Here is a 70881-nt window from a genome sequence, read left to right as displayed (position 1 = left end):
CTAGCTCTACGGGTAGATGGCATGCTTTTCCGAAAACTAGACGATATGGTGAGGCACCTATAGGGGTTTTAAAAGCCGTCTTATAGGCCCACAACGCATCGTCTAACTTAATCGACCATTCCTTTCGGGATGAATTCACCGTTTTTTCTAAAATGCTCTTTAATTCCCGGTTTGATATTTCAACTTGACCACTTGTTTGGGGATGATACGGGGTGGCTACCCGATGGGTGACTCCGTATTTCGCCAATAATTGGTCAAATTGCTTGTTGCAAAAGTGCGTGCCACCATCACTAATGATTGCTCGGGGTGTTCCGAATCTAGTGAAGATGTTTTTCTTTAGGAACTTCGTAACCACCCGAGCATCATTAGTAGGTGAAGCAATCGCCTCTACCCATTTGGATACGTAATCAACTGCAACAAGCACAGATTGGTTACCAAATGAATTCAGAAAAGGACCCATAAAATCAATGCCCCACACATCAAAAATTTCACAAACCAATATACTCGATAGGGGCATTTCGTGTCTACGTGATATGTTACCCGTTCGTTGGCACTTATCGTAAGATTTTACGAACGCATATGCATCTTTAAAGATCGTAGGCCAATAAAACCCACATTGTAAGACTTTGGCAGCCGTGCGGTTTGGACCGTGGTGGCCACCGGGTTCACGTGAGTGACAAAACTCAAGTATAGATCTTACCTCTTCTTCTGGAATACACCTACGAATTACATTGTCTCCACAAACCCTAAAAAGAAAAGGCTCATCCCATAGATAGTGTTTTGCATCGGCGAAGAACTTACGTCTTTGTTGGTATGTGAGCCCGTGAGGAAGTATATTACCTGCTTGAAAGTTTGCGAAGTCGGCGAACCATGGTAATGTTGATACGCTAAACAATGATTCATCTAGAAAGAACTCCTTGATCTCTCTTTGCACGTCGGTTTTATGTGGTTCAGACTCCAATCGTGAAAGGTGATCGGCAACCACATTAGCTACCCCTTTCGTGTCTCGTATCTCCAAATCAAATTCCTGGAGTAGGAGAACCCATCTTATCAATCTTGGTTTTGCATCCTGTTTAGATAAGAGATATTTTAGTGCAGAATGATCAGTGTAAACAATAACTTTAGAGAGCATAAGATAAGAACGAAATTTATCAAAAGCGAAAACAATTGCTAGTAGCTCCTTTTCGGTTGTTGTATAATTTTTTTGTGCTTCATTCAACGTCCTACTAGCAAAGTATATCGGTTGAAAATTCTTATCTTTCCATTGTCCCAAACATGCTCCAACTGCCAAATCACTAGCGTCACACATTAGTTCAAAAGGTAAACTCCAATCGGGACTAATCATTATTGGTGCATCAATTAACTTTTCCTTCAATAGTTCAAAAGCGGATAGACATTCATTGGAAAATTTAAACTCAACATCTTTCATCAATAGTTGGGTCAATGGCTTTGAAATTTTTGAGAAATCTTTTATGAAACGCCTATAGAATCCTATATGTCCTAGAAAGCTTCGGATAGCCTTAACAGAATTAGGCGGTGGCAATTTTGCAATCACCTCCACCTTCGCCGGATCTACTTCTATGCCTTGACATGATACTTTATGGCCTAGAACAATCGATTCATTAACCATAAACTGACATTTTTTCCAATTTAGAATCAAATTAGTATCTTCACATCTTTTAAGCACTAGTTCCAAATTATGCAAGCAACTATCAAATGTTTTTCCAAACACGGAAAAATCGTCTATGAAAACCTCCATGAAGTTTTCAATCATGTCATCAAAAATTGCCATCATGCACCTTTGAAAGGTAGCCGGGGCATTACATAATCCGAAAGGCATTCTACGATAGGCAAAAGTTCCATATGGGCATGTAAAAGTTGTTTTCTCTTGGTCGCTTGGAGCAACCGGGATTTGCATGTATCCGAAATAGCCATCTAAATTACACATATAAGCATGTCCCGACAATCTTTCAAGCATTTGATCGATGAAAGGTAAAGGAAAATGGTCTTTCCGAGTGGCATCATTCAATTTTCGGTAATCAATACACATGCGCCACCCGGTTACCTTTCTTACCGGAATTAGTTCATTTTTTTCATTAGCTTGAACAGTTATGCCTCCATTTTTAGGTACAACTTGTACCGGACTTACCCAACTACTATCCGAGATTGGATAGATGATACCTGCATCAAGGAGTTTTAGAATTTCAGTTTTCACCACCTCCTTCATGCTTGGGTTTAGGCGTCTTTGAGGTTGGGCCGTCGGTTTAACTTGTTCTTCCATGAAAATTTTGTGTGTGCAAATAGAAGGACTTATTCCTTTGATGTCCGCCAATGTCCATCCGAAAGCTTTCTTATGATCTTTGAGCACATTAATCAACTTTTCTTCCATTTCACCTGTCAAAGAAGAAGAAATTACAGCAGGTAAGTTTGAGTTTTCACTTAAAAATGCATATTTCAAATGAGATGGTAGGGGTTTAAGGTCTAATTCGGGTGGCTCTTCCAATGATGATTTGGGCCTGGGTTTGTCCCCTCGAACGATTTTCTCATACTGGTCACGGATCCACATGCAATCCTCGGGGTCATAAGTCAAGTTGGCAACTTCTCGATCTATCACGACCTCCTCTTGATTTAACCCGAGATCATTTAACATTACTTTTTCCAATGGGTCTTCACACATGTCATTCTGAAAAACATCTTTAACAACTTCGTCTGTTATATCAAGAAAGTTACAATGGTCAATATTGTCGGAAGGATATTTTAAAGAATTGAAAACATTGAAAATCACTTCCTCATCTTGTAACCGGAGAATTAATTTTCCTTGTTGCACATCTATAAGTGTTCTCCCGGTTGCTAGAAAAGGACGACCCAAAATTATCGGGACTCGATCATCATCCTCCATATCAAGAACAATAAAATCAGCCGGAAAGATGAATTTATCCACTTTAACCAACACATCTTCTACAAACCCTTTGGGGTATGCAAGAGAACGGTCGGCTAATTGTAAGGAAACCTTAGTGGGTTTCGGCTCTCCTAAACCCAATTTTCGAAAGATACTTAATGGCATGAGATTTATGCTTGCTCCAAGATCACATAGAGCTCTTTCGAAATACATACCACCGATAGTACACGGGATAGAGAAACTTCCCGGGTCCTTCAATTTGGGTGGTAATTTATTGAGTAGGATAGCCGAACATCCTTCCGTTAATTTCACTGTTTCATTATCCTCCAATTTTCTCTTTTTGGAAAGTATATCTTTTAAAAATTTAGCATACATGGGCATATTTTCCAAGGCTTCCGCAAACGGAATATTTATATGTAATTTCTTGAAAATGTCGAGAAATTTGGAGAATTGCTTTTCTTGTTTCTCCTTGTTCAACCTTTGGGGAAATGGAATTTTTGTTTTGTAAGGTTGAACAAGTGGATCCGCAAAAAGCTTTGGAGGAGATGAATCTTGAGGTTTAGAAGTACTTACCTCATCCGTGGTATCTTTTACCTATTTGCTCGGAGCCGATTGTAACTCTTTGTTGTTTCTCAATGTGATGGCTTTCACATGCTCCCTTGGGTTTGTTTCCGTGTTGCTTGGAAGGGATCCCATAGGACGTTCGGACATGGCTTTTTCTAATTGGCTTATGCTCGTTTCAAGCCCTTTTGTAAACGTATCTTGATTTCTCTTCCATTCCTCCATACCTGCAAGACGAGCTTCCATTTTTGCAAGAATTGTTACAATAGCCGAAGCTTCATCACCAACATTTCTCTTTTCATTAGGATTAAATCCGGGTGGAGGTCTTTGCGGATTTTGCACATTTTGATTATTAGTCCATGAGAAATTAGGGTGATTTCTCCAACCATTATTGTATGTGTTGGAATAAGGATTAGATTGCTTAAAATTTCCCACAAAGTTTGCACTAGCGGTATCCCCAAGAAATGGGTTTGCCGTTTGACAATCCTCACTCTTATGTCCACTTAAACCACATAAATCACACAAATTATTTTGGTTCAAATTAGCCATTAATAGATCCAATTTTTTATTTAACTCATCAATGTCGGATCTTGATGACGAATCAACCAAATATGTTCCCGCTCTTGTTTCTAGGTTTTTCTCCGCTTGCCAATGAGAGCACCTTTCCGCCAATTCTTGGATTAAATCATAAGCCTCCGTTTGGGTCTTCTTAAGGATGTTTCCACCTGCGGCGGAATCAATTGTGGCACAGTTAGCGGAAGATAAACCATTATAGAAAATACTAACCTGTTGCCACTTCTCAAATCCATGATGTGGGCATTTCTTCAATAGTCGACGGAATCGCTCCCACACATCATATAATGTCTCTCTCTCGGTTTGGTGAAAAGAACTTATCTCGTTTTTGTACATCGCCGTTTTAGATGGAGGGAAGTACTTAGCTAAGAATTTCTTAACTAACTCATCCCATGTCCCAATGGATCCGGCCTCGAGAGAATCCAACCAGTCAGCTGCATCATCCCTTAAAGAAAAAGAAAACAATTTTAGTTTAATAGCTTCTGGTGGTACCCCATTTTGCTTAAGCATAGAACAATGTTTAACAAATTTATTTAAATGGGAGTTTGGATCTTCTCTCGGATCTCCGCCAAATTGACCGGAGTTTTGTATAAGTTGGATCATTGCCTGCTTGATCTCGAAGTTGTTTGCTCCAATGGTAGGTTCCACGATACTTGAATTCATGTCCAAACGGTTTGGAGTGAGTAGATCCATGATGGAACGTTCCTCTTGTGCCATGTTTGCTCTTCGATTAGCCAAGTTCCTGTGGAAAGTACACTCAATTTCAGGATCGGGCAATAATAAAGGCCAACTTAAACTTCTTGTGTTCATAAAACAAAACAAAATAAAATGAAATAAAATAAAACGTCTAAATTAATAGAAGTTTGACTAGATTAATATTATAATTCTACTATCCCCGGCAACGGCGCCAAAAACTTGATGCGCGTTTTACGTATACGTGCATGTGAAGGCAAGTGTACCTTAGTCGTGTATCAAGTAATAAAGTGAAAGTAGAGTATCGTTCCCACGAGGATGGTGATTATAATTACTAATCTCTTTGCTTACTATCTATTATTTAAACAACCGAAATGTAGAGTTTGTTGGACAACCAAGCTAAGACTTAAGCAAGAAGTGAAATAAAAATTACACAAATTAAGTGAGAGATTACTTATAATAAAAGAAACTAAGGCTTTTAGCTTCACTTAACCTCTTTGCTTGGTAATAACACTTAACCCCTTTTAAGTTGTTTTATCCTTCTTAAGATGGCGATTTTTCTTATTAACTATTAGTTCTCGAGATTGGTTCTAAACTCTTGACTAATTACTTTCCCTTAGTCCGGCTCAAGTAATTAATCAAGAGAAGCATTAAGTCTTCTTAGTTCCAAACCTTCGATTTATTACTTTCCCTTGATCCGGCTCAAGTAATAAATCTAAGATTTGTAATAAGATTTAATCTAAACCTTTTTAACCTACTTTACCTTGGTCTGACTAAAGTGATTACTTAAGATTCAAGAAAACCCGCTCAAGTAATTAGTTCTAAACTTTCGATTAATTACTTTCCCTTGGTCCGGCTCAAGTAATTAATCCAAAGAAGCATTAAGTTTTCTTATTTCTAAACCTTCGATTTATTACTTTCCCTTGGTCCGGCTCAAGTAATAAATCTAAGACTTGTAATAAGATTCATGAAAAACCTTGGAAAACCAATAGCCCACATTAAATGGTCATTAGGTCCAACTTATGAATTTCGATTAATCAATTTAATCACGATCAATATAAACGATTAATTATACCCAAGTAGAGAGTTGGCCCATCTCCTACAAGCATTAAGAATCATAAGTTAGTTCTTAAAATGGATAAAGATAACTTAAATAGGTTAAACGTAATTACCACATAATTAAGGTTAAGATCCGCTTTTAGCCTTAGTTAAGGGGGTTTTAGCCCATGATTAGATTAAAACACACCTTAGTAAGATAGATAATGGAGTTCATAGTAATAAAAGAGATTAAAGTTTAGAAAAAACCGTAATGACGATTGTCGAATGAACTTCTTCGATAACTTAAAACTTACTTTTATTGAATGAACTCTTGCATAAACAACAACTTGAGCACAATAACAACAATTATAATAACACAAACAACTGATTTTTGAAGAGAAAAATCAGCAAAGTAACATTATAGAGGGAGAAGTTAAGCCCAAGCTTGGTGTGTCTTCAAATGGCACCCAAGGCCTCCTTTTATAGTAAAATGGTACACAAAATTCCAAAGACCAAGTCATCCTTATGGCCTCCCACTCCTTATCATCTGAATTTAGCATTTAAGAGAGCATGGGGGAAGATTTTAATAATTTAGGAGTTGAAATGTCAAAGGAATCTTAGGCTTCAATATATTCATCAACTTTGGATAATTTTCTGGGCCTGATGCACTTCGAATTTGGAGATGATTATTATTAGACATTTGTTCATCTTTCTCTTAGCTTTCCAACGCATTTTGAATCGCCTCAATCCGAGTCCGTATGAGGGAGATAAGTTGAAAATACGAAAATGTGTCAAATCTGTCCTAGTGTGAACAATTGGACTTTATTTTACAGCACCTATCCGCGACGAAGTGCACGCTGGGTGTCACTAAAACTCCTTTTTCTGGTCCCTTTTACTCCCGAGTTGCCGCCTTAAGCCCCGACTTGGTTATTTGTGCCGAAAACCTTGTGAAAGTGCCTAGAAAACACACAAATTGGCTTAGATACATAAAACGAAGAAAATATACAAAAACCATTATTAAAATTTATTAAAATGGTACAAAATAACTAGTAATTAAATACTAAAAATGCTATAAATTACGACGATAACACCTTCCCTTCGGCCACTCGACCTGATCTTGTCATAACGGCAATTTCCGGCTCATCATCAGATTCATCCCAAATATTGATAGAAATTCTCCGATCAGCGTCCTCCTCGTCCGAGGAACTTTCCCAAATGTCCACAACCATTAGGTCCATCACGTGAGGGACATTTGGATTTAAATACAAGGGATCTGTCGATCCATACATAGCCCAGCCTATCAATTCATCATAGTTCTGGAGAAACACCCTGTTCATTCTTCTTGCTGCTAACGGAATAGCACCTCTCTGTATGCACATAAGCTGCACCTTATCGCTCATCGTTTCATGACATAACTCGTAGCGGTACCTCCACCTCCTAACATAATCCACGAATGGTTCCTCGGGGAATTGCCTGATCCTATCCAGATCTTCTAGGGATCCCGTCCATGGAACGTACATCTCATATCTCGACACAAAAGCATCCCTAAGAGGTATCCAATGACCCATTTCTTCCTCTGATAGGCCTTGGTGCCACAACAAGGCTTCTCCCATGAGAGTTTCCAGGAAATGTTCATGTAATTCACATTGAGGGAACCCAGCGTCATACATATGGTTGCGGAACAACCTTGCGTGCTCGACAGGATCCTGGTATCCACCATACCGGGGCATTGCCAACACCGCTTCGGGTGTTTCATAAGAGGGTGAGTCCGGGGTTTGCTCCGCAAGCATCCATACTGTATATTCCTTAATGAACCTCTTGGTCATCGCGGCCCAATCACACTTAATACGCATCGGGAGAGACATATACCACATCACCGGCTCCCCCATCAGTGAATTGCAAAACAGACTGGTGATCTCTTCTTCCTTAAAACCCAAAGGCCCCATGGCCGATAAGTAGAAGTGAAGGTGTTCCATTGGATCCTTGTTGCCATTATACTTACTGACCATCGACAACGGGCGTTTGATAGGCCCAATCTGCAACGCGAAGTGCTCTGACATCCTGTTCTTAGTGTTCTTGTACTTTTCAAGGAATAGATCGGACAATTGTTCCCAATCATGCTTGCAAGAGTCGGGTAATGAGTGGAACCACCCCAAAGGCTCGCCTATCAGCGAATGGTGGAACCACTGAGCAATCTTGTCCACCCCGAAGGATTCAACAAACATATCATGCATATACTCGCGCAAGTGCACATCGGGATTCTCTCCTCCACTAAATAGGCTCAATTCTGGCACAATGGTTCGAGACGACCCTTCCCCGGTCTCTTCAGCACTATCTTCATCATACGGTGCTCCACCGTCTAACCCTTCATCCATCGGTTCACCCTCCTGCTCCTTGCCAAAGAAGGACACATACAAACCATTTCCCACATTGCTCTTCTCATCGGAGTCCAACAACTCCTCTTCATTTTCCTCAAAGGATTCCATAACCAGGCTTTCTTTCAGCCCAAATCCGATCATGTTCACCCTATGATTAGGCAATGGATTACGCCTAGTGGAAGGGTTCGCTGACGAAGGATCAGCTATCTTCTTCTCCTCAATCAAATCTTGGATCTCGTGCTTCAACCTCTCACAGTTTTCAATAGTATGCCCGTAATTACTGTGGAACTCGTAGTATCCCCTAGCTTGTATCTGCGGAGCAGGCGGCGCCTTGTTATAATGAGTGAGGGCTTTCAATAATCCCTTTTTCTGCAATCGTTCGAAAACTTTTGCGTAGGTCTGATCAAACTTGGCGAACTGCCTTTTCTCGATAGCGTTAAGATCAAGCACTTTCACTACGGCCGATTCTGTACTCGCGCTTGGCCCTCCGGCACTATATCCAGACTTTGTCCACTTGGTATAAGCTTTCTTCGGCTCTCCGTCCCCCTCGACTGTCAAGGCGCAGCTATACATTTGACTGAAATCGGTAAAAGGCATATACCGCAGCTCATTCTTAATATACGGCAACGTGTTGCCAATTACCATTCGGATCTGATCCTGCTCAAGCGGCTTTTGTTTCATAATCGCCACCTTGGCTCTCCACCTCCTCACAAAATCGGAAAAAGACTCACCAGTTTGTTGCTTAGTGCTTTCCAGTTCCTTTAGAGTAACCTTAAGCATAGTGTTGAAACTATACTGAGCGATGAATGATTTTGCCAACTCCTTCCAATCTCTCTTTGTCACTATCGGCAACGCATGAAACCATACAAGGGCAGCTCCCTCCAGATAGGTATTAAACAATCCCAGGACTTGATCCTCAGTCAGGATTGTGTGCTTCATCACTGCAACATACTGATTCATGTGAGCCGTGGGGTCCCTAGTTCCATCGAACTTCTTCATGTCAGGGAGCCGAAACTTCAAAGGCAAAGCAGTTGCCGACAAACAATTCTTCAAATTATAAAAGTCCTGACTTCCAGAGCTTCCCCCACGCAAATCCTGCACTTCCTGAGTGATGTGCTGCTTCCACTCCTCTTCCTTAGCCTTCTCTTTCTCAAGCTGTTTCTGGATATAATCCTGATAGTCATCCTCGTTCCCAAAGCGGGGGCCAGTGTTTACCTCATTCTCAGCATGTTTACTACCACTCTTGTTATCCTTCAATGCCAGCTCAGCTAGCTGGGCCAAAATTGCGGCCAACTGATCGTTAATGTTGTTCACATAGTTTTCCAATTCGGCCACCTTTTCGTCGGTCGCAGACATACTGACAGAAGACTGGGTATACTCGGACGAAGATGATTCAGAAGCCACAACTGCCGATTCGGAATTGTCAATTCGTAACTGATCAAACTGCCTGACTAGCCGGCTACTCTCGCGAAACCACAACCGCTTAATGATGAAGTCTGCGTGAACGGTCATCCATTAGTATGTATGCATGATTTTATATGCATGATTCGTGGTGTGTGCATTTATTTATTTATGGATATATAAGATAAGAAGAACAAACGTCAGTCTAATTACACGTATCACAACATCTCTCTTCCACCCTTATTCCTCCACACACTCGATGGTCCAAGTCTCTTTCCTAGGATTTTGGTTTGGGGCTCACATTGCGGTCCAGGGGACGTGTGATGCCGTCGATTATTGCAGAAAAGTAAATCATCCATCAAACAATACAGTTCGTTTTTGACGTATCATCGTTCAGTGACTAAGATATCGACCAAATGGATTGTTCTTTCGAATAACTCGTCCCTCGTTATTTTGCGAGATGCATCAGTTCCGGTTTTGACACCCTTTGAACGCATCTCGGTTTTTAGACGTGGTACGAGTTATTCTTCTGGTTCAATCGTTCGTTATTGACAATGACTCGTTTCTTTTTATTCGCGTGGGTTCGTGTCTCGATTTTTGGATTACAACGAGATCTTTTTGGATCTATCGAGAGACGTAACCACGTGTTCATTTAGTGATGAAAGCACTTTTTATTTTAAGGAACGGACTCATCGCGTAACGTGTTTGTTTTTAGCGTTAAGAATCCGTTTGCTCGTTTTGGCTACGTAAAAAGACGGCGAGTCTTATTTGAGCGCACGGTAATCCTTCGGCTATTAACAAGTTTTTATTCCTTCCAATCTACGGGATGTATCACCCTAGCGTGGTTATAGAAAATCAACTTTTCGTTGAATCGCATGCTTATTCGAAGCAGGGATATTACCGTTCTTTTTCAGTTAGGCACGAGTCAAGCAAACACGCAGATCGGGCCATACTTCTTGTAGTTTTGGTAACGGTCGAAATGATCGAGCCATTAATCAAACCCACAGTCTCGTCCATATGGCGCAATTATGCGGTTTTAGCTTAATTCGGCTTTATGATTTTAAACGGCGTACATACCGGCTCGAGGCACGTATTTAACGGCATTGGTTCATTTTCTTTAACTACCCTCGGGATGGATATACATCGTAGATGACTTTGGTCGTTTGTTTATTTTTGCTTTTCTTTTATTTTCTTAGTCACTTTCGCGGACACGTCCATTTCTCTTAAGAACAACACAAGGCATAACGTAAGAGCTCGTCTTTTATTCGGAAGGGACGGGCCATGTTTGCAAAACTCTTTACGTTACAACGGGGTCATTCAAAACAGAAATGTTCTTCGTTTTCGTTTCGTCATAATCTCGTTTTATCCCAACCTATTTAAAGAATGTGAATAACGGCTACTGTTAATATAGTCTTTTGAATCGAGATATAACTATCCTTAATACCAAACCGATTCATACTAATACGTGCTTACGTCACAACATATTTCCTGAACATGTGCCTTCTTCGGGACACGGAAAGGGACCAGGCGGGTCGCACAAGTTCATTCATACGAGATGACTAAGTCGTCTTTAGTTCGAATCGTTTCGATGTTTTAGGGTAGTTTGTATATCGGTTTAAGAGTATATATTAACGTACCGTTTCATTTTCTTTACATATTTTAGGATTAGACACGTATCATGGCAATTTGAAAACACGAACCGATTCATTTATCACATAAAAAATGGTAACGGGTAATCCTATGGCAACTTCTAAGGCTACTATATGCTGACACGACTGATCGCGGGACCTCACAGGACCGCACAAATTCGCCCCTAACGAATGGATGGGGACCCTTTGGCGCCTTACTGTAAGGGGGAACTTACGCTAGCCTCTTTCGAGCGACGAATGGACTCTCGCTAGAGGTTTCGCGGAAATTACCCAAAAGGTTTGCAATAATGCTTATGAATGCATACGAGAAGAAATAATACGATCCGTCCCCGTTAAGGGCTTAATACACGCCTTCCGAAATCAAATTTCTCGTTTCCCCAGCAGAGTCGCCACTTGTTAGACAAGGTGCCGAACGGCCTCGCCCGGGCGGACTGGGGGGTGGACACCTCATGGCGACGTAAGCGGTGATTGGCGCCGAAAGCAACCAATCGTGGAATCAAGCTGCTCGGCAGGACCGGAGCTCGGAGTATGGAAGAGTCGCCACCCACGAATGGGAAAATGAACACCGATCCCTTGCAGGAGACCGGTGAGGGTTCGGGAAACTTAGGTACGAGCCGAGAAGGCTAGCTCCTTTTCGGAGAAAGGCTACTAGGCACCCCGACATCGCCCGGTTATGAACCACCGGCCTCCTACTCAGCGTGTTAGGCGATAACGGACTAATCGCATATTTCTTTGAGTTTAAAATTCATTTGAAACCTTTTCTTTCTCGCTTTGGAAACCGTTTTGAGCATGTCATTAAAAGCCACTTTAGTAAAGAATCACCCATTTTGCATAAATTTAAAATACATAGGAGAGAGAGGGGGAGAAGAAAGAATTGATTTATTCACGGTGTGATTTTATGCCTTAGTTTGTACACTAGTTCTAAGCTAATCTCATTCCCCCAAAACGAGTTTATTTACATGGTTCGTGCCTTAATCGCCGTTGGAACGATTTAGGTACGTTTCAAAACCCCGTTAATGACGTTCACTCGAATCGTCGTTGGAACGACTCGAGCGTTTGAAAACGTTGAGCAAACATTCTTAATCTAAAAAAAACGTGATTAAGCATACACGTCAATTTATTTTGTACAAAACCATTTAGTTAGGAAAACGATTCAAAACTTCATTATTTATAATGAAAACGATTTTTAATTACAAGGTTCGCTTAATCCGTCATTGGAACGAATTAAGGTTTCAACATGTGATATTTTAGAAACGATTTAAAAACAACAAGAAAACATTATTTACACTTTGGGAATATCTAGAAAAACTTTTAGTTTAAATAAGCAAATTAAACTCTCTTTTTGTGGTTTGTTTTCCCTTTTTTTCACTCAATTAATCTCTAATCACAACAATTAAGAAATTTAGTCTAAATCAACCCAAATATATTTATAGAATATACACATATAGAAAACCTAAAAGGGAAATAAATATACATATTTAAACATATATACAAGAATGGTAAAAATAGTAATAGTATATGTAAGTTAAATATATGGTAAGAAACAAAATAATAGTACATATATATAAGTGAAAATAGAGATAATACTAATTAAAATACACTTTGATTTTGATTTAAGAAACAATGTAAAAATAGAGAATAAAATCCATGAATAAGAAAGTTAAATTCATCCCAAAATAGTTTTACATAATAAATATATAGAAAATAAACCCCACCCTAAATAATGGCTAATATAACTCAAATAAACCAAAAAACTATATACATGTACAAATACGTTACTTTACAAAACTAAATTGATGTAAATTAAGTTTAAAATACAAAGTAGATAGATAAATAATATGTAATTAATAGTTATATAACCCAAAATAATTTTCATAAATACATTACATAATTATACACATATATATACAAGGACCAAAAGTCTAAAAGTTGAGAAAGAATGACCAAAACAACATTTTTTACATTTCAGCAGCTTTACCGACGGAAAATCCATCGGTAAACAGCCTTTAGTGACAGAAAATGGAAAATTACAGAGTTAGTCCAACAGTTTCTAGATTTATTCAAAAGCTTTATATTAGATCTATTCTATCATTTTGGGTCCCTGAACTACCAAAATTGGATCATAGTCTATAACGGGGACTCCTAAAATGATGTTTTAGTTTAAAACGTTATTTAGAAATATTTTCAAAACTTATAATTGCAACGATTTTTTTAATCCCGAACTACCTTTGAATCGGATCACGGTTTGTATTGGGATATTAAAACAAGGTTTTTATTTTAAAACAAAACCGAACGTTTATTTAATATGAGACGAAAATTAAATAAATACGGAAGATTAAATAAAACGTGATAAATAAATAAATAACTAAATAAATAAAATTATAACATAAAAATAAATAAATAAAGGAAATAAAATAAAACGAGTCTAGTCCTCGGATAATACCTCAAGATCGGTATCTGACAGTCGAAGTCGGTTGATTCCGCGAATCGTGATTTTCCGGTGTTTTTCGGGTTTTTTAGTAAAAATTTAACTTTTAGGAAATTCGGACTTTTTGAGAAAAAAAAATATTTTTCTCAAAAAAATTTCACTTTCTCTCTCTAAAAATGTCTAGAGTGAGAAAGCTCTCCCAAAAATCCCCTCTCAAATGCATGGGGATCCGTGCCTTTTATAGGCACGAATCCCAAAAAAATTTGGACGTAGCCCGACGGGCGTCGGGCTACGCTCAAAATGTTTTGGGCCTACGCCCAAAATGTTGGGCGAACGCCCAACCGATGTTGGGCGCACGCCCAACCGATGTTGGGCGCACGCCCAACCGATGTTGGGCGAGCGCCCAACCTACGTTGGGCGTTCGCCCAACGAAAGTTGGGCGTTCGCCCAAAGACCGTTGGGCGTCCGCCCAATGATGTTGGGCGTTCGTCCCACGTCGTTGGGCGCTCGCCCAACGGCTGTCGGGCGTGTGCGCCCAGCGGCCGTCGGGCGTGCGTCCCGCGCTGTCGGGCGCGTGCCGACTGTCGCTAGGCGCTCGCACCACGTCGCCGAGCACTCGCGAGCCGTCCACTCGACGACCGCGACTCTTACTGACCTCTCGTTTTTTATTATATATTTTTTTTGATTTAAAACTCCCGGAACCAACCACTTCAACCGTCTTGTTACAGGTTTTCGTCAATGGTCCTCCGACTCGGTGTCTACAGCTGCTGTTTGAAATTTCTGTTACGGTTTCGACCCCAAACCTGCAGTTGAGATGCGGTGAACGCAATTTTGTCTTCAAACGAGGAGAGCTACGTGTTATGCCAAGCTTGACAGACAAATTCCCGAAGGCCTTCCTCCCTCAGCCATTTATTTTCAAACCGAAATGGTCGGTAAGCAAATTGATCAGCGTCAGTGTCAGTTTGAAGCACAAGGGGCGAGTGATCGGACGATGGTGCAATCGTATTTAGTAGCAAACACGTAGGAAACATCGACAGCCACTCAGGAGATCCGAAAGCACGGTCTAGGCGCTCCTGAACTTCATTTGCTTTGCCACGGTGCCTTATCCAAGTGAACGGGTAGCCAGTTAATTCAATTTCAGTCAGATTGCAAACACCCACGGTTTCACGAAATCCCCGAAGGCACCACTCCGGGTGATCCACTAAACCTCTTTTATCAGCATGACTCAACAAATCATTAAAATCCCCAACTACAACCCATGGTAGAGTGGATTGAGTAGCAAGGTTTTTTAAGATTGCCCAAGATTCCTTCCTTCTGCTTCTCTCGGGACAACCATAGAACCCGGTAAGTCTCCAGTTACCCAATGCAGAATCCTGAATCTCCAAATCAATATGATTAATCGAATATGATAACAAGGAGCATAGTTGGGGTTGTTTCCAAAACACACAAATACCCCCACTATGTCCAACACAATCAACCGAATAGTAACAAGAAAAGCCAATTTTATTACGAATGAATTCAATGCGGGAAGAACAAACAAGTGTCTCAAAAAGGAAATTACATCGGGTCGGTGAGCTCGGATAAGCTCCCGAAGAATCGGAACTGCCTTGGTGTTGCCTAGGCCTCGGCAGTTCCAGCTAATAGCTTTCATATCTTCTGGCAGACCATGTCTTTTGGGCCTCCCTGATCTCCATTTTTTGAACCGGTTGTTATTGTAGTGTTGGGAATGCTGTTAGGAATGGAAGATGTGGCTTGCTCCTAGGTTGTGTTACTACTATTGTCCACCTCCATTGCTGAAATTAAAACAGATTGGACACTGGTGCTGGTTTTGGCTTTTTCAGCCCCTCTTCTTCTCTTTCTCTCTTCTAACACCTCCAAGCCTTCTTCAGTACCGGAGATAGCATGATCCACATTCTGATTAGGTGGTTCATTCTCCTTTCCTGAATCAAAAATGCTAGCCCCAAAGTTCTTCGCCAGGTGAATGAGATTGGGTTTAGCTGCTGCCTTTGTTTGGGTAATAGCAGGAGCTGTTTTACCGGATCCTTGTCCTGTCACAGAAGCCATCTCTCCAAGTTCAGATTCCTCACGCAGCCAGCGCTCTCCACCTAGCGGATTGTTGCGGCGAAACGGTGCTCGAATGCTAGCATCCCAGTTTCTAGTAATTTCCTCCTCCGGCATCTGAAAATATAGATCACAGTGCCTATCCAGGTGGCCAATCAAGCCACATATAAAACAAAAACTAGGTAGTTTCTCATATTTGAATGAACAAGTAATCCATTCCCCTCCTGCTTTCCGTACCTTTTTCTCCTTCTGTAAAGGTTTCCTGATGTCCAGGCTGATGCGCAGACGCATAACATTCCTCTCTGGAGACCACCTGTTTCGAGAATCATAACTGATGAAGGTGCCGATAAAGTTTCCCAACGCAGTTGCCACTGTTTCATTGAAGAGACTTTGGTTTAGACCATGCACTTGTACCCAAAATGACGACAGGTATAGGTTAACTTGATTAGGATCCTCTTCTGGTTGCATTTCGTGTAGTAATAACAGGCTATTATCAAAGGTCCATGGACCATTATCGATTACCCATCGCAGATCGTAACGGTGAAAGAAACGGAATAAAAACAGTGAATTGCCTATTTCAGAGATAATCATCTACTTACCCGGCCTCCATAGTTCTGCCATTCTGTGTTTGAAGATCCTGAAATTGATCGATCGTGTCGTGATCAGAGAGCCGACTAGACATAGTTCGTAACTTTCCTGCGGCTGGTTATTCCCTTCAACAGCGAACTCGAATCCATCATCAACTATGGTGAGGTTTTGCATCTGTGATTCCATGATCGGAACAAACCCTAATACCGAACTCCGCCCGCCACACATCGGGAACGCTCTCAAGAGGAGCACAATTCTAGCTCAACTAAATGGTATACCCAATCTTTCTTATATATATATTTTACAACACATTTTCAACACATTTACAACACATTTTCAATTTTTGCTCTGTTGCAAGGAATCTATGGAAAGAATGTCGGCTGGAAAACTTATTCATCCCAAGTTTCAGTCCAAACTCGGACTTTGGGGCTCAGTTCCTGGATTTGTTATATCGGATTCCACATGATAAAGCAGATTGCTTGGCAGTTATGAGTTGGAGCCTTTGGAAATCAAGGAATGATAAACTCTGGTCGAACCTTGTTACATCGCCTGCAGAAATATGCTACCGAGCCCGTAATACGCTGTTTGATTGGCTTGAAGCTCAACGCATTAAGGCTCGCACGATACCTCGATACCGTGAACAGCAAGCTCACTGCCAGCAATGGCATCCTCCACCGTCGAATTTCCTAGCCTGCGACATTGATGCAGCAACATTTCCCTCATCGTTAAGGGCGGGAACTGGTGCGGTTTTAAGGGACAGCACAGGAAAGTATATTCGCGGCAGGACTGCACTGCTGCATACTTTGGTTCCGGTAAGAGAATGTGAAGCCCTATCATTACTTCACGCAATGGAATGGGTGGTCAACGAAGGACTTGAGCAAGTCTCCTTTCGAACTGATGCTAAAACCGTAGCAGACGGTATCAATAACGGTACCGATGACTGTACTGAATTTGGCGACATTCTCGCGCAATGTCGAGCCATCCTCCATCAACACGACCTTTACTCTGTCAAGTTCATCCCGAGACAAGCCAACGGGCTGGACCACGCCTTTGCTCGTCATTCCCAATCAGGGTCTTGTCCTCAATTCTATGATTGTATTCCGAGTTTTGCATCTTCTGTACCTTTAAGTTTTTGCCGTATTGAGGCTTATTAATGCATCTCTCTTTCAAAAAAAAATTGATTGCTTTATAATGATTTTTAATTTTTTTTTCTTGAAAAAATTAACATCCGCAACATATTTATAGATGATTATTTAAAATGATAAAAAAAAACATGGGATTGACTGTATAAAGATTTTCTATTTGTTTCTTTGAAAATAATCAAAATTTTCATCCATTTAAATCAAACTATCTCATATAGCTATAAATTAAATAATGATTACAATGTTGTATATGTACATAAAAATATATTTAAATAAAATCTAAAAAAAAGGAATGAGAATATATTAAGCATGGTGATGAAGATGGAGATGAGAAAAGTTTTGGCTTAATATATTATGGTTAAGTCGATTGCCAATTTCCAGCTGGCTTTGAAATACCTTGACATATGGCAATCTTGGTGCGGTTGACTCATTAAGGGTTTGATTGGATGAAGGGTAGGAAATGGTAAATAAAGGAAGGGTAGAAAAGGGTAGGAAAAGATAAAGAAGGGGAATGAAGGGTAATTTCTAACCCTTCCAAACCCACCAAATTGAAGGGTTGAAAATTGGATGAAATTTCTTTAAAAAAAACCCCACCAAACCCTTATCCTTCTAATTTTTTTTGTATTCCAAACATGGGGTTCTATCAACCCTTACTAATCCTTCCTCCTCCCAAACAAAGGTTTCTATCAACCCTTACTAATTATTCCCTTATTAACCCCTCAAAACCCCCCATCCAATCAAGCCCTAAATTTTTGGAATTGTTTTATTAGTTTTTTTTGGTAGATAACAGACCATTAGTTCTTTAAGTTTGCTTAAAGTAAGTTGAAAATATTTATATATTACTTTTAAATAAGTTCAGAAGACTCGTGAGCGCATTCAGGGGCGGAAACAGTCCGAAACTTGGGGGCCGAATCCCCCAGCTTCGGTGGTAGGGTTGGGCACAGTTCAGTCTAGTTTGGGGATTCAAGAACCTTCAGGATTTGATTGAACTTCAGGAATTTTTAAAAATGAATCTCTAGGATTGGATTGAAAATTCCGGTTCGATCCAATTCGAAAGTTCGGGGATTTGGTTCCGGCCCAATCCAGTACAGTTATTTGACGAGTGAAATAATAAAATATCTATATTTTTACCAAAAATAAATTATAAATAAATTTACAAGATAATAAATATATAAAATTCTTAATCAAAATAAATAGTATGTGTTTACAATACCAAATATTAATTTCAACCTAAATAAAGTAATTGGTGAACCGAATCGTTAAAGAACAAATAGGTAACTTAGTTTCAAGATTAACAATTTTAATATTTTAACACAAACAAATCTTAAGAAATGCACAATTTAAGCTAAATAACAACAAATTAAAGTACAATAGCAGAAAAAACTTGATCGGATTCTAACGAGTTAAAATCGGATAACTGAAATCAAAATTTGACTAAAGTCAAACACTACCAAATTAATTGATCTATTTTGATTGTCATAAGTACACAAATTTTAGGATTTAACCAACCAAAAGAAATAGTAGGAGAAATAATACCTGAAACTGAAATTGCAAACAATTAGATTTCACTTTAGAGAGGAAATTGAGAAGATGATGTCAGAACTAGGATTCTCATAAACTAGAATTTTAGAATATGAAGAAAAAAGAATGAGAAACAGATAGAATAGAGAGAAGAATATAGAAGAAAAAAAGATTTCATTAACCAATTGCATAATCAATTAGTACAAGCTGATTCTTTTAAATGGGAAACAGGACAAGAAAAATACAGTTGGCCTAACAAATCATCGCTCTAATAATTCTAACATACATAAAAATATAACATACTTTATATCACCCTAATAATTCTAACCTACCTTAAATAAGAATAGGAAATACAACCTACCTTAAATAAAAATTAGAAATACAACACTTCACTAAATAGGAAAAAAATAAAACTTCATATATAAAATATAAATTTAATATGATAAATCTTCGGTTCTTTCAATCCAGTTCGGTCCAATCCAATCCAATTCGGTTATCGGTCCAGTTCTGGATAATTTCGGTCTAGTTCTTTGACAAAAAGTCAACAATCCAGTTTGGTCCAGTTCTTTAAAAAAAGTGAACAGTTCGGTCCAATTCTGGATTTTTTTACTCGAATATTCGGTCTAATCCAGTTTCTCCAAGATCCGCATCCAGCCCTATTCGGTGGAACCCCTGGTAGAGTACTATTCTCGCCCCTGAACAGTCCCTTTTCCCCTTTTCTGATTTTAACCCCAACATCGTTCTCTGCAATTCTTCGTTGTAGAAATGAAAAAGAAAGATCGTTGTTGTGCCCTCCCCAATTAATGGACTAGGCACATATTTTTTTTTTAAATTGGCTCAGGCACAAAATGACACCATTTTGTCTAGGTCCCAATTTAAAAAATCTATGGTTTTGAGATTTGTAAATAATCATGGAGATGTGATTCAACAGTTAGTACATGTTAGTGATACATCCGCAAAGTGTTCAGAAAAAACTATTGATGGTTTCTTTGCAGAGAATAGATTATCGATTTCGAGGCTTCAATGTCAAAGTTATGATGAAGCTTCTAATGTGCGTGGTAAGTTTTATGGACTACAAGCACTCATTTTAAATGAAAACAAGCATGCATATTATATTCATTATTTTGCTCACCAACTTCAGTTAGTTGTTGTTGTTGCTGCAAAAAGGTGTAAAGCAGTCAGTACTTTTTTCGATTATGTTCCTATTATTGTGAATATTGTTGGTGCTTCATGCAAAAAAAAGGACGCTCTTCAGCAATTACATCATGAAAAGTAGCAGATCAATTAGAAAAAGTTGAAATTTCTACAGGAAAGGATATAAGAATAAAAAAATAAGTTTAGCTTGTCCAAGTGATACACGTTGGAGTTCTCACTATAAAACGATAATTCGTCTTTTTGATATGTGGGATTCAGTGATAGAAGTTCTTATAGTGATTTCAAAGGATGGCGAATCTAGTGCCACTGCTAATAGTTTGGTTATCAAAATGTTAGATTTTGAATTTGCATTTCTTAGAAGGTTGATGGCGAATCTATTGGGAATGACAAACGCTTTGTCACAATTCTTACAAGTTAAGAATCAAAACATAGTACATGTTATGGATTTTGTTAAAGTGGTGAAAAGTGGTTTGCAAGTATATAGGGAAGATGGTTGGGAAAAGTTGTTGAAAGAAGTCATTGAATTTTGTCAAGCACAAAATATACATGTACCTATTATGGAAGATATCATTTCAAGTCGTGTTAGACATCTTATTGATGAAATGCAAAAGACTCATCTCCACCATTTTCGTATAAATATCTTTCTTGAGGTACTTAATTTTCTTTATGATATCTAATTATATATTAATTAAATAACATTAATATTCATTGTATTATAATCTTCACCTAAGGTGGCGTTTGATAAAACTTAAAATTAAGTGCTGAAAAAATAAATTATTGATTTTTAAGTGTTGAATATTATAAATGCTGAAAGTATTAAATCTATACTATATACTAATTCCGTAGAAAATATGATGACATGTCTTTCTCTTAATATCGCTGCTGCTGACATGTCTTTCTCTCAAATTTTTTAATTTCTTTAACATTTATTCTCATTCCCTTCTCCTAGCATCCTAGCAGTTACAAATCTGTTTTCACTCACGTTCGCAGCATGGGAAGCAATTGCTCCTCCCTCTAAATCATTGACTACTAACCTTTTCATCTTCCTCACGTTTTTGTTAATGATAAATCTTTTTTCTCCATTTGCTGCAGAGGGTGTTCCATTTGAGGGAAATTCATCTTCTAGGCCACATTTTTGTCAATGATATATAAGTTATTAGTACTTTTAAGAATTAACTTTCTCTCACTGTTAGTTTACTAAAGTTTTTGATTCTCTCCCTCTATTCCGACTCTAATTGTTCAAATTCTTTTAGCATTACACTACTAAATTCGCCTGATGCTGTTACTATTTTTGTTAATGCTTTCTATTATGAAATTTTGAATCTGATTACTCTTCCATTATGCAAAAAACAAAGTTCATGCAGGACGAGCAATACAAGGCCCTAATGATTAAGGTTTAGTGTATTTTTTATTTTGAAATGCTTATGCATATATTGGTTTATGTATTACTTTATGCTAAAACAGTAACTCTAACTGCTGACCGTGACATTTTCTAATATTTAATATTTTCTCTGTTATTGTCTATACCTTTTAATTAATAGTTTTTCCTTTTACACAATTTTCAGATTTTATTTTTATAATATTTCTCTTTGAAAACTATTGTATTTTTTCAATAGTTTAACAATGAAATCACTATCATCTGTATATTAGATGCACATAGGAAAAGGAAATTGGCTAAAAGAAAGATTAATATTTGGGAAAAGCAAAGCTTAGTGTCAGATTGAAAATTGCAGACTCAATTCTCAAATTGCAAATGATTTTGGCATAATAATTATTTGAAATGATTTGTCACTATCATATGATAGTGCGGAACTTGAAAATTCAAGTAAAAAACTCCATGCATGTGAAGTCAAAATACAACTTCAATCTTCACTAAAATTAAATTGGTCTGCACCTATAGAAGGTATATAATGTCACTTATTTAGGTGCTAACTTCATACATATATAAATCATATCTCATTTTAAATCATTAAATTTTCTATGTATTAGGGACATGCGGCTACATTGATCATGCTGTATATGTGGCAACCAAATGTAAGGAGAAGGTTCGATTTGGGTATACCAGATTGACTATGCTCAGTTAATATGTTATAGCCATGGTAAATCCACTGAAACTTCATTTATTGAATGACTATTGATATTCTATCTTGACGTATCAATAATAAAATACCGATTCATCAAATTATAATTTGATGGATCAAATGAAATTGTAGAGACACCAAATGTTTGAATCAAGCAACTATGAAGTTGAATATAATTGCATATAATTGATTGCATCTGATTTGATTGCAGGAAGATATGCTCATCTCATGGTAATATTAGCTAAAGCTTTAACCCACTATTACCAATGCTTTTTTAATCCGCTAAAATCAAAGGCCTTTTAGCCTCTATTTTTATATTTCTACTTACTACTACAATTATTCATGTGTAAAAGCCAATGTTATCAAGCTCGGATCGGACCGATCAGACCGGAAACTGGTAAGGAGTCCGGTCCAAGCTTCACTGGTTTGATAGATGCTGAAAAACCCGGTGGGAACCGGAGTTGAACCGGGAACGGTGCAACTCCGGTTCAATAATAAAACAGAAAAGAATCACATATAGAAGAAATGCTTTGGTGCTTTGGGGGAGAGATGCTGGTTTCCAAAAATAATTGAAATGATCACATATAGAAGAAAATCTGATCTAAGAAACTGATTTGCTATTGCTTTACCTGTACCAATAATAACAAAAATTGTTAAATTACTCTTTGAAAAAGTAGAAAGAGAAAGTGAATGGCGGTGGAAAATAGGATAGAGAGAAAGAGAGAGGCGAAAGATGAGGTAGATGAAGTGAGTGAATGTATACGAGCATCTCCAACAGCCTCTTAAGTTGGCTTTTAAGTTAAAATTTGAGGAGTGAGAATGAAAATTCATCTCCAATAGCCTCTTAGTGGCTCCTCAAATCACTAAGCCTTTGTTTGGGAGTTTGGAGGTTAATGGAGGTGAGAGTTAAATGAGGTAATGGAAAGGGAAGGGAAGTGATGGAAAGGAAAGTTAACAAATAACCTTGTTTGGGAGTTTATATTATGTAAATGAGATTAAATGCTTAACTTCGTTTGAGAGTTTAAATTTAGAGGGGAAGGAAGGTTAAATTTACTCTGCAGAGGCAAGAAATTTTAAAAAAGTTTACGTTACTCCCATTAACCCCCAATTTAGAGGTTAGAGTTTGGAGGTTAGAGGAAGTACAGATTTAACCCCATTAACCTCCATTTACTCTCAAAAAATAACTCCCAAACAAAGTTAACTTAATACTTAACCTTCCATTACTTCCATTTACTCCCATTAACCTCCTCCCAAACAAGGGCTAAGAGCTTCTCTATCATCTCTATTAATAGAGAGCCTCTCTCCACCTCTTAGTGCCTCCTAACTTCATTTTTTATTAATAATTTATTATTGATGTGTCTCTCTCCTCACACTATTGGTAATGTAACAATAAAGAATAATCTTAATAATAAAATAATAAATAAGGAGTGAATATAAAGAGCATTGTTGGAGATGATATATCTTAATTATTTATATTATTTTTAGAGAGCCCACTAAGAGTCTTTTGGAGATGCTCTAAAGATTAAAATTAGGTTTTTGGAGTCACCTTAAAAATTGATGGGCTTTTTTTTTTAATATAGCAAAAGGCACTGATGAGCTAAGCTAGTTTATTGGTCCCAATAATTTTAAAGGCCCAAATTGTTACTCATATTTATTAAGTCTCATTCCACTAAATAAAAATAGATTTTAAATTAATTATATATAAATATTATTTATTTATTTATTACGTCATTCGATTCGACTACTCTAAGCCATCTGATCCGATCAAGTGACCCGTGATCCAGTTATAAATTCGGTTTGATATCCGGTCCGGTTCTAATAACATTGATAAAAACAGTGTTTTCTTCTAATAATATTTAATGTGATAATTGTTCACGTTTGATTTGCTAATGATATGGAAAATTGTATTCAAAATGTACTTTCTAAAAAAGTATTTAATAATATTGGCGATATTATTCATTAATTTTTAATACTTTAATGTGTCATGTATTAAAAGGTTATTGCAATAAATTTTAATAATTATATATTCATTAAAAGTTTAATTTGTGAATTTCTAAATATCTATAAAATGGTATACAAGCAAATAAAAAAACATGTGCAAAGCACGGGTCTAAAACTAGTGATATAACTGTTTGACAAATAATAAAAATAATTATCGAATTTAAAAATATTACTTAATAATCTTCACACACTGTCTTGGCAATGATACATGGGAAGATTGGAAGGCACCACCGATTAACATGGTTGTTGATGAGATGCCCGGAGTACAAGAGTCGAGATTGGGAGCTGAGTCTAATTCATACGTTTCGTGAAGGTAATTAGACTGCTGATTGGATGGCGAAGTTCGCAGGGTCATTTCCTTTGGGTTATCACGAGTGTGATGTGCCTCCTGTAGGCCTTCAGACTATTCTTTGTTAGGATCCGATTGGCCGACTCTCACATAGGATAGGTCGTTAATTAGTTTCTTTTCTTTGTTTTGTTTGAGTTTTCACCCTCCTCCGATTCCTAAAAAAAAAAAAAAATCTTCAACTTAAAATTTTAAATTAAATTTTTTTACTTACTAGAATAAATGATTATGTGTCTTAACTGAAATATTTAAGTTGTGTTAACAAACAAGTTTAAAACCAATAAACACTTGCCTTAAATTAAAATATTAGATACTTATTTAATTTAAGTGTGTCTGATAAATGTTATTTCTCCACTTTTTTTTTTTTTTTGGTAAGAAAGGAAAGGAAAAAAACAAAACCAACAAAAAACCTACACCGGGATCAGTCTAGGAAGGCTGACTCCAATCCTATCCTATCCTATTTCTCCACTAATTAAATTAGTTTTTTTGACAAACACTAATTAAATTAGTTAATTAAGTTAAAAATCGTTTATTTTAATACGTCAAAATATTTAACTTAACATTTTAAGTTAAATATTATAACTAATATTTTTATATTCATCACTTATTTTTAGTATTTATTAAACAGTTAAATCATTAATACTTTCAGTACTTATAATATTCATCACTTAATATTCATTATTTATTTTTTTTTCAGCACTTAATTTTCAGTTGTATCAAACAACACCTTAATTTATTAATTTTAAGTGCTGAAATTGGTTATCAAACAAGACCTAGGTGCGTGTTTGATTTCATTTTCCGAAACTAATATTTGCCTTTTAATTATAAATAGAAAATAAGAAGTGTTTGGTAAAATTTCAAAACAGCTATTTTTAACAGAAAATCAACTAATATCTACTATTTATCAGACTCAACAACAAACAGAAACGTGTGATCCAAACAAAATGTAATAAAGCATTAGAAGCTTATTAAGGTGCAAGAAGTTACATGTTTGTTTCAAAAAAGTTACATGTTAATTGCCCCGCCCATAAAGAAGTCCGACCTGGAAGAATACGGGGGTTCAGAATCCGACCCGCAATGCTTCAAAACGATTCTATTTAGGGGGCATTTTGGTAATCAAAAATTAACATACACAGGATTAGGGTTCTGCTATAAATCATCGCAAACTCGCCCTTCTCTTCTCCCTCGCCAGTCCGAACTGCAACTACCAAGCAAAAACCCTAGCAGGTACGACAATCTTTGCTCATATTTATCATATAGTATGTGTAGAGTTTGAGTTATCAGATCCAGTATGGCTAATACATCTGATGTGGTTGTGGGTGCAGAGAAGGAGAGACAGCAATGGCGACAGTTCCTGGGCAGTTGATATGGGAGATGGTGAAGAGCAGCAACTGTTTTTTGGTGAAGCAGTTCGGTAGAGGATCTGCTAGCCTTCAGTTCAGCAAGGAGCCGAATAACCTTTACAATCTCAACTCCTTCAAGCATTCTGGTATTCTATCAATAGATTGCCTCTGTATTCATTTAATGATCTGCTCATAATGCTTTGTTTTTGGTCTCTTTTATATTCTTCGATCTCGTAATTGTAATGTTTGACTATCTTACAAAGAAGAGACTGGAAGTCGATATTTTGTTGCTTGTAATTGTCTATATACAATTTGATACTCACTATTTGGGTATTATATGCTGATTTTATGTATTATGGTGAAATCAATCAATTAGGTTTGGCAAACAAGAAAACAGTGAGCATTCAGCCTGGAAAGGATCAGTCTGTGGTTCTTGCTACAACAAAGACCAAGAAACAAAACAAACCTGCTGCTTTGCTTCACAAATCTGTCATGAAGAAGGAATTCAGCAGGATGGCTAAGGCTGTATCAAACCAGGTATTAATCTCATTTCATTTCTTATTTGTATTTTTCATGCTGAGTAATGGTTGGTTATCTAATATGTTTTGTTGGTTTGTGGTTTTTAGCAATTGAAAAATCAGCAAGAAAAACGATGAATTTAACAGTATCATGAAAGTAACTAATCATTTTCTGTTTACATATGTATAGAACATGGAGAAATGGGTAGTTTGTCCAGTGTTTTAAATTGAAGTATAATGCTGCTCTGCTTCATGCAAAAAATTGTTTTACTCCTGTTTCTTATTGCTTTTGGTCTATTTTTAAGAATATGTTGGTAAATTTTTTGTTAGACTTATGCCAAAAAAATAAACAATTCCTTTATCAACCACAAGCAAATTATACAAGGTATTGGGTGCAGTGATGAGATGCTAACATGTAAGAAGAGCTCCAACATTGGGTTTCTTCTATGCAATTTTCTTGTTACGCTTGGCTTCTGAGCTCTGTTTACAGTCCATTGTTTTTAATTTTTCTTTTCTAGCTGGAATGCTGCTCTTATGTTTTGTTTGCTACTTAATTTTTACAAAACAAAAGAATTTTCCTTTGTCAACCACTTGGATAGATTTTATCGAGTGTGGTCTGCAGTGATGAGCTGTTAACATGTAAGAAGTACTCCAACATTGGGTTTCTTCTATGAAATTTTCTTGTTACGCTTGGCTTCTGAGCTCTGTTTATAATCCATTGTTTTCAAGTTTATTTTTTCCAGCTCATGTGTCTGGAATGTTATTTTCACTCACTGTGTGCAAACTCACAAAACAAAAAAGTTTCTGTTGTCAACCACATGGAAACATTTATATATTATCTGCAGTGATGAGCTGTTAACATGTAAGAAGAATCCCATAATGGGTTTCTTCCATGAAATTTTCTTGTTACGCTTGGCTTCTGAGCACTGTTAATGCTTTCCATTGTTTTTAATTTTTTTTTTCCTGCCAGAATTGTTGTTAGACTCTCTGTTCGAAAAAAAAAATTCCTTTTATCAACCACATGTATAAATTACTTGGTGTATATCTGCAGTGATGAGCTGTTAACATGTAAGAAGAATTCCATCAATGGGTTTTCTTCTATGAAATTTTCTTGTTACGCTTGGCTTCTGAGCTCTGTTAATGATTTCCAATTGTTTTTAATTTTTTTCCTGCTGAAATAGTTGTTGGACTCACTCTGTTGAAAAACAAAAAATACCTTTTATCAAACACATGGATAAATCATGTGGTGTATTATTTGCAGTGATGAGCTGTTAACATGTAAGAAGAATTCCAACATTGGGTTTCTTCTATGAAATTTTCTTGTTACGCTTGGCTTCTGAGCTCTGTTGACTGTCAGTGATGTCCATTGTTTTTTAAATTTTGTTTTGAAATCTTTGCTAGACTCGCTCTGTCGAGAAACGAAAATTTTCCTTTTATCAACCACAGATAAATTATGTGATGCATTATCCGCAGTGATGAGCTGTTAACATGTAAGAAGAATTCCAAAATTTGGTTTCTTCTATGAAATTTTCTTGTTACGCTTGGCTTCTGAGCTCTGTTAATGATCTCTATTGTTTTTAATTTTTTTTCTTGTTGAAATTTTTGTTATACTCGTTTTGCGAGAAACAACAAATTTCCCTTTATCAAACGCATGGATAAATTGTGGTGTATCATCATCTGCAGTGATGAGCTGTTAACATGTAAGAAGAACTCCAAGATTGAGTTTCTTCTATGAAATTTACTTGTTACGCTTGGCTTCTGAGCTTTGTCAGTGATCCATTATTTTTTTCCGCGCTGAAAGGCTTCTGGCTTAATGCTTGAAAATGTCATGTCTTGCCTTTTTTTTATTTAGAGGAGTATTTATTTTTATTTTTGTTATTTGCTAGCTAACCTATCTAATTTAACTGCAACACTTAATTTTCCTTGTTTTTTGTTGTTTAACACTCTTTGCCCTTGTCAATGTTGTAATGTGTTAGTATCTGTATCTGTTTTTTTGTTGGACATGCCGTGTCTGGTTTTGCATGAGCAAGCATTATTTTAGTTTCTGTATCAGACTTCAGAAATTTTTAACACTTTCTTTTATTAAATATACTTGCTTGCATGGCTTTTTGTGCTTTTCTGAAACAGTGCCTTGCTTTATATGGTCTTGAATTTGTACAACATGATGCTTTCAAAACAATAATCTCAATTACTCATGTAGCATCCTTGGTACTCATAAGCTGTTTGGGTGATAGAATTAATAACACTTGATTCTTCAATGAAATATACTTGTCCTTGGCTGTGCAGTTCTTTTGAAATAATGTCATTGCTTTGATTTGTTTATTCAGCATGATACATTTCTCTGTTTTTCCCTTATGGTAACACGTATAACTCCATGTTTTCTGGTCATTTTTTTAAAATGTTTATCTTGTACTTTCAGGTTGGTGATAACTATTACAGGCGTGATTTGAAGAGCGCAGCTCTTGCAAGGTTGAGTGTTGTGCACAGAAGCCTGAAGGTTTCCAAATCTGGTGTCAAGAAGAGGAATAGGCAACAAACTCAGAGGAAGTGAGCAACATTTTGAAGGGGGGCAAGATATGTGCTCGTCTTTTGTCATAGGGTACCAAAAATTCTCTTTTTGTTTCTTGAGTTCACTTGGACTGCAATTTGTGTTTGTTTAGATACTAAATTTTAGAGATTTTGATTATCTTGGATAATTTGGCATTTTACATTTGTATTGAGTTGTGGCATTAGTTTGTGTTGCTAAGCTTTTATGGTTATTTTGTTATTGGTTTGGGCAATACGTGGAACAAAATTACGAAGGATAAAGAAATAGTTCTGGTATAACAAGATGAACCAGAAGACGGCGGCCCATGAATGGAAGCTAATGTTAGAGAGTCGAGTATTTATTTTTGGTTATACTGAGTGGTTTAATTATAAGCTGATAGCATAATTATAATATTATAATACGACAATCCAAATGTGCAAAAGTAAATTAAAATACTGGTTCTATGATGAAAGTGATTGATGTGGCTGAGCCAAAGTCCGTGGATAATCTTCCAGGTTTCGGAGATGGGCAAGAAATTAGCCGTCGCTGTGACTGCAAGTTGCTATTACTACGACGACCTTTCAAAACAAAGAAAATGCTTTTTTCCGTGCTTATAATGTGCCAAGTAAAAAAATGCTAAAGAGCCTAAAACTGGCTGATGTTTCTTGTGTTTTTTGTCTTGTTAGCATAGGCGTACGTGTACGAAATTTTGACCATTTCAATGAATTGTGCACGAGTCAGGCAGACAGCAGCTGAGAATAATTATACCTACTAGTGTTTGATTAGCTGATGTTAGCAAGTTGGTTAAAATTCAGATAGCAGTATTTTTTTCTAAAGTATAAAACGAATTGTAAACACAATTTTTTAAAAATTCACAAGCTAAGTATTTGATATTTATTCTGTTAAAAAACAGTACAAAATATTAGCACTGTTTAAAAAACAGTACAAAATATTAGCACTGTTCAAATTTGATTACGTGATAATTTTAGTCCGTTTCTTTTCTTGTTTTTAGTCTCACTTTACATGTACCCTTCCAATTGAAACTCATTCCAAATTCAAAATATAAAACACTATCAGTATAACCATCCTAATGTCTAGATTTAATAAGCTTGAATCCAACGGTGAATGACCAAATTTGGTCATTCAGGGTCCAATGAACACTACTAAAAACACTTATTTGTACTTAGAAATACATTTTGATTTTAAATAAGTCATCTAATTAATTAATTATTATTATTATTAAATAAATGTATCAATTTTAATTCGTGGACTAAAACGATAGAACATAAAATCTGTAGTTTTGATACCAATGTCAGATTTATTCGCATATAAATCCGAATAAATTAAATGGGTAATTGAATTACCTCTTGTATTGCGGATTAGTTAAGTGTTTTGCAACGGACAAAATCGAACTGCGATTCTGTATTATAGATCACACAACTACTACACCAAACATTTCATCTCTATTATTGAGAAGTCTCTCTACTCCTAATGGCCTTCTTATTTTTCATTTTTTTATTAATAATTTATTATTGATGAATCTTTATCTTCTCATTATTGGTAGTTTGATAAATAGCTGATAGCTGATTACCTTTTTGGTTAGCTGATTTGACTAGCTTGTTTGGTAAAACTTAGCTGATTAATAATAGCTGTTTGTGTAAAATGATAATAAGGACATGGTAAAACATTTATTTAAACGGTAGTAATTAAGGGTAAAAATGTCTTTCAAAAGAGATGAGACAATAAGCTAATTGAAAAAGTTCATAAAACTATGAGTTCTTTCAAACCCCTCTTCACCAAACGCTGTTGTTAGAGATTTGACTAGTCAAAACCTCTAATTTTATCCCAAAAAAACTCTTTACCAAACAAGGCCAATAATACATAATAATTTTAATGATAAAAAATAAATAAGGAGCGATTATGTTTTATTAATTATTTATTATAGATGAGTCTCTATCTTCTCAATGTTGATAAATATAATGACTCTGTTTGACAAAGAGCTGATAGCTGATTTGACTAGCTTGTTTGGTAAAACTTAGCTGATTAGTAATAGCTGTTTGTGTAAAATGATAATAAGGACATGATAAAAGATTTATTTAAATGGTAGTAATTAAGGGTAAAAATATCTTTCAAAATAGATGAGACAATAAGCTAATTGAAAAAGTTCATTTGTAAAATTAACTTTTTAGATCCAATAAACTCTTTCAAACATCTCTTCACCAAACATTGTTGTCAGATGTTTGACTAGTCAAAACCTCCAATTTTATCCCAAAAAGCTCTTTACCAAATAAGGCCAATAATACATAAATTTTAAATGATAAAAAATAAATAAGAAGTGATTACGATGAGTATTGTTCTGCATTTTAATACTTTTAAATGACTAAAGTCAATTGTTTATAGGGATAAAGTTTAAAAAGCTAGTGATGTATTAGGCCATCTATTATCTTAATATATTATGGATGAGATTAGGTTAGGTGTTTTGGTCTTTACCAAAATATCTTGAATCTTACCCGATTCATAATTCGATCTTAACCTAATTATTTTTAGAATTTTACCTGATTATTATTCCCGTTTCAGTTAGGAACAGATACCAATTCCAACCAAATTATAATTACCTACCAGTATCTATATATAATATAAAACAGTAACGATGGAACTGATGTGTCACTTCCTCCTTTTTTAGTGATAAAAAATTTAATATATTAATTTTAATTTTATTATATATATTTATCTATAAAAAGATTATTTTATCTGTATTATATCTAAGAGTTCTACAGAATTTAAATTAATCCCTAAAATCTCTCTAATTCTCTACACATCTATATATAATATAAAACAGTAACGATGGAACTGAGGTGTCACTTCCTCATTTTTTAGTGATAAAAAATTTAATATATTAATTTTAATTTTATTATCTATATTTATCTATAAAAAGATTATTTTATCCGTACTATATCTAAGAGTTCTACAGAATTTAAATTAATCCCTAAAATCTCTCTAATTCTCTACACATCTATATATAATATAAAACAATAACGATGGAACTGAGGTGTCACTTCCTCCTTTTTTAGTGATAAAAAATTTAATATATTAATTTTAATTTTATTATATATATTTATCTATAAAAAGATTATTTTATCCGTACTATATCTAAGAGTTCTACAGAATTTAAATTAATCCCTAAAATCTCTCTAATTCTCTACACATCTATATATAATATAAAACAGTAACGATGGAACTGAGGTGTCACTTCCTTATTTTTTAGTGATAAAAAATTTAATATATTAATTTTAATTTTATTATATATATTTATCTATAAAAAGATTATTGTATCCGTACTATATCTAAGAGTTCTACAGAATTTAAATTAATCCCTAAAATCTCTCTAATTATCTACACATCTATATATAATATAAAACAGTAACGATGGAACTGAGGTGTCACTTCCTCCTTTTTTAGTGATAAAAAATTTAATATATTAATTTTAATTTTATTATATATATTTATCTATAAAAAGATTATTATATCCGTACTATATCTAAGAGTTCTACAGAATTTAAATTAATCCTTAAAATCTCTCTAATTCTCTACACATCTATATATAATATAAAACAGTAACGATGGAACTGATGTGTCACTTCCTCCTTTTTTAGTGATAAAAAATTTAATATATTAATTTTAATTTTATTATATATATTTATCTATAAAACGATTATTTTATCCGTACTATATCTAAGAGTTCTATAGAATTTAAACTAATCCCTAAAATCTCTCTAATTCTCTACACATCTATATATAATATAAAACAGTAACGATGGAACTGAGGTGTCACTTCCTCCTTTTTTAGTGATAAAAAATTTAATATATTAATTTTAATTTTATTATATATATTTATCTATAAAAAGATTATTGTATCCGTACTATATCTAAGAGTTCTACCGAATTTAAATTAATCCCTAAAATCTCTCTAATTCTCTACACATCTATATATAATATAAAACAGTAACGATGGAACTGAGGTGTCACTTCCTCCTTCTTTAGTGATAAAAAATTTAATATATTAATTTTAATTTTATTATATATATTTATCTATAAAAAGATTATTTTATCCCATATATCTAAGAGTACTACAAAATTTAAATTAATCCCTAAAATATCTCTAATTCTCTACATATCTATATATAATATAAAACAGTAACGATGGAACTGAGGTGTCACTTCCTCCTTTTTTACTGATAAAAAATATAATATAATATATAATATATTAGTTTTTATTTTATTATTATATTTATCTATAAAAATATTATTTAAAGTAAATGTGAAAATGAAATAATAATATTTAATTTATATAACACATTTATGTCATTAATTGTAATTATTAGATTGTATTTTTATTAATATTTATATATTAAGATGAATCCGTGCATCGCACGGGCCAACAACTAGTTAACATCTTAAAGTGGAACATTCGTGAGGCTTTCTTTGTCCTTGTCTAGGACGTTGAACCTAAATTTCTCTTACCATTTTTTACAAGAAAAGAAAAAGGAATTTTCATATCTCTGAATAATCTCTCAACAAATTAATTATGATAATATTGAAAATTTACTTATTATTATTGGTGAGGGCGTATTTCATTTAATGACTTGGTGAACACGAATTTAAACCTCTTTAACAAAGAAACCTCTGAAATTTTATTTAAATATATATAGTCAAACATTAAAATAATAATGTAAGCTAAGTTGTTGGATTGTTAAATTAATTTCCATATCAATACAAACAAATTAAGATTGAATTTTTTGATTTATTTTAATTTCCAACAACTTTAAATGGATTAAGAAAAATAGTGGAATATATTATAATAAACTCAGAAAGAAGAGTATAAGGCAGAAAAGTCTAAGTCAAATGATTCGAATAGTATAATAAAATAGAAGTTACTTGCCTTAGTGTAATTGTAGACCATATATAAGAAGAGAAAACGTAGCAAACTTAGCAACAACATTAGTATTGTATTGTTTTGAACAACATGTCTGTCAAGAAAACTTTGTCTCTCAAAGACAATAACGGTGTTGTTAAAGGCGGATCAAGTTCGAAACGCTGGAAATCTAATCGGTGTTTTTCATACGTGGAAATACCGATTGAGCAAGGAAAAACTCTAAAGGAAATTGATTCTAACAAGTTCAAGATTGAGATCAGAAAATGGGCTAAAGCAGTAGTTGCTTATGCTCGTCAGGTTAGTGATCGTTTTGGAAGTTCAAGAAAAAATGATGATCAAGAATTATCACAACACCCTTCTTCATAATTAGCTTAATCATTTTTTCTAGGATTTTTCTTTTCTTTTCTTTTCTGTTCATACTTTATTTTTCTCAAGTGTTTTAGGATTTTTTTTTGCCTGATCAACAAGTGTATGTATGAGTGAGCAGGTTTATTTGATTTCTTCATTCTTTATTGTGAATAAATTCATTGTACTTGTAATATATATATCACTTTTTTTTACAACATATATTGATCATTTTACCATTTTCAAACTTTTTATTAAATATCAGATAAATTGTACACTGAAGTTTTAAATTTTCAGAAAGGTTATTGGACTTTTTTAAAAAAATAAAATAAAATCATTGAACTTTTTTTTTTATTTCAATAAATTTATTCCGACTATTCAGACAGAAAAAAATTACCAAAAACCAGTTGTAAAAAACCTACTTTTACATATGATGTAGTTAAGACTTGTGTGCATATGTTGGTGAGAAAAGGTTAGATGGAAGTCATGTACGATATCAAGGAGGCCTCCACGACCCTGTTTCGTTCTCTATAGGGTGGACGGAACAAAGTTCCCGTGAATCCAAGGCCTTCCCAGCAGTAGATTGTAGGACGTGTCGTTCGTTATCAATCACATAACACGTGATTTCAGACTTCAAGTCTGCCAACTGCAATCGCCCTTAGGGAGTCCGCATTGTATCGTTGGATGGTCATCTGCTGAAGTTGACATGATTAAAGTCTGTTTAGGATTCTCTGAATACATTTGACAAGAGTAATAGATTGAGAACCCGTTTTGTCCGCACTAGTGATGCACGCGGTAACTGCCAGAGTTAGCAGAGACGTAAGCTTCCAAGTTCCTAAGCATAATGAATGCCGGAGTTAAGTTAAGGGCCAGCAGATGTTTCCAGATTTTGGAACTGGGATTGCAGTTGCACCTCGGACAGGCATCAGCTGTGTACTCTTACAACAAGTAGCAGCCAATCCGTGTCCAGGTACTGTTCAAAAGAGGACCAAAACCCACTCCCATTGCAATCGACTACATCCTCAATTTTCCATGAAAGGAAGAGTTGTGGAGCAAACATCAATTAGCCGCGTATCATTGATCCATTTATCTGTGAAATAGACACCTACCGTTTCCCATGTTCCACTTCACACCTTCACAAAACTCCTTAAAAACGACAATTCAGCTTGTCTAGGTCGTTATCGACTAAACAAGGGTCATTCTCCCAGCAAGAGAAAGCGAATTAATTTTCAAATAGGAGAACTTGAACTTTACAGAGTCCAAGAGATCTTTGAAACAAGATTTTGTCACCTGGCCACTAAATAGGGGACCCCGAGGTACTTCCCCAGGGAAGACGACAGAGGAATCCCATAAGCAGAACTCGTTTTTTTACAAAATTTCCCCATCGTGTTTTTAGAGCAGTAGAGACTGGATTTTTCGGTATTAAATTTCTGCCTCGAGACTGAACAGAAAGTACTAGAATCTGTAGTTGATGTTCATTCCCATAAACAAAAAGGAGGACGTCATCTGCAAAGTAGAGATGAGTGATACGCGAGCAATGCTTACCGATTTTAACCAGGTTAAGCCTCTTTTGTGTAACGCCTTGAATGAGGTGTGCTAATCTCTCCATTGCTAACACGAATAAATATGGAGACATCGGGCCGCCTTGTCAGACCCCCTTGATGGACCCTTATCTTTTTTTATATCTTAATGCAAAATCTCAAAAAAAAAAAAAAAAAAAAAAGGGAAAGGAATAGAAAGAAAAATTCCATATATGCAGTGTACTCTTACAACAAGTTTGCAACATCTAGCATTGTACAGAGAGGAGATGATACAAAAAAGTGGTAGACATCAAAATTTCTTTAACCGTTTATCTGCAAGCCTCGAGTTAACCTAATACTCTTTATCAACAGCAAATTCACAACATTGTCTATATATCCTCAATCAATCTTCTTAAGACCGTACGTCTTTTCTACTTCTGCAATGCTTCTCAAAAGTTGCTTAGAATACATGTCCTGTGCCTGAGTTGCATTTCTTATTCGGTTCGCTCTTACCCAAGCTGGTTCCTGTTCAAGATTGATAGATACATACTTTTCAGTTTTCATATTATACTCTACGCTGCTAAGAAAATCATAACGTAATTGCAGTAGAGTGGAAATAGATGTAATTAATTACCTCAGGAAGAAAGCGGGAGATTCCGAATTTTATTAGCAAGAGGGTGTGCTCTAAGATGAGAATGGCTGCAAGTCCAGGCTCTATTTTCCATTTTCCTTCTTGATCATATAAGCATACCAGAAGAACTGAGTTGGTGCAGATTGACATCACTATTAGAAACTACAGTTCAATCACATACCTCCATATCAGTATAATTTAATGCCTCAAAATACACACTAATAAAATGTATTACTAGTAAAAGAACGTTTCAAATCTCAAAGACTCTGAACATTAATATAACTATTGGCTGCTGCAAATAGCACTGTATTCTAAAACATGAAAAAGGAAAATAGGTACAATGTAGCCCAATCTCGCACTGTTAATAATAATAGATGGTTGGATAAAGCTGATGATATTTGTAGTTTGAATATGCTTATTTGGGAAATAAAAATGAATTAGATGAGATAGGTTGAGACAGTGGCACCTGAAATATGTTTAGCCAAGCTCCAATGCTGGTGGCAGCGCGAGGAACTGGCCTTTTCATCATAGTAAGCAGCTTCATAGCATCTGTTCTGATTTCTGTGAAGTTGTTCTGTATTAGAAATCTCAGCTTTAATTTACTTTAGCGAGATAAAACAGAAATATCAAATGGCTTTCTCAATTAGGTAAAGATACTGCTGAAACCATACCACGGCAGCTAAGGCAAACGCAAGGGGAAATGCACAGGCAAACATCATGATCATCCCAAACTGCAATGCTAACTGCAGAAAATCTGCAAAATAACTCTTTTACAAATCAGCACGGAAAATATGGTCTGGAAATTCCATCATTATAGCATATAAGCTTGCACCTAGATTTGAAATCCATCCAATTCTCTTATAATTCCAAGTATGGGTTAACTACATGACTTTACTTCCAGAGATCCTACTGACAGAGAGAAGGCCTCATTTTAACTATAAGTCTATATAACACATTCCTGTGCAGTCCTCTCTACTTGCTGTTAAGACTTCTCAAAAGTCAGATAATTTCCAGTACTATGTGAACAGATGAATTGTTTAAAAGATTATTCATTGGAAACTTAATTTTTTCATTACTTGGTAAATATAGTGCATTACCGTCAAAAAGGCCGTCTTCTAGTTCTTCACCAATGCTTGCAGAATATGTGGGCTTTAAGTACTCTTTCTCCACCTTGGAATATTTAAATTGAACCTTTCTATTCGATGGTTCATTCTCTTGTTTTTTCTTGTCTCTTCTAATAGAAAGAAGGTAAACAATTACAACTATATTCTTAATTTAAAACAAAGTTAAACTGAATTCCACACGTTCAGGAGATAGAAGATTCATGAAAAGTGCATACCTCACAGCCCTAAATTTTTTGTAGCTGTACTTGAGATAAGGTAGTGATTTCTCTAACAGGTTTTCCAACACCTTGAAGACATTTTTTATATCAAAACACAATCATCAAAATTATTATAAAGAATTCATGATATAATAAAGAAAACTAATCACAATTACCTGGCAAACTATCAGACGCTGAATTAAAACCTGGCGAAGTGACATGAAGTTCCGATGGAAAAGTGCATGATAGAATACTCCTATATATGATTGCATAAAATAAAGGCCAAACACCTGCAACGTAAAGAAAATCCTTAATTGGAAGCTCACCCAAGAGAGGAAGATAACCAAATGGATTTACCAGTTTGCACTCATTACTTTGTAGACTAAGCTGTCAGCCTGATATTCTGTGTTTTCATTATTTTCATGTTGTATGAGCTTCATTGATATCTTGCCTCCAATCTTCGTAAAATACTGAATGACAACAAGATAAATTGCAGTCAACCCATACCTGAAAACCAGAAATTCAAGTTATGTTACCAAAACAAGAAATTCCATGCCATAAATCAATGCTCATAAGACACCAATTTTAAGTTTCTACAAGCAAACCGAACACCATCAGAAATCAAAATACTTGTCAGTTATTGACAGTAATATATACCAAATGTGCAATCTGTTTGGTTAAAATAAGGGAAGTCAGACATTAAAGGGCAGGGACAAAGTTCTAATGAGTTCAATTTATAGTCTTAAACCAACAAGCATACACCCACCTCTGAGTATAATAATGAAAAGGACAATCAAGAAACGAAAAGAAAATCATTTTCTTTGGAGCAGAAAATGTAGAGGAAGAGAAAAGAGTAGCCAGGTTTATTGCATAAGGAAAAAAGCATTTAAGAAATTACAAATTCAGATATTAGTTTCTGAATGTTGTAATGCGGTAAACAAGAGTTTTTATATGCATATGAGAGAAATAGAACATATATGACATTTACTGCCTAAGTATAATCTCCTAGAAGAGTAAATGGAAGGCCCTATGTACATATATATTCATATGACATTATTGAGAAAAATGAAGCATGTTGACAAATGCCTACACAGCACCAATCCCTGCATTCATGAAGAAACCAAGATGCAAGAATTTCTTAGAGAGATTTTTTTTTTGTCTGTACAGAATCTTTATTGAACAGCAAACACATTTTTTTGGCTAAACCAGGATTTTTTTTTTTTTTTTTTTTTTTGAATCTCTGCTTTTACTTCATTGTTCCTCCATTGGACAGAGAAATCACATTTCAAATTCAGAGTTTTCTTTTACACGGAATCCCTCAAAGCTTTATACGAATACCTCAACAATCTTGAAATTCCCTTCTCCCAAAGCAGACTAACAAGTACCTCAAAAGGTTGCAAACTAATTAGCTATCTAGTCTTTACACAAGGTAGCTGTCAAACTAACACTGCTCTTTCTATATGAATCACATACAATAGCTATAGGATAAACAAGGTTGCAATATGGGGACGACCAAGTAAATGAGAGACATAATTAGATGCATGAATGTGTGGATTCTTTACGAAAGCATATACTATCTGCCCAATACAAGAACAGTATGCCAACTATGAAATAATATTATATGGACATGATAAAGGAATAATTATTTCTGGAAGATGGAAGCTAGCAGCCATAGTAGTACACAAGAGTTGAATATGTTGACAGAATATAAATTCAAATCTTACTTTGCCACATCCAAATCCATAACCTCATAAAGGTGAGCATAGGCCAACTCAAATGGCAACTGGAGGCAGATAATACTGGCAATAATGAAAGAATTGTTTCTAAACCGCATGAGATGCCCAACCCATTCATATCTTTGATATGTTTCTTTCTCCTTCAGCTTATCTATTTGCATTAGAAGTTTCAATGGAGGCTGTAAGGGATTCCAGTCCACGCCCAAACAATTGTTTTCTTGGCGAGAATTAGCTGAATAATGCCATCTTCAATGCCAAAAGTTCCAAAGAGAGTAAATAATATTTATAAGAAAGAAATTAGTCAAACTAAAACAGTATAACTATGTGGAAAAATGGCCCTTCAATTCAACTATAATGAAAAAAGAGACAGGTAGGGGTGTGGAAGGGCTAGGGGGTGAGGATGACAGTGAAGAAGAAGCAATAAAATTCTACAGTAACTGAAGTTACCTGGCTAATAGGGCATGATTTTTACGTTTCCAGAACTGAAAAAACAGCACTGCCCATATGATTATGCTTATGAAGAAGGCTGGCAGAACTAGGAACTGCAGTGACCTGAAAAGGGAAAACAGATGCAATGTCAGAGTAAAGTGGACGCTCCAACAGCATTAATTAACAGCTAGGAAGCATATCAAGATTAAGGAAGTTTACCCAAAATGAACCAACTGCACAATAAGCCCGTACACAGCTGGAAATAGCATCCATCGTGTATACATACGGAGGAAAGCAAAATACATGGCAATCTACACGGCATAAATTCCTAAATTACAATCCATGAATTAATTATTACATTATAGAAACAAAGTGAGCCTGATTTACCTTTAATCCAAAATATGAATACACGTAATCAATTGGCTGTTTTGTGAAGTTCCGCCAGTTCAGCACCCATTCTCTGAGAAGCTTTTTCCTCTTGATTTCAACTATCAACCAATGCTAATCAAATTTCAGAGTTTACACCAGAAATACAGGTAATAGGGTAATATGTTAGAATTTAGGATACCATGCAAAGGAAAAACTTGTTTAACGACGCCCTCTAATTCCAATCTCTGCATTAAAGATTCCCCAGCTTCCCAAAGATACTCCTTCCCATCCCATTTTAAAGATGTATGCAACTTGCTCTTGTTTACCTGTATATTTCACTTTTAAAGCAGTTTGCAACTTTGGGGGATATGCTAAGTTTAAAATAGACATATATGTGGAAACAGATATCCACAACCAGCAAACTTGCATTTTTGTGTTGTAAATGAAAAAGTACAGACAAAATATACAAGCTCCTCGGATTACTAGAATAAAATCCAATGAAATGTACATAACCTAAGCATGCAACACAAACAGAAACTACTTGTCGTCTCAAAAGGCAGGGGTTCATGCTATTTGTGATGTTCAACATGATCTCACCCATAAAACACATTAATGTTTATTTACATTTAGGCTCCTTCCAGGTGCTACTTCAATCTCATTACAATTGAAAACCAACAGTTCCATTCACAGGCATAAAATGGATTATTTGCTTAAAGAAACACATTTGAAACATAAAGTTATTGATTGCAGTACATAAAAGAAAAGTTAACTCATCGTTATTTTCTTTCATCTGTGTGAGAGATAGAGAGTACAAAGAAATAGTTAGCAAACTGATTCATGGAAAAGATCTTACAATCCCATACAATAAATGATGGTAGCACTCGAAGCGTTCCATCCAACTAAACAATGAGCCATCAGGTTGTCTAACAAATGCTTCAGCCTCCTCCCACTCAAATTGCAGATCCATTCCTGAAATTGGAGCTAGAGCTTAAGTGCTTAACAACAAAGATAAACATACAAATATCTTTGTTCATCTAAAAAGATACTGAAAAAAGAAGGCCAATTACAGCATACCAATATACGTAAGCTTCTTCATTTGCAACCCAGCTGCAGCCTTCCCTAGTGTCTGCGGAGATGCAGCTAGCTAAAGGAAAATACAAGCATACTTAGCAAAGCATATTGAGAATGCAACTACTTAAATCAAGCAATTGATAAATCATTGTAAGATCATCATCAAAAAATTAAAACTAATATCAACAAAATAAAGAGAGCTCGTTGATTGAATATTGACTAATTAGTTTGCTTTAGTTAAAAAAAGATAAATAAAAGAAATGAGATAATTCTGAAGCATAACAACTTTGGGAATTCTGTCAGCTTAAGTATACAGCAAACTTTAGCAGTGTATCACACAACAAAAGTGTTCAAGAATAGCAAGATCTTAAGAATGTTGAAGGTTATGTGTCATTGATTACAGGAAACAATCATCACAGTTACTCAATCATTTCTTCTTTATACCTCTCAACAATCAAATCAAAAATTTGATTGAAATCATTTAACTCAAAACTGCTTAACTGAACCCCTAACCAACCAACCAACCATCATCAATTAAAGACATGCCTAGTCCTCTCATTATGCAAGATTTAGAAAGAATCTGGTAACTCATTCAATATGATTAATCATAATGATAAAAGAGAAAAGTCGAAAGAAATCAACCTTGATAAACTCAGCAGTTAAGCCCATAGCTCTATCAACTATAAATCCCACATGCTTCAGTTCCTTGACAAGAACGTCAACGCAGTCAAAATATCTATTTTCTTTTTTCCCATTCCTCCTCGGAACCACCACGCATATCTCAAAACCATACTTTTCTTGTCGATAATCACTCATTTCCGAACTTCAGACCAGGAATTAGCGGAAGATAGAGGAAAGAAACGGCAAGCCCTGTAAATGATCAAAACGTATTAAGAAGAAAAGATTTAATAAGATAATAACTGAAGAGGCGACTCATGAATGCATTTATTGTTGCATGTTTGGAATAAAACGGACCTGATAGAAGAGAATAGATCAGAGTTTCTGTTGAAAAGGGTAAAAAAGGAAAAAGGGTTCATCCTTTAGGTCGCTGGAAAGCATAAGAGTAATTTCGAGAGAATGTAGTTTTGTGGAAAGAAAAGCAGAGAGAGGGAGAGGGAGGGAAAGAAGAGAGGTTGGTTACAGGGAAGGAAAATGGTTGGAATAGGAATGGAAAGGAAGGGGAGAGACACGTGGAATTAGAGGAATTGATGGGGACTTGTTTGGTTTTAATTAAGAGTAAAAATGATCCTTAAAGTTTTAGAAACCATCAATTTCATTCGAATCGAAGTTTGGATAGCAATTTAATTCTGAAGTTGATAATATCTAATAAATTAGTTCAATATAATAATTTTTTAGTTTAAAATTTATAAAATTTAAACCAATTTTTTGAATTTTAACAATTTTAAAACTTTATTGATATATACATTTGATTTTTCACAAACTTTTTTTCAGGTTTTTGGTGAAAATTTAATGACAAAAAGCATCATAATTTGTTATTTCAATTTTGATGAATTGGATGTTGATTTTTACTCAACATAACGCAATGTTAGTTTTTTTTTTCTCATGTTAAGAGTGTTTGATTCATTTTTTGGAGAGTTTTTTTATCATTTCACTCCGAACTATGAAATGCTTTAACTGTTTTAATGGAAACAACAATGTTTTAAAACTTTTTACGAAAAGCTTGTTTTTTTTTTAGTTTTTCGTTAAAAGTTGTCTGTAATTATTTAATTTTGATAAAATTATTATTCTTATTTCGGTAAAATACATTTCTTTTTTAACGTAATTCAATGAATATTATATTATTGCTAAAAAAATAAGTTTTTTCTTTTTTTAATAAATTATTGTTTTTAATTTTTATATAGTTATTTAAATTATTTTTATTAATTTGTGTATTATAATTTTTTATAATTTTTTTTGATTAATTTTAAACATGTCCATATTATATTGACACCAACGGTTTATCATAATTTTACAAAATCCTGATAATTAATTATATAATAACAAACAATTAATAACAATATTAAATATTTGCGGTCCGAATCTGGAGTCCATTGACAGACTCTGATGTGCTTTAAAGACCATTTGGGATCACCGTAACAGAGTCCTTTGGCAATTGACATGGTGGCCGATGGACATTAGCTGGCGACATGGCATCGATGAACTGCGGGATTGGCGGGCTTACCAGCAGAATTCAAAGAATAAGCCAAGAGGTGAATTCTGGATTTCCGCCGGATAGCAGACAACGACCTCACCATGGAACCAGCTCACATCTGTCCCGACTGCGGAAACAGCATCGCATGCGCCACCGGACGAAGCTGCGTCGTCCTCCATGACTGTAGTCACGGCATCTGGATCATCCTCCGTTGCAGTAGCAACAGCAGCGACTGGTCCGCCTATATCTGAACAAAACCGTGCAAACGATGATCTTAACCAGGTTCGGGAAAGGGTAAAATGGAAGCCACCGAAAAGGGGGTCAGTGAAGTGCAATGTCGACGGTGCTATCTTTAAGGAAACTGGTAGCTACGGGATTGGAGTAGTGATCAGAGATGACACATGTATCTTTCTGTTCTGTAGTAGCAGTTGCATTGCTAGTATTAGAGCACCTGAGGTGGTTGAGGCATTAGCTTTATGCACGAGTATGATCTGACTTGCTTCTATGCGCTATACACATGTCGAATTTGAATCAGATGTCAAGCTTGTTATTGATGCAATTCTTTCCAACAAAAAGGATATCTCAGAATTTGGAACGCTCATTCATGATTGTCGAGTTATCCTTGAATCTAATCCTACTTTCTCAGTATCGTTTGTTAGTCGGTTAGCGAATAGGACTGTTCATTTGGTAGCTAAGCAGGTCTATTCCAATACTAGCAATTTTTTGTCTTTTGTTATGCCAGATTAGCTATCTAATGCTATTTTTTAGGATGTAAATATCATTCATCTATGAAATGCATTATTTTGGGTTCAAAAGAAATAACAATATCAAACAGTTAATAACTAATTGAACCAAACATACTAATATACACTCCCTTTATTTCATTGTATTGTAATTAGGGTAAAATACAAGAATATCATAATTAAGTAAAAAATTACAACTAAGTCATATCACCAAACTTAATTCTTAATATGTCATTATTCTTTATATATTATGATTTTACACTTACTCCAATTCATAAATCATAAACCTTAGAAAATATATTCTAGACTTCTAATTTATAAATTCTAATCCTTATAATAGATTAAAAGTACTGATTTTACTAGTTTGACATAATCCAAAATTATGACTTGACATAGTTGTAAATAGTTTTTAAAAGGTGAATTTCTGTGTAATTTTCCCAGGGTGAAATACATGAATATCATGATTAAGTACAAAATTATAACTAAGTCATATTACCAAATTAATTCTTAATATATCATTATTCTCTATATATTATGATTTTACACTATAATTTAAAAAAAATAAACTCCAATTCATAAATTATAAACCCTAGAAAATATATTCTAGATTTTTAATTTATAAACTCCAATCCTTAAAGTATATTAAAAATACTGATTTTACTAGTTTGATATAATCCAAAATTATAATTTGACATAGTTGTAAATAGTTTTTCAAAGATGAATTTCTGTGTAATTTTCCCCGGGTCAAATACATGAATATCATAATTACGTACAAAATTACAACTAAATTATATCACGAAATTTAATTCTTAATATGTCATTATTCTCTATATATTATGATTTTATACCATAATTTAAAAATTCTAGACTCCGATTCATAAATCATAACCCTATAAAATATATTCTAGTTTTTTAATTTATAAATTCTAATTCTTAAAATATATCAAAAGTACTGATTTTGTTAGGTTTATATAATCTAAAATTAGAACTTGACATAGTTGTAAATACTTTTTTAAAGATGAATTTCTGTGTAATTTTTCCTTGTAATTATCGTTTTAAGGATTTTTTTTTATTTCAAATTATTTGATATTTTACATTTCTAAAGAAACATTAAATATGTTTTTCCAATTTTATCCTTATATGATAAAATAAAAAAAGTTATAGAAAGATTTTAATTATTAATTGCAAGATAGTGTTATCATACTATTTAACTACTTTTTAGATTAATTAACATGTTTTTAACATTTGCTTAAAAACATTTAACCTCGTTTAAAATAAAATAAATAGAGTAGTTTTCATACAGAATCTTATTCATTTTAAGTATATATCTTAAATTATATGTTTTGTATTTTCTTATAAATATATATATATATATATATATATATATATATATATATATATATATATATATATTATAGGTTGGCTGTTTTTTTGATTGGAGGTTCACCAAACACTATTTGGATGAATCATTTTCCAATTAAAGCTTATACATATACTAAAATTGGAATTCAAAATCTCTAACTTAAGCAACTTGAACACTTAATCACTCAAACCAATCTCAATTGAATAAAAATATAAATTTTAAACATGGATGAAATACTAAATTTTATGTTCAAATGCCTCTTTTATTAATCAGCAAAATTTTAATGAATTAAAAGTAAAAAACAAAAAACAAATATAGCTCTATTTGGTAAACAGACTTTAACTGTTAGATGTTAGTTGATTATCTTTTTTTGTTAAACTGATTTGATTAGTTGTTTGTGTAAATTTGTTTAATAAAACTTAACTAATTGTTTGTATAAAATAATAAATAAAAACATTAATATTTTATTACTATTACTTTTTTATATATAATTTATATTTTTAATCGCGTTCAACAAATATTAAGGTCTTTATTTTTCATAAAAAAAAGGTCTTTATTATATAAAATATATTTAAACAATAAATTATTTTTAAGTTTTTTTGAACACATTATATTTAAGTTTTTGTACAAATTTTTTTTATGTCATAAAATTAGAATGATAAGGAATTTGAGGATATTTTTGTCAAATCTTTTCGAGAAATTCAACGCATCCTCGATTATTGGTAACATTGTTACCGAGTGTTGCATGCAATCATTGAAAAACTGGATAAAGAATATTTGTTTTTTTGGATTTTGTAGTTTGTCCACTGTTTAGTTTTAGCTAAATTCCTTATGTTGTTTAGGGGAATTGGCAAATTAAGATTTTCTAATGTATAGTCTCTTTTAATTAGTTTAATGCATATTCCTTAAATTTAGGAAGTTTTGTTAAATATCACATTGAATTTTAAAATAACTTATCACATATTTATGGTTGGATTTAAAAACTTATCGCATATCTATAGTTGTCTTTAAAAATCTATCATATAATCATTGATATGTTATCTTTGACAGATAAAGCGGATACATAACGAACTCACACACTTTTCTTTTTTCTATAGCACGCACATGCTGTCTCATCTATCAAATATGATAGATCAACGATTTTGTATGCATGAGGTCTGAATGAGCCAACTTTAGGTGTGTGATAGGTTTTTAAATTCAACTATAAGTGTGTAATAGGTTTTTAAAGCCAACTGTAAATACGTGATAGGTTATTAAAACTAACTATAAATATATGATAGGTTATTTTAAAAGTTTAGAGTGTTAATAGACAAAACGTGTCAAGTTTAAAAATGTAAATATACATTAACCCTTTATAATTCAATTTTTAGATATAATAATAATGACAAATTAATTTTATCTTTTATTATATAAAACATTTTACTATTGTTGTTTGCATGATAACATTTATAATTCAATTTTATCGATAATTTCAAAGTAGTCTATTGAAAGTTTGTCATTGAGTGGATAACATTGTATATTGAATTATTCCGATATCTACAATAAATTCTTTTATTCCTATATCATATAATATGATTTGATAAAGAATCTTATGAAATTAAAAAGAAAAAAAAGAAAGAGGAAACGAAACTAAACAAGAGAGAAGTGAGATAAAATAAAATAGAGAACCATTCAAAAGAAATGAATTAGGGTGAAAGAAAAAGGAATGTGAAAATGAATTTTAAGTTAAAGCTGAAAGATTAAGAAGGAAATAGAAGAGAAAAGGCAAAACAGAAAGGAATCTTAGGAGAATATCGCGGTTAAAAGAGAACGTATATGAAAGATACCGAGACAAAACTATTGATAATTTTTCGTTTCTTTTTTCTAGTTTACGATTTTTCATTTCTTTTTCTTAATGACAATTTAATAAATACTTAAAACTATTTGAGTCTTGTCGAATTAGTTAGTTTTATTTGGTTTCTTATGAGTCTAATGGTCTGGAGCTGCTGTGGGCTGGACAACCCACTGATAAAGGTTTTTTTTTTTTTATGGATCTTGTCCATCAATCGAGATTTGCATCTATATGAATCTTTTACATGCACTTCAAAAAAGAATTAAGTTTGTTGGGTGTGCAAGTGTTGACTGTGAAGGAAGTAGTGACGGTTTGGGGTTGGCATCTGGCGGGATGATCAAAATTCTAAATTCTTATCGGAATTTTATGCATGGAGAAGTCAATTTGGGGTTAGTATGCCCTGACGATTTACTGGTTATTATAGGATGATTGAATGTGCTCGTTCGTCTACTTCTTGGATATGATGCGTAGTCTTTTGGACGATTATGCTCCCCATTGGTGTTGCGTATGAGATTTTAATGATCTCTTATCCCTCATCCTAATTGGTTTCTGCGAGAGTTTTGGGAAGCTACTTTTGATAGTGGTCTTTGTGATTTGGGGGTTCCATGGTTATTCGTATACGTGGGAACGAAGAAGGAATACTACTGATTGGGTTGAACATCATATATCGAATGAAGATTGGTTTGATGGGGAAACCATGAGTATTCGAAATGCCTTGAACTTGCTAAAGGTTAAGAGTTTGAATGAGATTGTGGTTGAATGCTGCAATAGTTGTTGCTCATTTAATTGAGCCAAATTTGCGGCTTCTTATGGTGTTTTAGTTGATGATTGTAAATTCTTGTTAAGTTTGTTTAATGATGTGAAAGTCAGTTTTATTAGTCGTTCTGTGAATGCGATAACCCATGTCTTAGTTAGAGCCGGTCATTCTTTATCTGAATCTATGAAGTATATGCATAAAATCCTCCTTTTATTCATCAAGTTTTGTATACTGATCTTGTTTAATGAAATTCATTTAAAGATCCATGACGTGTGCTCGTGCATTTTGCGGAAAACTGTTCTTTTGATTTTTTTTTTTTTTATATTTACTAACATGAAATTTGGTTTAAAAAACTCAAAATTGCATTATTAAAAAAATGAAAAGATGACCCAGTATATATAAATTAAAAGGGTAATTAATTTATTAGTCCTTATATTTTGACAAAACACACTGTTTAGTCCTTGTATTTTGAAAAACACATGGTATAGTCTCTAACCTTTTTCTCAGTGAACTGTTTAGTCTTTCCGTCTGTTTGTTAGATTTTTTACCTTTATGACTTCGGAAATGACTAAATTACCCTTTGCTATTTACCTTCAAACTTCAGAAGAGGAAATCTAATTAGAAGAAGAAGCTATTTGTATGGAGAACAAGAAAAAGAACAAACCCAATGCTTACAAATTTAAACGATTAAGAAGAAAATCAAGAAGAAGAACACTCAAAGTTGATTTCAGATGCATTAGAGTTTAAAGAAAAGGAAAATAAAGGAAAAGAAGAACGCAAATCCAAATTGACTAACCGAATTTTTATGAGAGTCTAACGACATGTACTAAGCAGTTCACCGAGAAAAACGTTAGGGACTTTACCGTGTGTTTTTGAAAATACAGGGACTAATAAATTAATCACCCAAATTAAAAAGTGATTATGATTTAGACATTTAGAACATGAAATCTTTTTAACAACTAAAAATAAATAAATAGAAAAACTAAATAAAGTTGTTTCAAAGCTTCGATCTTCTTCTCCTTTTATGCTTGTTTAGGTAGCATTCCTAGACCTGTCCATTGGTTGGATATCCGTCCGGCCCGTGTCTCTTGGACTAATATTGGACAATGAAAATTGATTATAGATCCAGTCCGATCCAGACTTGCTAAAACCCGTCTATTTTTTTAGACGGGTTGGGATTGAGAAAAATAACATGGACCGGTCCAGCCTGGTCCGTCTATTAATATTAATTATCAATTTATATATTAAATATTTAATTTTAAGTATAAATTTTATTTTTTATAATTAAAAATTATGTATATATTTTTAGGTGGGTTTATATGGGTTGTGATTGAGATTTGATTTTTAAGTCTAATGGCTGTCTAAATTAACAGTAGATTTTCTAGCTAGAGGTTGTATATGCATGGTTTGTGCAATTTGATTAGAAGGGGCCTGATTAATAAGATGGTGTTTCTAACTAAGTAAGAGCAAGCAAACACCTTCAGGCTTGTGTAGTCTGCACTTTTTCCATGTAACTTTTTATAAAGTGTCAACCGGATTACAACTTTGGTTGGTGAATAATTTAGGATCATTGTTCATGTAACCTAGCTTTCCCCAAAATATTAGGGTTTTGCTATTTACCGCCCTAAAGTACTTATCACCGTCCCTATTTGGACAATTTTGCCCTTTGCATAATTTTTTTCAAAATTGGAATTTTTTTTAGAGAATCGGCCAAAATTTGGCCTAAACGGGTGCCGCGTCCGTTCCCACCATGGGTCGAACGGATGCGGCACCCGTTTAGGCCAAATTTTGAAATGTGTAAAATCGTAAAAATTTTAGTGACGAAAAATACTAAATCGTTCAATTTTTTGTGACGAAAATGCAAAATCGTCATGGAAAATATGTATTATTTTCATGAGTTCTTTGATTAAAAAATATAAATTTTAATGTTTCCGACTCGTAATCATCCATTTTTGGGGTTCGGATTGTCACATATTAATTATTTTCATAATTTCAATTATTGTTGTTCGGGTTTATGATTTTGGAGAGAGAATTTTCAGTTTTGATCAAAATTATGAGAAGGGCAAAAAAGTCCAAATAGGAGTGGTGATAAGTAATTTGGAGAAGGTATTTAGCAGCTCACAAAAATTATCGAGTTAAAAGCACCAATGGTCGCTTAAGTTTGTCATTGTGACAATATGGTTATTAAATTTTAAAATAGATTAAAAAAGTCACTAAAGTTTTTCTCCAGTCATAATAAAGTCGCAATGACCGGTTTAGTGTCCATGTGGCGTCAGAATGATGACATGGACAATTTGCAAAGGAGCTCTATATATGACTGGTGTCAACCACGCATGAAATTTTTTCCACATGGCATACACACGTGTCCTCCATGCTGCAATGAATAACAAGAATAAAATAAAAGTTAACTTTGGTTATAAATTCAGGTAAAATAAATTTAACTATGATTTGATCCACCTAATTTCACAGATTGTAAAAACTTCAAGCACGTATCGTAAAATTTTGTGAATCGTCACCATCATCATTTCGATGTTACATAGACATAAACCAGTCATTGACATTATGACTTTATTGTGGTTGGAGAAAACCTTAATGACTTTGTAGTTTTATTTTGAAGTTTAATGATGATGTTGTTGTGAAAAACTCAAATAAATAGCAACATCAAAGTTTGTTGCAGAAGGTTACAGTAAATCATCGTTGTTGCAAAGAACAATTTTTACTCTTCCCATGTGGTGAAAATTTGGCAACAACTTTTTGCAACAGGAGTAGTTTTGTTGCCAAACATGTATTTTTTGCATCAACCGAAAAGTATTTTTCGCAACAACCTATTTCGTTGTCAAAAATCAAATTTCTTGTAGTTTTAAGGATGCTTTTTACCCTATAAAATCCACTAAGTAGAGTTAGGAATATAACATTTATATGCAACTTTCACAATGTTAACATTTACTCTTTGTGTTTTCAAATTAGAAACTGTGTTGGTTACTCTCTTTTATTTTACTAGTTATTTTACAATAATTTGTTTAGTAGTTTTACTAACAACAAAATCAAACCATTTATTTTGTAATCTGAAATTAAGCCTTTTATACTAAATTTAGTTGTCAATGTAGTAGATCAAGAACGATATTCGGTTTATTACCCTTTTATTGTTTGCGAACGTTGAAAACCAAATCCTTAGAATATCTAATAAAATCTAAATAATCATGTATTCATATCTAACACTATCTGTTCATTAAATATTGTTTCAGTTCAGAATATTCATCGGTACATATATATATGGTTAAACATATTTCCATCATCTACAGCCTATAATTGTTTCAGAAAATGCATTCTTCTAAATTATCTCTCTTTCTCTTTTCCAGCACTATACTTTTAATTTCTGTCAATTTCGTCACTCCAAAACCTCCTAATGGTTTTAGCCTTCAGCTCATTCATAGAGACTCTCCAGAATCCCCATTCTACCCAGGAACCCTTACTCAAACCCAAAGAACAAACAGACTTGCACAACTTTCAGAAACTAGAGCAAATTTCCTACACAACTTAAACACATACCCTCAAAGTTTGAAGCTAAAGCTCGCCACTGATGCCGGAATCCATCTAGTGAAAATCCAAATCGGAACACCTGCTATACCGTTATATTTATTACCAGACACAGGAAGTAACCTTGTTTGGACACAATGTGAACCTTGTACCCATAGGTTTAATCAAACATCCCCAATTTACAACTCAGCTGCTTCACATACCTTCAAAAAACTCCCTTGCCAGCATCCATTCTGCCACAATAACAACTCTACTTTCAAATGCAGAAATGGTGAGTGTGTGTACAAGGAAACGTACTTAGGTGGAAGCGTAACTGAAGGAATCGTAGCTTCGGATACATTTGAAAACTCGTTTAATTTAAACTTTGGTTGTTCGAAAAACAATCAAAACTTCGATGGCTTTAAAGGGAAGTTCGGTGGAGTTTTGGGGTTAAGTTTATCCCCAATTTCGTTATTGCAGCAATTAGGTCATGTAACTCAGCGTCGTTTTTCTTATTGTTTGGTACCGTTTTATGGAGAAGCTAATGTCAGTAGCTTTTTGAGATTTGGAAGTGAGATTAACACACATGGAAGAACTTTTAAATCAACCCCGATTGTATCTCCACCAAATGCAGATTATTACTATATGGATTTACGAGATATAAGTGTTGAAGGAAAACGTATGGAGTTTCCGGCAAACATGTTTGCAATTAAACGAGATCGCAGTGGTGGTTGTTTTATAGATTCAGGAACAACGTTCACTCATATTGTTGAACCGGCGTATAAAGTTGTGTTGAAGGCATTCCAGAATTATTTTGGTAAGTATGGGATTCGTCCGATTCGGTTGCCACACCTGCATTATGATTTGTGCTACAGAAATAAGGAAGAAGTGGAATTTGCAGTGATGACATTCCATTTTCAAGGAGCTGATTTTGAAGTTGAACCAGAAAATTTGTATGTGGATATTGAGAAGGATGATGCTTTTTGCCTTGGGTTAACATCGTCACCGAGTCTGACGATAATAGGAGCAATGCAACAAGTAGACACTCGCTTTATTTATGATGCAGCTGCTCGTCGAATTTACTTCTCACCGGAAAATTGCATCGATGATAGATAAATAGGTGACTAAATACTGAAGTAATAGCCATCAAAGCTATAATTAAATGCTTGTTTCGAGTAATGTCTTTCTTATTAAATAAATATTGATATTTTCTTTTTTACACCATTGTTTATGCTTCATTTCTTATGTTTTATTTCTATTCATTTATTTTTAAAGTATTTTAAGTAGGGGATGATTGTTTATTTGATTTTCTCATCCAATGGAGGAAAACAACAATAATAAACAAGCCACAGAAGTACAATTTATGGGCAACCAAAACAGGTCCAAAGTACCTAAATTTAGCAGTTTTTGATTCAAATAAATGACTACATCAGAAATCAGAATCTCAATACCAAAATTAACATTTCACATTCACATCAACAGGGTATAATTCAACAAACAACTCATCATCTTTATACAGGCAAAATAGTTGTGTTAATGATTGGGAACCACCAGCCATACTGTTGAAAGTTGAAACAACATACTCAGAAGTCGCTTTACTTTTATCATAGCATATTCACATGATCATATATTACCATAGAGAGAGAGAGATGATTTAAGCAAATCAAGAAAGCATTATCATCCGTGTTCAACAAGCAGATTTATAGCATAAATTTTATCCGAATTTACAAAGTTAAGTTTCCGGGGTGAGGCAATCCACCAGAGCAGCATACATGTTGATATGAAGTGATATATAACAATACAATAGAATGATATCTTCTTATGCATTTTACCCTCTGGCCTTTAACTCTGCAAGCCGCCTTGACAAGTCATCCTCGTCAACTTTCTCCTGGGTCTTGGTTGGTACGGCATGTGCAGCAGGCTGTGGAAGCCCAACAGAGACCTCCAATCCATAGTCATCAGCCACTTGTTGCATCAAGCTGTTAACCTCTCCCTCAGGAGTGGACAGCGAAGTTGAACCGGCCATTGCATTCTCCATGAACTCTGCCTGGACTTCCATATTCACAAATTGCTTCTCAAATTGATCCATAGTCTCTGACATTTTCTGCAAATTGCCTGCAGCCAGCAATGAATTAAAGATATTATTGCTACTGTTCGAATCAAATTTTTACAAGAAATGAATTCAATTAGAATTCCCTTATGATTTACAATTCATTCTAATGAGCTTATTTTCTAAATAAAATCATTGACCTCTCTTGTTTGATTTCTTCCAAACAACGGATTTCAAGAGAAATAGAATTGAATTCCACCAAAATCCATCAAAATGAATGTTTCCAATCAAAGTGGTAAACAACTAAAGCCTAAAATTGCAAATTTAGGACATAAAAGCAGCCTGAGCTAGTAAACAAGATAACACTTGGTAGTCAGCAGAATCATCCTACAATTAAAGACTAACAAAAACGTCCCCATGGTACATGATAGGAGTAAAATGAGCTCAAAGAATAGAAATTGGGTAATCACACATTACCTTTTCTGGGAAAAAGAATTAAACCAAAGTAGTTGAAACAACTTAAAGAACATAACTTTTGTTTCCTGATTATAGAACATTCAGATTTTAATGGGTTAGTCCATCAATGAATCGAAGAGTGGCAAAGGGATGTAGTGGTGAGGGGTAGGGGAAGACCTAAGCAAACTTGGAAGAGGGTGATCGAGAGTGATATGAGTTTATTGGGAATTGAGTAAAATATGGTAGTGGATAAGACGGAGTGGAGGGAGCGAATCTGTGTCGCTGACACGACTTGATTTTCACGGTTTTATATGATGGTTCATGTTAGCCGACCCCGAATCATTTCGGGACTAAGGCTTTGTTGTTGTTGTAGTCCATCAATGAATCACTACATTCGCACCGTAACCGTCATAAATTATAAAATAAATAAATCAATAAATGAAATTCAAGAGCTAATTTAAATATTTACCAATCAAAGACATCTATATATGATCAAAGTCAAGCTTTCCTTCCTTTTTAAAATAACACCAACTAAGAATAAACTAATTACAGAAAAATCAAAATCATAAAATTTCGAAAATAGAGAGGATCATAGAGAATAATAAATTACCGGTAGCGAGTGTAGACTCGAGCGATTTAACGATGTTTCCCATGGACTTGTTAATGGTGGTCATCTTAGCCTGGGTGTCGAGCCTAGCAACGACGGCGTCAAGCCTGGAGGAGAGCCTGAGGTAGTTCATCTGCTCAGTCCTCTTGCGAATGGCATTTTCGGCGTAGATCCGAGCACCATCCATGTTTCCCTTCTCGATCGCCTTCTTAACCTTCAATTTTTCGGACTTCTCTTCCTTCTCGCACTTGCGGGCCTGGCGTTGCAGCGATTTGGAGGTGAACTTCAAGTCCATGATCTGATTCAAGAGTTTCTCGGTGTTACCCATGACTGAAAATTAATGAAACCTAGGGTTCTTGAATTTAGAATTTGAGAGAAAATCCTGAACTTTGATCGTTGTTTATCTGTGTTCGATTTTTCTTCGCAAAAAGGAAGAAGAATAGATATTGTTAGAAAAAAATACGAAACTGCCCTTTGAAAAGAAGCATGTTTGCGCGTGCGTGGCCGCGTCTACTATCCTTTTTTCGCGAGCGTATATCATGTTGTGATATTTATTTTTATTTTTTAAATATCTCTTGCAAGGTGGATTTTTAATAAATCTCTTTTTCGGGAGGTGACATAGAAATTAAGAGTAAAAAGGCGGCCCGGTCGCATTACGCGTCCCCGCTGAGCGAGGGTCCGGGGAGGGGTCCCACCACAAGGGTGTATTGGGGGCAAGCCTTCCCTTGCCAATTTAATTGGCAAGAGGCCGCTCCTAAGACTCGAACCCGTGACCTCTGGTCACACGGCAACAACGTTTTACCGTTGCGCCAAGGCTCGCCCTCTATAGAAATTAAGAGTATTAAAAAAAAAAAAAAAAAAAAAAAAAATATTATTATATAAACAGAAATAAATCAATTATTTTATTATTTATTTATTTAATAAATCTATTATTCTAATTATTTTTTATAAATCCACGTTTTATAGTAGAAATAGAATGATTTAAAATATATTAATCACATAAAAAATAACAGGTATTATGAAACAATAATTTTTTTTATAGAAAGACATGTAATATGAAACGGACGGAGGAATATTACATATTCAACTTTCTTGAAATTATTATTGTAGCGTAGGGTCTTATAATTAGCATTGATTTTTGTTATAAAAAAATTATTAATTATATTTAAGATTAAAAAACTATTTATTAACTAAGTCTACCATCGCTAATCGGTAAATTCAAGACAACAGTGTTTGGTTACCTAAAAGACAAATTAAAAAAACGGCTGCACAACTCGAGTTTCCAATTATTATCCCAATGTTTTGTATAAGCACTTTCCTGATTCTACGGTCTATTTGTGAAGAATCAGAAATTGATGAATTATTTTTGGTGGGGTATGAAGAAGATTGGGAGGTGGAATATCCATTGGGAGAGTTGGAAACATATGAATGCGACATGGGGTATCGGGAACTGCATGAGTACAACCTCTCGCTCTTGGGGAAACAGGGGTGGAAACTGATTCATAAACTTCATAATTTGGTAAGCAGAATCTTCAAAGCTAAATGTTATGCCAATATTGTTTTCCTTTCTTCTGAATTTGGCAATAACCCTAATTATGTTTGGAAGAGTATGTGGAGTTCGAAGGAAGTTTCATCTGTGGGTCTGAGATGGCACTTGGGGATTAGTCGATAGGTAAATGTGTGGAAAGATCCCTGGATACCCACAAACCATCAGTTTAGAATTCAATCGCAATGCCCGACATGGATGGAAGAGTTGCATGTTGCTGACTTATTTATCAAGGGGACAAGGATTTGGGATCAGGGTAAACTTGAGGCCCTGTTTAGTCCGCATGAGGCTGATGTGGTTAAGAGGATGCTTGTACCGTATTCAACTTGAGAGGATAGCCTCATTTGGCATGGCGCCAGAGACAGACTGTACTCATCAAAGTCAGGTTATCAAGGTTTGACGGATTAGGGAACTGCCGAGGCGAGTCAATCCGACTGGTCGGTACTTTGGTGAATTGTCATGCCTCCCCGAGTTAAGTTTTTCCTTTGGAAATCATGCGCGAACATCCTCCGTACCAGATGGCAATTATCGAAGAAACGCATTCCCATCGCGCCTATGTGCCTTCATTGTCCTTCGGAGGTTGAGCACGATTATCATTTATTTTCGGCTGCCTGCGCACTAGGGATTGTTGGGAGGTAGCGGGTTTCCCAATGCAGAATTGCGACTTAGAGGAGGTCAGCACCTGGTTTCTAGCGTTGTGCAAAATGAAAAACGAGGAGCGGATATGTGATTGTGCGACTGTTCTCTTGAGTATTTGGCAGCAACAGAACGGTTTTCTGTGGGAGGGTAAGCTTGAGAAGCCGCTTTTTACTGTTCGACGGGCACAATGTCTGATTGTAGAATGGCCGAACGCACATCGAGTAGAGTCATGCACAGCCAACGACAATATTCGTAGACCCGTTGCAAGCGCTGTCTCCTGGGTTCCTCCAGTACACAGGTCGTGGAAGTGCAACATAGATGTTGCCCTTTTATCGACTAACGATAAATGCGGGATTAGTGTTGTCATTCGGGACTCAGCGGGTGGTTTCATGGCCATGCATAGTTCCTTCAGTGATGGAAGAGTAAAGGTGAAGATAGCAAAAGCCCTTGCTCTCCAACAGTGCCTTCAATGGGTAAACACCCTAAACTATCATGGTGTTTGTTTCGAAACGGACACAAAAACAATATCTGACGGTATACACTCTTCGAGACCTGATATTTCTAACTTCGGGCAGATCATTCAGAACTGTAAACTTATTTTGCTTTCTAGACCAAACTTCTTTGTGTCTCATGTGTCAAGGCTAGCGAATAGAATTGCTCCAATGATCTTCCCTATAATAATTCTTATGTGTCTTTCTTGTTTCCGATGTCTTTAGAGGAATTAATTTGTAAAAATTCTTTGAACTTTATTGCTCATTCTAAAAAAAAAGCTATATAAGCATATATAAATTAATTAGTTTTAGAATATAATTTTTGTATTACATAACAATTTATTTTCATTGTTTCTCTTTATATATAAAGTTATTCGAATCTGGTATTACACACATACAACTATAATTTTTTATTTTCATCTAGAGCCTTATAATTTGTATGGTCGACCTTGCGTGTCACCTTTTTCTCTTTCTTTCTGTTTTTTCTCACTATTTTTTTTAGGGATAAGGTATCAAAATAAGTTTAAGGTTTTTGGAGAAGTACCAATTTAGATTTTATGTTCAAAATAACATCAATATAGGCTTAATATTTACAACATAATATCAATTTAGGCTAGCGTTTATAATATAGCATCAATTTTGGCCTCACGTACAAAATAGCACCAATACAGGCTTAACGTTTACAAAATAATACGAATTTAAGCTTAACGTTTACAAAAAATATATCCAATTTAAGCTAAACGTCACAATTAAATTAACCATATTATATTCTTTTCCTATTAACTTTATATGTTATTTTTTATTTAGTTCTATATTCTTATTTATTACAATACAATTAATTACTAGTATTCTTGCCCATTAAGATCTTATATTTGTTTTTCATCAATGATTCTATGACTCCTAAATTTTATTGCTCATGTATTGCATATATTATATGAGCCATGGAATTTAGGAGTCATGGAATGATTGATGAAAAACAAATATAAGGTTTTAATGGGCAAGAATACTAATTAATTGTATTATAATAAATAAGAAAATAGAACTAAATAAAAAGATAACATATAAAGTTAATAGGAAAATAATATAATATGGTTAATTTAATGGTGACGTTTAGCTTAAATTGGATATATTTTGTAAACGTTAAGCTTAAATTCGTATTATTTTTGTAAACGTTAAGCCTATATTGGTGCTATTTTGTACGTGAGACCTAAATTGATTCTATATTATAAACGTTAAGCCTAAATTGATATTATGTTGTAAACGTTAAGCCTATATTGGTGCTATTTTGAACATTGAGCCTAAATTAGTATTTCTCCAAAAACCTTAGGCCTATTTTAGTACCTTATCCATTTTTTATGGATTAAGGTGCAAAAATAACCTTAAAGTTTTGGGTCAGGAGCAATTTTATCCCTAACGTCTAAAATGATGTAATTTTACCCCTAACGTTTGTAGCCAAGAGTAATTTTGCCCCTATCGTTGATAATTTGGATCAATTTCAGGAATAATTCATCAAACTGTCTGTTCGGTCATTAATCTTGTCATCTACACTTTACACGTGCATCATTTTATCAGTAACAAATCACAAACATGTGTTGGGATGTGAAAAAAATAAAAATATATACCGTCTCTTGTACGAATAAGACAAAAAAAATTTCAAAAAATCACCGAATATAAATATTAATCTACAATTCTATTATTAAATTACAAAACACATGAAATCCTCTTTTTAAAACGAATTGATATGCGTATAAAATAAGGAAAAAAAATATGTGTTTTATAATAGTGTCTGAAATTGACTCAAATTATCAACGTTAGGGGTAAAATTACTGTGTTATCGGAAACTCGAATTGCTCAAATCCAGAGAAACTATAGAGCTTAACGACGTATTAAGCATGGTTCCAAAACCTGGTTGACCAATACTCACAGCCTTACCTTCATGGCAGCATTCTTGAAAATCACCGATGACTTGTTCAATTTTCTGGTGGCGGAAATCTCTATTGTAATTTTCTGGCGGAGGTCTATCTATTTATATGTAATTAGCTATGGGTTTGAATGTCCCTTCCCTGATCGTGGCTCTGAACACCAAAATACTAATGTTTCAACGATAAAACATCAAAATGCTTTTAACTTAATTTTTAACATAATAAATATAATAAAATAAATATAATAAAAATAAGTAATTAAATATTATATAATAATAAAAAAAAAATTGGACCCATTAAGCATTAATATTCTGGATAAGTTAACATTCATTTAATTTTTCACATAATTAATAACAATAATTTATTTAAGGCTTAATGCTTCTCCAGCCCTCTTAACTTGTTCAAATTGGTCATTTTACCCCTCCAACTCATCGAATGTCCTATTTACCCCCTTAACTCCATAAAAATGGTATTTCTCACCTCTTTAACTTGTCCAAATTTGTCATTTTACACATTCTCAACTCATCGAATATCCTATTTACCCCATTAACTCCATAAAAGTGGTATTTCTCACCACTTATGATCCTATTTATCCGCTTAACTTCATAAAAATGGTATTTCTTATCCATTTATAGTAGTAAAAAAAGTTGAAAAGAGAAAGAACGAATAAAAAATACAAATAACAAGAACATTAATATAAACAAATTAAATACATTATATGTAGAGATAATGTAACAAAATAGGCCTATGATTTTTGGGAAAGTATCAATTTAGGTTCCACTTACAAAATAACATAAATATAGGTTTAATGTTTAAAAAAAGTTATCAATTTAGGCTTCGATAACGGATTGTAAGGGGTGAAAAATACCACTTTTATGGAGTTAAGGGGGTAAATAGAACATTCTATGAGTTGTGGGGATAAATGGACAAGTTGAGGGGGTGAGAAATACCATTTTTATGGAGTTAAGGGGGTAAATAGGACATTTGATGAGTTAAGGGGGTAAAATGACCAATTTGGACGAGTTAAGGGGGCTGGGGAAGAATTAGGCATTTATTTAAATTTGTATAATAAAAAAAATTAGCCCCCCTTGAATTTGGGACCCTATGCGGGAGAGCTACTCCCCTGAGTAGAATAAAGAACGCACGTGATTGATGTATCATTCAAGTATTAAAGAAAACATTTTAAAGCTTGCATATGATTTTCGGTTGGTTGTTGCATGTATTGAGTCGATTTCTTGACCATGAAGGCAACATCAGGACAAGAAATTTTAGATTGTCAATCGATGCACAATACTCGATGAGATCCGGAAGAGCTTTTATTGCTAATGTTAATGTAGGATGTATTGGCTGTGGTGTTGCAACAGGTTAAGCAATGCATTGAGGGAGAATAAGATCCATTTGTAGATATTTACTGTAAGATAGGAGGACGATCATGTAGAACCAAAGAAAGGTCTCGCGAGTTACATTCGACAGAACCTTAAAAAGATCGAATTATTGTTATAATAGGACAATTAGCTAGAACTGTAAAAAAAGTGTGACTATCAGAGAGATACATCTGGTAGAACCTCGAATATACCATATTTATCACAAGATAAGAAAATAGCCAGGTAGAACTATAGAAAATCAGTAAACCTCATAAAGACCAAATTATCATAAAAAAAAACCCCATATCTAAAAAAAGATTCGTAGATAAAATTAAACTGCATGCACATATCAAGTTTTTAGATAGAGATCGTACCACAAAAGATTCATAGAGAATTATAAACAATGTTTATAAACCAAAGGTTTATAAATCAAATATTAATATACGATTTAAGGACTTCAGGTTCACACAAACACATACCTAAGATGAGTTTTTTTTCAAACTCGTTAACAAAAATAAATAAATTTCACACAATTTCATATTCAGGATACCTTCCAACATTCTAACCATCCAATAAGATTTGAAATTAGATTTGAAATTGCACGGGTTCTATTAATGAGAAAAAAAAACTCACCTTTCAATTAATGACACTTTAATAAAACTTAAAATTGCATTGTCTAATGAAACTAGACCTACTCTCCCCAATAATCATGACTAAATTTGTAACTTGTACTATCAAAAATTCAGATAATATTACCAAAGAAACTTAAAAAAAAAAGGTGTAACTTTTCACTTATTCTACAGATAAATAGTGTAACAACCAACTTCAAAAGGATTTAATAAAGACAGTAATATACATACCAATACAACCGAACCAATATATCAATTAAAGTAAATCTTATCATATTATATTACATAAATAGGTGTCTTGACTTGAGCATCAATAAGCCTTTTCAGCACCCTTATTAGAAGCAGAAGAAGATTTAGTAACAGAACTAGTAAACCTTTGCAACGTCTGCCTAACCTTTTGAAGAGTAGGCTTAGTAGTAGATTGAGAACGAGATAAACGAAATCCAATTGCATCAAGGAACCATCCACCTCTTCCCATAAAACCCACAATTGATCCTCCATCCATTGACAGTGTAAATGGTGTTCCTTCTTCAAATCCATATGGTCCGAATGTTCTTTTGTTACTCTTAAACGTTATCGATCGTATCACAGGACTTCCTCCGTGCACCACCGGACAGTAATAGCCGCTAGCACTCACCAAGAATTCCTCTGGAAACTGCAACTTGATCTAAAACATATATCGAAATGTTGATCATACTTCAGTTTTTATCATAAACATTGGTTTGACATGTATATGAGATGGAACTAACCTCGGCTCTCTTACTGCCACCGGCTCCTCCATGTTTCTCGGAGGTGACAGGCTTACCATTTTTGTCGTACACTAGCTGAATTGAATCGATGCAACGGTCATAAAGAAGGGTAATTTCTCTTACTCCATTGTAGATCCCATCATCCCAAGCAGCCCCTCCATTTCCTCCCCATGGTCCTACGAGAATGCTTTTCTTTTTCCCGATTGATTGATCTTTGCTGCCTTCCTTGCTGTAATCCTGGATTGCACGAGATTTGCAATTTTGTAACAGACTCATCAATCAAGCAAAACAAAAAAGATTTCAACTTCTTACCATATAGATTGATAAGAAAACCAGTAGACAATAAGAGGCCGAGGAGAATGTGCCGATTCCTATAAGAAGAAGGGATACAACGGTTTGCGAAAAGCCTAAAATAGAGAAGCCAGTGGAGGACACCATGCAGCAGCATCAGATTCTGCAACTCAAAGTAAAAACCTTAGAATATTGTTTCTGCTTTTATAAATGATTCACAACTTTTCAACACCCAACTTGTTTTATTACATGGCAGCATAATGAAACAGTTCTCTATAGCTTTTCACAAGATAAGGCTGCCTATAGCTTCACAAGAACGCAAGCCATGCTTACCTTGCTTTACAGTTGTTGAAACATTGCATGGTGATTTTGGCAGCAAAACAGAAAGGTCAAGTAAAGGAATAAAATGACAATATAGAAACTCATTAGTCGATTCGAAAATCAGATTCTTAGCTTATCTCTTATACAATATAATTCTTCACAAAAAGCAAAAATACAGGACAAAAAAGGCAGTCTGTAGATTATAATATTATATTATATATGTTTCTGAAAGTATATTGCAATAGATGCTCGTGATATTGTTTATAACTAGTCAAAATCGTGGACTCATCTGGTAACAAACTATGCAACAGAGACCCAGAATTCTAAGCAACCTAACTAATAGACCCTTGTAGACTTTCCCATTCCAATCTAAAAAATTTCATCTGGTTCACCACAGATGGAGATATCTTCAGCCAATCAATCCAGCTGGATTTCATTCTAAAATCAGCAAGATTCTCAATTTTAACATCTCTCAAAAAATGCCGCCAACATTTGTTGTTCGAAGAGTTATACTTGCAGCAGCTCGGCTCCTCTTCTCTGTTCTCCATCTTCATCTGCACTTGACATAGCTGAAGACAAGCAAAACAGAGAATGATAAGCTGTTATACAGTTTATATATCTCATGATTCTCATCAGCAATGAAACTGTCATACCTTGGGTAAATCACTAGAAGTAGATGGTACTATTGATAGTGTTACTGGACGCCATCTTCTCAGCAAATTATCTAATATGTCTTCCAAGCTGATCGATGATACGATGATTTCAAGCTTCAGACTACAGTCTAGGGGAATCAGAACTTCTTTCATATCTTCATGAATAATGACATTCTTCATAGACAGTAACATGCAGCAGAAAAAGTGAACATGTATGAGAATATCTGGTAGTAAAAAAAAAAAAGGGCGGCCCGGTCGCACTACGCGTCCCCGCTGAGCGAGGGTCCGGGGAGGGGTCCCACCACAAGGGTGTACTGGGGGCAAGCCTTCCCCTGCCAATTTATTTGGCAAGAGGCCGCTCCTAAGACTCGAACCCGTGACCTCTTGGTCACACAACAACAACGTTTACCGTTGCGCCAAGGCTCGCCCTCTTCAACCTCTGGTAGTAATTGATAAAAATAAAAATAGATACCACATACGCGAAAAATACCTCTCCGGAGCAAACAACCAATTTCATGCCTTTGGAGTGATCAAACCTCTTTAGAAAACTTGTCAGTCCATTATACCAAATGCTGCTAACAGATTTATGCAACGTGCTAGAACATTGGAAGTAAAGCTTTGCTTCCTTCATGCCAGAAGGGTTCATCCAAGAAAAGGGTATCCACTCAGTCTGACCACTATACTTGAAAGATAGAAGATTCGGAGTATCAATATCAGTCTCCCTTAGCTTTGCACATTCTCTCAAAGCTAATGCCTTTAGATGATGGCTTTTAATTGTAATAAACTGTAAGGCATTACATTTACTTAAAGCCAGACGACCCAGAACAGGAAAATTAGAAAGGTGATTCTGGAATGTAGCATCATTCATTTTGGCATCCACAAAAGTCAAGTTTTTCAGATATTTACATGAGGCTAAATTGACTTCACAATGCCTAGAAATGTTTGCATGATACCAAAATGTCTGAAGACTTGATGATTGAATTTCAATTTTCTCCATTCCGTGGCAAAAATGTATGTCAACTCTATCAAGTCTATCACTCAGCAGCACTAAATTTTTCACCCCAATGCAGTATATTAGCCTAAAATCATTAATTAATGGGCAACTGAGCATCAGGTTCTGAATAATATTTTCATTTATATTGAGCTTCCCAAAGCTGAGCTTTTGCAAATTGGAAAACTTAATATCATTGCATGTTCCCAACCTGCAGCCGTGAATCCTTAATGAAATTATTGAATCAGAAGCAAAGACAAGTTGAGGCAAATCATAGTATAAATTTCTATTGCTTGGAATATGGAGATCTAACTCTTGGACCTTGCTTTTACTTGCCAAACTTATCCATCTGTTTACATGATTAGCTTGCTCTTTACAATAGGAGGTTAAATGGAGCCCGAATTTCTGAATGCAGCCATTTTGCTCTATCCGTCTCTCCAAGGTGTCATCAACAAAATTCCTAAATAACTCATTCTTTGCCTTCATTCCCATCTCTTTCTTCTTTTTGAACTTTATAGAAAGCAACTCTAGTGAAAACCGGTGTTTCCAATCTTGCTTATGGAACTTGCGTTCATCAAAATCCAAGATTATGTAGGAAGCCCATATGTCTCTCCACTTCTTGGATAAAATACTAGTTCTAGCTACATCTTTGTTACAAGGCAAGTGAGATAGGATATGATGAATAACATGATCAGGCAATTGCGAGATATAGTCAATGGAATCAAATCTTTGGTCCTTAGGCGTCACTTGCATTCTACTATGCTTTTTCATATGACCAGAGTTCAAAACTTTATTGCTTCGCTTTTTCTGAAGTTTCAATGCTTCTGATGTAGAATCAGAGCGACCGATTTTCTTGCCTATAATAAAAATTTCTTCTCATTCCCATCCGAGGATTTTTTTCCCATTCTGCAAAAGGACCCATTTCCAAAGAGATATAATCCAATAAGTAATATAATTGACAAAACAGCGGTCACACAATACTGAAAAACATAACAGTTAACTTCCTATCTTGATTAATAGGGGAGAGACAAGAATATGCAGAACTAGTGGCGGAACCGGGATTCCGAATAACCCGGGGCTCAACTATTTAACAACAAAATTTCCATAACTTTCATACGAGGCAGTAAGATAGATATTCCTGGAGATGTAACAAAATCCAGTGAGAATATTAAAAAAAAACAGACACAAGAGGAACTTCATCTTCTTCCTTCAACATTTCTAACAGAGATCAGGGAGGCTAGGTGTCTGACCGGCTCTGTAAAAACATATTTCTTTTTTCACAATTTTCCGGCCTCTAGCAGAGCCCCCCTCGTTCCACCACAGAACCCAATAAATATAAATGTAGAAAGGAAATAAATTAATAGCTAAGAAGACTATCTCACGTAATGTTATCCCCCACTGAGTTAGATGATCAGCATAAACATTGCACAGCTAAGTGATGGGGGCACATATACAAAACGAAAGAGACAACATCCAGCAATAGGCAAGATATATATGCAAAAAAGGAAAGAGTATTGAAGAATTCCAAATTCCATACAGTTGAAAGTACCAAGTCCAATAGAAATTTGGACTTAACAATTGCTTAATCAGTATCTTAACTTTGTACCAAATATTTCTGTACTGCTTTGCTCCCAATTGAGAGTCAAATACTGTACTGTTTTGCTTTTGATTACTTATTACTATTTGGAATTGAGGGCTTTTGATTATTACTTGTGTACTGTTTTGGTTCATTTTAATTCATTCGTTTCAGTTATGATGGATTCATCTCAATCTAATTAAGCACTTTTTAGCTGCAGTTTAAGTGCTAAGTTGATGTATGAAAGGAATTTCCCTTTTCATTTAACTTTTTTCTACAGTGGTTTGGTCTCGTGAATTCATTACTTTGAATTGAGATTAGAATAAAATGGATTGAGTTCAAATCGGTGGATGTGACTTCAAATTACGATTTTGAATTCTAGTGGGATATGCCTATATATTACACTATATATAAATTCAACACTCTCTTAATTTGACTTCTCTTCTTTGAATAAAACAAAATCAGCTAAGTCGGTGTTTGTTCCAGAACAAGATAAAATGGAAACCTAAATTCAAATTCAAAAGGAACATAAGTGTAGCGAATCAAATATAGGGGTTATCTGAAAAAACGAATACAATCAGCATAATATGTAGTTATATACTCCTCTTCCTCAAAAACAATTTCAAACCGACCAAACAGAATCAATAGACAACGCGGAAATTATTTGTAAACTAAAAAATCTGCATCAAAGACCAACACACCACTGGAGAAGAAGAAGAAGAACTGGAATCGCTTACCTAAGAATCCGAAGCTAACGCAGACCGAGCGAGGAAGAGAGGACGAAGATGAGAATCAAGTAATGGAGACAGAAAAACCCCAGCAGACGCTGGATGTGATTCGAACCCATGACCTCCTAAGGCATAAATAAGCTCTCAACCACTAGCCTAACAGCTTCATCATATATATATATATATACCAAAACCTTTCAATTAATTCAATTAATCAACTAGAAACCATTTCTTCTGAAAAAATGCATCTATAGTTATAGTTGATTGTTTTTTTTTTCCACCTAAACTAAAATGAACACAATCCTTAACTTTTTGTAATGCAAACACAACGTTTGGTATATTTTGCTCATGTTGTAGCAAGTGGTTGTTTAAGGTCTCTTTTGACGATACATTTGCGACAACGCAACTATCATCTGGCTCTGGATCATTTCCATCATCATTGTTCATTATTAACTGGATAATTTCTTCGTTTGTATGCATTTTACAATGAAAAATTATCTAGAAAATAATAAATATTGATTGATCGATAAATGAATAATTTATTCATTTATCGATAAATGAATAATCTCGCTTAATGAATATTTTTTCCGGTACCAAGGATATGTATTTATCGAGATTTTACTGTATAAATAATACTAAATTATAATAAATAATAAATAATAAATATTAATTAATTATATATAAATAATTATAATTATAATAAATAATGTTAATTTATATAAATAATACTAAATTATAATAAATAATGATAAATTACTAAACTGAAATTAACTGAATTGAATGCTATTGAACTGAATTGAACTTAACTAAACTGAACTTACTTATGCTGAAATTAAGTCAAAAAGAACAGGGCAAACATGGCCTAAGAGACTCCATTCGTTCTTGGGGTTTTAATTTGAGCAAATTACATGAAATTGAATTTGATTTTACATTGAATTAATTCATATAGTTTGTATTTTATCATTGGCTTAATACATCATTTCTACGCTGAACTTTTTCAAAAAGGTTGATTATTCCTTAAATTTTTGAAGTGTTCCGATAGTCCATTGAACTTGTATAAAATGTTCAATTAGTCCTCTGAACTTGCGTAAAATATAATCAATTAATCACTCGATCGTAAAAAAGTAAGTTAAATGCGGAAGATATGTTGCACACATTTTAAAAAAGTAAAACGACCAAGATTACAATATTGTTGAGCGATTTCCGCAAGTGCACGACTTTCGCTTGTAGTAATAAAAAGATATCGATCCCACATGGAACGTTTTGATAAATAAAAACTTATTTTTTATGATTAAATTCGTTTTCTCGAGGTTAATAGAAATGAAGGAAAATAGGCTAACGTATAGCAGCGGAAATATAAAAATTTTAACCTATTTCCATTAACCCAAGATCCGTTAATCGTTATTTCATATAAAGAGGGATAAAAGAAATACCTTTTAGAAGTTCTATCTACCGTTACAAACGAAGTGCCCACAACTCTTACTTCGAGTTCCCGAGCACAAAACAAGACAAAGGAAGATCAAGTTAGAATCAACCGTTTATAACAACCAAAGTAGATTGTCTATAATTAATCAACACAAGATCAAGGATAAAGAGAAAGAGATGAAAATCAATTGAACGGAAGGAAGCAGTAGATAATCTCGTCCTCGAACAAGGGGGTCGAAATTCTCTCTCTTGGATTGCTTGGGGGGGATTTCGAAAATCACTATGTAGGGGGTATTTATAATCTCTTGTATCTAATCCCTAGTTAGATAGAATTAGGTTATTGAATAAGAATTTAATTCGGAATAGAATTCTTAATTATTATCTATTAATATATCTAAATATAAAGATAATAATAATAACCTTATTGGATAATAATAGGAGTAATATAATCTAATTAAAACTCCTAATTTAATTATCCTTTTATTAATTTAATTCATAATCCTAATCTAATTAGGATTGATAAAATCAAATTAATTATTTATGTATTAATACATAAATTTCGCCCCCTACAGTTACTGGGCCCTATTGGACTTAGTCGGGCTTCCATCAGTTAATTAACATCTGTTTCTCTTTTGGGTTCCAAGTCTTATGTGTGACCCATTAGGTTCTTATTGCTTCTAGCCGTATGCAACTATTAAATTAATTTTCAAAGAATTATATTTAATCTTTGCATAACGGAATGATGTACGAAGAATGTGATTAGCAAGTCCGTAATCATTCCCCCAGAGCTATAAGAAGACAGGTTGATTCTGTCGTTGACCTTTTCGTATTAGTTACAGTATAATTCGATCCTTTATCAACTACGTCCTTGAACTGAATCTTATGACTATGGATAATGTCAAGTCACATATAGCGAGACGTTCGTTTTACTTGTACAGGCCGAGTCAACTCCAATTAGATAGGTTAAGAGAAATCTGCATTTCAATCTTAAGCTATCATCTTGCAAGGATTTAGAGTCAAGTCTTCCACAAGCGATCCATTGACATATCTCCCATTTATCGGGAGTGATAAATGCTCAATCCAATGTATAACTATCCCGCAATTACTTCCTGTGATACCCAACGTCTGCTGTTCACACCCCAGAGTCATCTCTGTTAAGGATCGTGTTACAACAGGATCAAAGCGTCACATTCCGTAATCCAGAATTACTAATTAACATTCCTTTGAGTCTGAGGATTATTTACACCTATTAATACCAATGAGATGAACAGGTGACAAGGATGAATCTACCCATCCTGTTATCTCAAGTCGGGTCCCCAATCCTAATGAACTTCTTTTCATCGGATCCATGTAACTGTCCAGATATCTGTATATATGAAGCTTGTGAGATCAGCTTTCTGTCGGGACAGAAGACATTATTACATGCAAGTCTCAACAGTGATATGTCAATCCTGAACATATTACTTGACTTTGGGTGGTTTTAAGTTTATTAGTTTATTATAAAGTTTCGTCTCACTTCATGCTTGTATGAACACTTTATAATCACTTTAAACAAACTTACGGATTTTCTTTTATTAGACTTTATTTAGTTCTTAAAAGGGATTTCCTTTATATAGTTATAAAACATATATCTCATTAAAACAAATGATATAAAGAACACTTCATTTACATTAAGTTTGTATCCTAGAACAATTGTCTATAGGACACTAAACCCCAACAAGAAAAATCGTTAAAAGGTTTAAATGGTTTAAATGGTCATGGATTCTGAATCCAATTTTGTCAATAGTTTAGATTACAATTATAGAAATTACGCTTAGGTTAAAGTAGAATTCAAGACTTGTTTACACAAAGCAAGAAAACAACTTATAACTTTGATCTGATTATCAATGTGTAACAATTTATCGATTAATTCAACTTAATAGGTTTTGAACTGCAGACAATCTTTCCTTGATCGGCCTAAGACTGAAAACCTTAATCAAATCTGGTGTTTTATATTCGATCAATCAAATTCTCGCAAATAACCAAATATAAATCCAAATTTGCTTAAGTGTACAACAAAGTTTTCATGGAAATAAGATTTGTGTAAAAAGGTTTTTATGAAAACACCAAATTAATTACTTTAAGAATATCGCTAGATCAGACTTAAAATAACAACAGTAAAAATGAATTGCATTGAAAAGATAATTTATTAATTTGTTATAAATCGTCACAAGTTAATAGAGAAGAAGAAGTTTGGATAACATTTAACTAATTGAGTTCCGGGTTGTTAATCCTTTCCTCAACTTCGTAGGCTTGTCAGACCCTGAGCGCTTCCTACACTGGTTCCTCTCGCTCAGTCCTCGGAATAGAACCTACTCGGTTTCTATCAAAGTGCAGACTTGACTTAGAACAATACTCGAACTTTAAACGATAATATCTGTGTCTTGTATCTAACTAATTGAACAACTTGTATAACAAGTATGCTTTACAAAATCGAAAACTAAAATCTCTAACTCTCTAACTCTCTTGAATGCTGAAATGCATCCTCTATTTATAGTTGATGAAGAGTCTTGTTGAAGTGTCGTGTGTTGATCCCGTGTAATTAGTTCCAAGGGGGGGTTAGGAACTAATGTAACTTTTCGCTTATTTATGCTGACTTAATTTAATTCTTTAAATTACTTTACTCAGTTTTGGTCAGCAAGGCCGAGCAAGATGTAAGACAGCTTTAGTTAGAGGCTGACTAGAACCGTTTTACTTGTGAGTTGGGAATTAACACTTAAGGTCAGCTTCTAACTCAGCACTCTGATTACTCAGTGTCAGCTTATACAATTTATATCCTGAGTA

The 70881-nt window shown here is 34.5% G+C and overlaps 6 protein-coding genes and 8 non-coding genes across 16 annotated transcripts; 10 read left to right on the top strand and 4 right to left on the bottom strand.

Annotated features, from left to right (window-relative positions):
- The first annotated feature begins 4262 nt into the window (after positions 1 to 4262).
- Positions 4263 to 4369, top strand: LOC136225277 (small nucleolar RNA R71). The gene has a single exon (XR_010687001.1). It is a non-coding gene; the product is annotated as a small nucleolar RNA R71 (small nucleolar RNA).
- Positions 4370 to 25606: 21237 nt separating this feature from the next.
- On the top strand, positions 25607 to 29135 carry LOC136223133 (large ribosomal subunit protein eL28y-like). Its single transcript, XM_066010964.1, has 4 exons — positions 25607 to 25742; positions 25841 to 26004; positions 26235 to 26395; positions 28796 to 29135. Exons 2-4 carry the CDS (start codon positions 25857 to 25859, stop codon positions 28925 to 28927), a joined length of 441 nt encoding a protein of 146 aa, XP_065867036.1. The 5' UTR covers positions 25607 to 25742; positions 25841 to 25856; the 3' UTR covers positions 28928 to 29135.
- On the top strand, positions 26768 to 26858 carry LOC136225287 (small nucleolar RNA R24). Its single transcript, XR_010687010.1, has one exon. It is a non-coding gene; the product is annotated as a small nucleolar RNA R24 (small nucleolar RNA).
- On the top strand, positions 26992 to 27082 carry LOC136225283 (small nucleolar RNA R24). The gene has a single exon (XR_010687007.1). It is a non-coding gene; the product is annotated as a small nucleolar RNA R24 (small nucleolar RNA).
- Positions 27215 to 27304, top strand: LOC136225280 (small nucleolar RNA R24). Its single transcript, XR_010687004.1, has one exon. It is a non-coding gene; the product is annotated as a small nucleolar RNA R24 (small nucleolar RNA).
- Positions 27421 to 27512, top strand: LOC136225279 (small nucleolar RNA R24). Its single transcript, XR_010687003.1, has one exon. It is a non-coding gene; the product is annotated as a small nucleolar RNA R24 (small nucleolar RNA).
- Positions 27631 to 27721, top strand: LOC136225282 (small nucleolar RNA R24). The gene has a single exon (XR_010687006.1). It is a non-coding gene; the product is annotated as a small nucleolar RNA R24 (small nucleolar RNA).
- On the top strand, positions 27843 to 27933 carry LOC136225285 (small nucleolar RNA R24). Its single transcript, XR_010687009.1, has one exon. It is a non-coding gene; the product is annotated as a small nucleolar RNA R24 (small nucleolar RNA).
- On the top strand, positions 28053 to 28143 carry LOC136225284 (small nucleolar RNA R24). The gene has a single exon (XR_010687008.1). It is a non-coding gene; the product is annotated as a small nucleolar RNA R24 (small nucleolar RNA).
- A 6776-nt stretch (positions 29136 to 35911) lies between the features above and the next one.
- On the bottom strand, positions 35912 to 42453 carry LOC136224569 (anoctamin-like protein At1g73020). Of its 3 annotated transcripts, none has more exons than XM_066012928.1 (17): positions 42234 to 42451; positions 41901 to 42128; positions 41262 to 41331; positions 41041 to 41156; positions 40387 to 40513; positions 40206 to 40306; positions 40038 to 40129; positions 39837 to 39941; positions 39378 to 39635; positions 38028 to 38160; positions 37830 to 37943; positions 37672 to 37742; positions 37430 to 37563; positions 37004 to 37086; positions 36799 to 36906; positions 36336 to 36494; positions 35912 to 36226 (listed from the first exon to the last, which is right to left on the bottom strand). In XM_066012928.1, exons 2-17 carry the CDS (start codon positions 42072 to 42074, stop codon positions 36101 to 36103), a joined length of 1971 nt encoding a protein of 656 aa, XP_065869000.1. In that variant the 5' UTR covers positions 42075 to 42128; positions 42234 to 42451; the 3' UTR covers positions 35912 to 36100. The 3 variants fall into 3 exon arrangements, 2 of the variants coding, with proteins under 2 accessions (XP_065869000.1, XP_065868999.1); XM_066012927.1 differs by having other exon boundaries at positions 37430 to 37566; positions 42234 to 42450; XR_010686489.1 differs by lacking the exon at positions 35912 to 36226 and having other exon boundaries at positions 36357 to 36494; positions 36799 to 36893; positions 37430 to 37566; positions 42234 to 42453.
- Positions 42454 to 51423: 8970 nt separating this feature from the next.
- Positions 51424 to 52736, top strand: LOC136222742 (aspartic proteinase CDR1-like). Its single transcript, XM_066010470.1, has one exon. The coding sequence runs from the start codon at positions 51426 to 51428 to the stop codon at positions 52734 to 52736; it is 1311 nt and encodes a 436-aa protein (XP_065866542.1). The 5' UTR covers positions 51424 to 51425.
- A 564-nt stretch (positions 52737 to 53300) lies between these two features.
- LOC136222897 (ESCRT-related protein CHMP1B) lies at positions 53301 to 55198 on the bottom strand. The gene is made up of 2 exons (XM_066010589.1): positions 54737 to 55198; positions 53301 to 53735 (listed from the first exon to the last, which is right to left on the bottom strand). Exons 1-2 carry the CDS (start codon positions 55059 to 55061, stop codon positions 53449 to 53451), a joined length of 612 nt encoding a protein of 203 aa, XP_065866661.1. The 5' UTR covers positions 55062 to 55198; the 3' UTR covers positions 53301 to 53448.
- Positions 55199 to 61460: 6262 nt separating this feature from the next.
- LOC136223096 (jacalin-related lectin 19) lies at positions 61461 to 62706 on the bottom strand. The gene is made up of 3 exons (XM_066010898.1): positions 62386 to 62706; positions 62074 to 62310; positions 61461 to 61991 (listed from the first exon to the last, which is right to left on the bottom strand). The coding sequence occupies exons 1-3, from the start codon at positions 62509 to 62511 to the stop codon at positions 61635 to 61637; spliced, it is 720 nt and encodes a 239-aa protein (XP_065866970.1). The 5' UTR covers positions 62512 to 62706; the 3' UTR covers positions 61461 to 61634.
- Positions 62707 to 62771: 65 nt separating this feature from the next.
- Positions 62772 to 66775, bottom strand: LOC136223095 (uncharacterized). The gene is made up of 4 exons (XM_066010897.1): positions 66643 to 66775; positions 63829 to 65235; positions 63339 to 63512; positions 62772 to 63254 (listed from the first exon to the last, which is right to left on the bottom strand). The coding sequence occupies exons 2-4, from the start codon at positions 65098 to 65100 to the stop codon at positions 63018 to 63020; spliced, it is 1683 nt and encodes a 560-aa protein (XP_065866969.1). The 5' UTR covers positions 65101 to 65235; positions 66643 to 66775; the 3' UTR covers positions 62772 to 63017.
- Between the last annotated feature and the right edge of the window lie 4106 nt (positions 66776 to 70881).

Source organism: Euphorbia lathyris, chromosome 3, assembly GCF_963576675.1.
Source record: "Euphorbia lathyris chromosome 3, ddEupLath1.1, whole genome shotgun sequence".
Classification (NCBI taxonomy): Eukaryota; Viridiplantae; Streptophyta; class Magnoliopsida; order Malpighiales; family Euphorbiaceae; genus Euphorbia; species Euphorbia lathyris.
The sequence above is the reverse complement of the archived record's forward strand: the minus strand, read 5'-3'. Positions and strand labels throughout refer to the sequence as shown.

Bases quoted from the DNA above. Each gene is read 5' to 3' on its own strand.
- LOC136222897 (XM_066010589.1), bottom strand. From the start codon at position 55,061: ATGGGTAACACCGAGAAACTCTTGAATCAGATCATGGACTTGAAGTTC. The intron at 53,736-54,736 runs GTAATTTATTAT...TGCTGGCTGCAG, and splicing joins CGAGTCTACACTCGCTACCG to GCAATTTGCAGAAAATGTCA.
- LOC136223095 (XM_066010897.1), bottom strand. From the start codon at position 65,100: ATGAAAAAGCATAGTAGAATGCAAGTGACGCCTAAGGACCAAAGATTT. The intron at 63,513-63,828 runs GTATTTTTCGCG...CTGTCTATGAAG, and splicing joins TGGTTGTTTGCTCCGGAGAG to AATGTCATTATTCATGAAGA. The intron at 63,255-63,338 runs GTATGACAGTTT...GCTTGTCTTCAG, and splicing joins CTTCTAGTGATTTACCCAAG to CTATGTCAAGTGCAGATGAA.
- LOC136224569 (XM_066012927.1), bottom strand. From the start codon at position 42,074: ATGAGTGATTATCGACAAGAAAAGTATGGTTTTGAGATATGCGTGGTG. The intron at 37,567-37,671 runs GTATGCACTTTT...TCTTTCTATTAG, and splicing joins AAAAAATTTAGGGCTGTGAG to AAGAGACAAGAAAAAACAAG. The intron at 36,907-37,003 runs GTATGGTTTCAG...TTTCTAATACAG, and splicing joins CGTTTGCCTTAGCTGCCGTG to AACAACTTCACAGAAATCAG.
- LOC136222742 (XM_066010470.1), top strand. From the start codon at position 51,426: ATGCATTCTTCTAAATTATCTCTCTTTCTCTTTTCCAGCACTATACTT.
- LOC136223096 (XM_066010898.1), bottom strand. From the start codon at position 62,511: ATGGTGTCCTCCACTGGCTTCTCTATTTTAGGCTTTTCGCAAACCGTT. The intron at 62,311-62,385 runs GTAAGAAGTTGA...CGTGCAATCCAG, and splicing joins TTTTCTTATCAATCTATATG to GATTACAGCAAGGAAGGCAG. The intron at 61,992-62,073 runs GTTAGTTCCATC...TATATGTTTTAG, and splicing joins GTGGCAGTAAGAGAGCCGAG to ATCAAGTTGCAGTTTCCAGA.
- LOC136223133 (XM_066010964.1), top strand. From the start codon at position 25,857: ATGGCGACAGTTCCTGGGCAGTTGATATGGGAGATGGTGAAGAGCAGC. The intron at 26,005-26,234 runs GTATTCTATCAA...TCAATCAATTAG, and splicing joins CAACTCCTTCAAGCATTCTG to GTTTGGCAAACAAGAAAACA. The intron at 26,396-28,795 runs GTATTAATCTCA...TTGTACTTTCAG, and splicing joins CTAAGGCTGTATCAAACCAG to GTTGGTGATAACTATTACAG.